Source organism: Lycium ferocissimum, chromosome 1 (genome assembly GCF_029784015.1).
Source record: "Lycium ferocissimum isolate CSIRO_LF1 chromosome 1, AGI_CSIRO_Lferr_CH_V1, whole genome shotgun sequence".
NCBI classification, from domain to species: Eukaryota; Viridiplantae; Streptophyta; class Magnoliopsida; order Solanales; family Solanaceae; genus Lycium; species Lycium ferocissimum.
Window position 1 is genome coordinate 5,456,463 of NC_081342.1, and position 71,668 is coordinate 5,528,130.

Here is a 71,668-nt window from a genome sequence, read left to right on the forward strand (position 1 = left end):
ACTTCGTACCTCGTCCGCTTCTTAAGCTAATCCGAACTTAAGTCTCGGGCTTCCCAAGATCTCTGATAACGTCATTAGATACCGACATTAGTTATAGGTACTTAGGATTTCAATCCCAAACTAGCACTTAATCTCGAGGTTCGGGCGGCATTTCCCCTTTAAATTCAACAACCCCCGAATTCAATTCGGCCAAATCATCAACAACAATACCAACAATCATACTATGACATCAAAAATTAATTCGAAATGCATTCTAACGTTAGTAACTCTTTTTCTACATAATTCGACAACATTCCATTTACATTCAATTCAACTACATACATTCGAAATAACATCAACGCTCGCGTATTCAAGTACTAATCCGAGATCATTCAAACAAGACTCGAACACTCCAAACAATCCGCACAATATTCAAAACAACCCAACCAAATATACCAACACCACCCGAAACCTCCCAAACTCATAAGAACAACAACAACACATTTCTCTTCCAAATTCATGAACTACACCAACAATCCACACGTTAACAATATCATTCTCTTAAATATAGAAACTACATTCAAATCACGTTGGCTTCTAAAACAGCCCACAACAATTACAACTTGACTTGAATCATTAAACTTTCATTATCATCATAGAATCCACAACAACAACAACCAAAATACTAAATAAAATTAGTTCATTCCTTGCCATACAAAACAGCCCATATTCGGCCACCACCCCAACACACAAATTTCATGATTTTCATCCATTTCTATACTCTACGACATACACAAACCATCCATAACATATAAAAAGAAGATTAAACTTTACCTTTTCCACTTAACTCCACAACTTGGATAGGGTTGTAAATGGTATAAACGAATGGTTTGTTGACTCCAACAACTACTCCACGTTAATAAGGACCTTCCAATTGGTTGAATTGCTAGAAGAAAATATTTTTTTGATCAAGATTTTTGGACCTCAATTTTTTCTTGCTATGGCCGAATAGCTTCTTTTTTTCTCCAAGTTTCTCTAAAAAACTAAGGGTGAAGATGATGAATATGATTTATTAGTCATCTTTTGTATGCCTATATAACTCATCCAAGTGGCCCTTGCCCCACACATGGCTTGGATCAATTAAATTTGGCCAAGCCATGGGTGGGAACCCACCTATGCCACACGGCCAACTTGGCCTTTGTTTCATGAAATGTCAACTTTCCATAATTAACTTTTAACCCCAAATTTTCCTTAATATTCCATACCAATAAATTCATAAGCAACTTATGCCTTAAAACACTATCGGAGGTTAAAAGTCTCTACCTTGTATCCCGGAATAGTCTTGTCCTTAACTTATCACAGTTAGCTCGGATTATCCCAATGTACAAAATACGGGATATAACATTGACATTGTGTAGTTCTTCAATTCCCACAAATCCTTGGTGGATATTGACATGACAAAGAATGAATTCATAATTGGTTCGGTTTTGGTGACAAACTAGTTAATTGAATTACTAATCTGCTGGTTGGTCATTTGTTGTTTCAGAAATATTGTATTCATTTGTGAAAGGGTGTCACTTAAAATGTTATGTTCTCTCATGCAAAGATGTCACTTGAGAAGTTCTGACTTTTAAAATAAGGTTTCAAGTATTTAGTATTATTTGGAAAGGACACTTAAAGTATTTAAAGTGTGGGGGTGCTTGGCTTATGATTGATAGCCAATCTTATTTAAAGAAGTTTAAGATATAAAATTATTTTTTCAACTCACACAAAATATGGTAGTTACTGAATTTACAACTTCACAATTATGGTGATGATTAGTTGATGGAACTACCAATTTGATGGTTAGGTTATGAGCCTTCCTATAGATGTTATGTTCTTTCATGAAATAGTGTCGCTTAAACGGTTGTGACTTCTCATGAAAAGATGTGTTTGTTAGACAACTCTTTGTATATAGAGATATGATGTTCATGAACAGAGGCCTCTTTTAGGCTATAAATTTAAGAATCATTTGATCAAATGATAAGAAGAAGAAAAAGTCCACTTTTAGATGGATTTGTACCATGAATGAAGGTACATTTTGTGCGTGAAGCAAAACTTTTGTTCCACAATATATGAAATATTGAGCATGTACATATGCTAGAAAGAAGAGAAGTGATTAAGAAATGCATTTGTTATTAAGAGTTGTGGCCACAACTGGTGCAATCATTCTCTTATATAATTTTATGTAATGAAGCTACGTTAAGAGTAGCCAATGAAGCTAAGTTAAGAGTAGACAATAATTGGATATGCAATTAAAAGTTTAGGCATACATGTCCTCGGCATGCCTATGTAAAATATTTCTTTTCAGTCTATCATGAAAATAATTTATGTTGATCTTGCAAGATTTATTAAGAAGAAATGCAGTACAAATAAATTATCAAGGAATAAGGCTAAAATCCTTAAATTATAACATAAGTCTATCATGAATAACAGGGAACCCAACTTTGAGTTAGTATACACTCTAACAATACAAGTTCAACGGGTAATAACAAGTCACTTGTGTTGCTAAAGCACGAGTCTCCTCGTTTAGAGCCTTGATTCCAATGTACTGGATACTGTTATGTGAGGAGATAAGGAGTTGTTAAATGCCTGAAATAACAGGGGCATAGTGACAAACTCTATAGTGCAAACTGTTACGAGAAAATGGTGAATTAATCTTAATGAAATTAGTAAATGTCTACAGTAACAGGGACATAGCAGCTAATTTCACCTATATGAATATCGAAGTGGTGCCGCTTCACGCAAGACTTAGAGGATTGGTTTTGTAAGTATTCATGGAATTGTAAGTATTCATGGAATCAGGATGAGCACATGGCCATAAACGTGCTAAAGCAAATACTAGATTTTCTAAGCTACTAAATAATATTATGTGTGTGATATTTTCGATTTTGGCACAAGGAGTTGTGGTTTAAATCTTTAAAGATACCAATAACTTCGTCAGAACTTTAAAGTATTTGTACTAATGGAAAGTTCAAATCCATTATAATACTCTTCGTTATGCATACTATTATTAGAAATATTACAAACTAGTGGGGGATTGTTAGATATTTTGTTATGTTTAGAGGTCTTAAATTAAACAAACACATATGTTCATAAAAAGGCATGACTATTCTGAAAAGTCATCCCTCAATTCTATAATTATGAGGACACTCCAGAAGTAGCATATAGAAAAATTTGCAGGTATAATTTAGGCTTTGTTGTATCCTGAAGGGAATTGCTTGTATTTTTCCCAATTTGTATACGGACAATATCTCTTTAAGGAAAAATCAATTTATCCATGCCTCAAAGTCATTATCTTCTTCGTTTATATTTACCTATTTTTCTAACAATAATTTATAAAGGTAAAAGTATCACATAACAAGGACAAAGGAGAGAGAACTGTTTATCAGAATTAAATAATTGTTTACCATAGTTGAATTGTTTTGGTTAACTGAATAAATCTGATCAATTACATCATTAGAAGGACAAGTGTCAAAATTGTAAGGGTGTAATTGTTGAAATGGAGGGAGCCAAATACGCATAAAATATATAGGGGTTCCAAAGTATCATGCGTAAAATCTTGTCACATACATATATGAATCAGAAGAATTCTGAATACTACTGTATGGCTAGTGCAGAAAGAAGGTAACCAAATTACTGATTGCAGATTGTGATTTCAGTTTTTCTTTGTGCCTTCAAATTTAGGGAGAGCTCTTCCAGATTCCAAGCGCACTACCTCGTAATAAAATGTTTCGTTACCCTGATCAGTTACCTTTGTAACTCAAATATTTTCTTGAAGTCCTTATCAGTAACCATAGTTAATATCATTGGTTAACAAAATGAAATCTGCTATATTTAATTATTTAACGTGTAACACGTCTGGAGTAGAATTGGAGGAAATGGAGAGATCTCTTATTGGATAGTTGCCAAATCCCTGCACTGTAACTTCATGCTAATTAAAAAAGATATATGTCTCTTTTGAAGATTGATTCACAAAAAAGACAATTGAAACTTCATGCTAATTAAAAAAGATATATGTCTCTTTTGAAGATTGATTCACAAAAAGGACAATTGAATTGATGAGGCACTAGCTCATTGACTTTATCTTAACTTATTTGCTCAAGAAACCTAGCTCCTGTTTGGCCATAGATTTTGAGAGCATATTTTGAATCTTTGTCTGGCCATAAAATTTTGACAGATTTTGAAAAAAACAAATCTTCAAATCCCAAATTCTAGCTCAAACCTATTTTTGGACTAAGATCTATGTTTTGACCTTTTCAAAACTTCTTTTTGACCTTTTCAAAACTTCTAAAAACTACCCCAAACTTTTGTATTTTATAAAAAAAAAAAAACACATCTATTTACGACTCAACTAATTCTATCTACGATATTCCTCCATTAAAGTCGTATCTATCGTGTTTCCACAATTAAAGCCGTCTTTTCTATAAATTGAACAAGCTAAGTTGTGCCAAACAGTAGAAGAAGAAACCCTAGGAAAAATGGCTCTGCCAACTGTAGAAATCAGTTGCAAAGATAAAAGTAGATCTTTGTATTGTAATTTGAATTGTAATAGCTAGTAAGTGTGTTATTAGCAGTTATTATTAAAATACTATGTTTTGCATAATTTGAGATTAGCAAATATGTATGTTTTGTATGATTGAGTATTTTTGATAGTTTTTAGAACTTATGGGTATAAGTAATATTTCATGTTTTTCAAAATAAAAACTGAAATATGATTTGAAAGACTTCGGCCAAACACATTTTCAAAACCTGAAAAACTTTACCCAAATCAAGTTTTTCAATTTTTTTTTTTTTTTTGGGAATCCATGGCCAAACGCCAGCTTAGCCTTCTTGAAATTTAGAACAAATATGTCCAGCACTAAAGAGTCCCAAGCTGAATTGACAACGGATTATGATCGATTGAAGGAGTTTAAAGGCTTTTGATGATACAAAATCTGGTGTTAAGGGACTAGTTGTTGCTGGAATAGTTGAAATACCAAGAATATTCATTAGGCCAGGGGCGGAGCTACCCTTGCCCGAGGGGTGTCAAGCGACACCCCTTCGCCGGAAAATCACATTGTATAGATAGGTGAAATTTTGATTTTATAGGTATGTATACCAGTGTTGACACCCCTTGACACAAGTTGATGGTTTAGCACAGCGGTTAAGGGGTTGCAAAAATGCCCTAAGGTCACATGTTCGAACCTGGGTAGCGATATATCTATATTTTTTGACACCCCTTAATATATATCCTGGCTCCGCCACTGCATTAGGCCACCTGATGAGCTTGATGAAGAGTTGAATCGTGGGGAATCAACTCTACAGGTTCCAGTGGTGGATATGAGTGGCATAGAAGTTGAAGATCGACGTAAGAAAGTTGTTGATGAAATAAGAGAAGCATCAGAGAAGTGGGGATTTTTTCAACTGATAAATCATGATTCATGGGGTTCCCTCAAATGTTTTGGAAGGAATGATTGGTAGGCCTCGTAAATTTCATGAACAAGATGTTGAATTAAAGAAAGAGTACTATTCGCATGATCGAACAAATAGAAGAGTTAGATATGAAACAGATATTCATCTTACAATTCAAAGACTGCAAACTGGAGGGATACGTTGAACATTTCTATGATAATTACTGGGTCATATTGAACCTGAAGAAATACCAGCAGTTTGCAGGTAACTATCTATTCTTCTGTACCTGACAATTTTGTATTTATCCTGTTTGACGTATGCAGGGTATCGGAGTCCTTACTGGGATGCTAATTGGTATGATAAAATGTTCATGGCTTTGTAGAAAATCTATTTAGCTGTTTTTGCAACATAGATTAAACTGGCACCCTTCCAAGCTTAGAACTTTCTTGGAATGGACTTGCCCTTGGTCCCTAAGGTTTATGTGTAACCTCGAGGCATTGTTAAATGCAGCTGGGTGGAGATGGCTAATGTTATTGGGTGTCTCTATTCACGCCATTGATTTTTCGTGAAGTAGTTAAATCAACTGCTTTTTTCTTCAAACCGAGATGTTCTGGTCAACTTTGGCCTCATGTAGCATCTTAGTCTAAGTTATACTGCATGCTGAAATCTTTGAGTTTAGGGAATTTATTCCATCTAGGTGTTTATGCTTCAGTTGTATTCTGAAAATGCTCTGTCTTCCATTGGGCACAGTTGTTTTGACATATTAGATTAGAATATCTTAGATCTTCATTAAATTTTGTTATCTAGTAATCGCTGATAATTTCCAAATGTCCAGGAAAGAATTCTTTGAGTTCATGAATCATATCAGAAAACTAGGAGAAACTCTTCTTGACTTGCTATCAGAAGCTCTTGGGCTAAAACCTGACCACTTGAATGCCACGGAATGTACCAAAGGACAAACATTAGTATGTCATTACTACCCGGCATGCCCACAACCAGAGCTAACTCTTGGTACCGATAAGCACACAGATCCTGATTTTCTTACCATTCTGCTTCATGATCAAAGTGGCGGCCTTCAAGTCGTGCATTATAACCAATGGGTCGACGTTGAACCAATTGAACGTACCATTCTGCTTCAGATCAAAGTGGCAGCCTTCAAGTCGTGCATTATAACCAATGGGTCGAGGTTGAACCAATTGAACATGGTTTGGTTGTTAATATTGGTGAGTTTCTTCAGGTTTGCAACAAAACATAACTCTTTTTGTCTTGTTTAACCTCTTTTTACGAATTATTACATATCTCAACCGGATTTTTTAACAGATCCTATCAACTGACAAAGTTTGTAAGTGTAAATCATAGAGTTGTAGCGAATAAGGTAGGACCAAGGGTGTCAGTGGCATGCTTCTTCACTGGAGTTTTTGCACCACCAAATATGTATGGTTCAATCAAAGAGCTCATATCAGAAGAAAAACTGCCACTATATAAAGAATTTCTAGTAAGTGATTACATCACTGAGTTTTTCTCCAGGCCACTTGATAAGTCTGGTCTTGATCTTTTCAGACTCAGAGCAACCAGGCTCTAAATTAAATCGCCAAGCAGCAGTGAAATAAATCACTATAATGTTTATGCAGAACAATGTCCAAGTTTACGGTTTGCTGTACAATAATGTTTTTTTACCAACGACTACTGAATTATCTAAATACTTTTGTTAGATAAATATAAAGAACACCTATCATTGTGCGGCCTGTTCTTTTTAACATTCATCTCCTTTGCTCTAATGTTCATTGAGAAGTAAGTTTTTCAGCAAATAATTTCTTTTTCATCGAAGAAAATCATGTTACAGATCAGAAGATCTCTAAATAGTTATCGACTAATGTCACATGATCAGATAAACAACTATCTAGGAGCTGGAGGAGTCAATGTGCTGAGCAGTGTTTTCGATCTAGCACCAGTTTTCATTTCAACCATGAACATTTTCCTGAATGAATCTCTATTGCCAGTGGCGTACGTAAGATTTTTCACAAGCTGTATCAATATTTGAAAAAGCGAACAAATGAATAAATCACTATCATAACATACGGTGTAATTTTTACACTTATGCCTTTTTTATTTTACTTATTATTTAATTATAAATCTAAGTAAAGATTCCGATGAAGCAGTGTCCCATAACACTGCTTGAGGCAGGGTATATCCACCTCTATCTATGGCATTCCATCTTTGCCTTGGTTGCAGCTGACATTGATACTTAGATTTTATTATATCTATAGAAATCACCATACCATATTAAAAATGGAAAGAGACAAAGTTAAAAGTTAAAAGACCTAAATCCCACTAAAAGTTGATGGACTTTATTACCGTTCATCTATACATTACGTACTACATACTTTGTTACTGCCAAATAGGAGTACAGTAAATTTACCGTCCAAAAATCATACATGAATTGAATTAAATGGGAAATAAATTTACTGCCAAATGGGAGTAGTAAATGATACCGTCCAAAAACATTTCTTTTATTGACTTTTATAAAGATGCATATTTTTCTTTCGTGTATTCTTCGTTTTTTCTACAAGTTATATTTTTGAGTTAAATTTCTGTTATATTATAGCCTTGAATTTTGCTATTATTTTGAAAAGAGTTTTTGGATTTTATTTAATTTCTTCAAGCATGCTTCTTAAAGTCTCATTTTTTTTTCTTAAATTTTATGCTCTTTTATTTAGCCTTGAAATTTACTTATTATGTGAATTAGATTTTGTCAGACTTGCTTAATTATGTGTGGCTATTTAGTATTTAGTACTTTGGGCTTTTGATGTTTATTCATGTTATGAAATCGAAGACTAATCACTATTTATAGAGAACTAAAGAAAGTAAAATAAAATGAAATATGCTATTTTTCTTATAGATACTAAACTAAAAGAAATTAAATATTTTATATTTAATGTAGATCCTAGACTTAGAAAGAAAATAAATATTTTAGAATATTCCTAAACAAAAAAAAGGTAAATATTGTTATCATAACATAGAAGGAAAGTAAATTTTAACAATTCAAGTTTCATTTTTTATGCATTTTCTGTTATTTGATTTGTTTAACCTCAAATTTTGCTTCTTATCTAGAAAGGGTTTGTAGTTATCGGTTAATTTTTGTGTGGTTATGTTGTATGTTTTGTTCTTGAGCCTTTTTTCTGATTTTATATAATATATCACACACATGTTTAAACACTTTCTTTTTTATGATTTTAAAGAGTTTGGATATATTGATATGGTTCAAAAAATAATTCTTCTAAATATAAGAAGATCAAGTTCTTTAATATAGTGATTTAGTAACCTCATAAAAGTACAGAATATCATCAAGATTTGGGGGACATTACTAAACTCGGATTTTTTTTTTTTTTTTTTTTTTTTTTGTATAAAACATCATAGCCCCTCTATCCCCTTTCAGTTTCAATACTTATCTTCTCCCATATGGCTCTCTCGTTCATCAACATCTTCTTCTTATTGTTATTGATAACTCCTTTTGACCTTTCATTAGCAAAAAAATGTATATTTTCCACGAAGTATCAGGTACATGTTATCAACAAACTTCCTTCTAATTCCCCACAACTGCAAATTCACTGCGCGTCGAAGAATAGAGAAATTGGGAACCAATTTCTTCCCATAGATGGAGACTTAAGTTGGTCGTTTTGCGGGAATTTTTTGAATAATATTTTGTACTTTTGTCACTTTTGGTGGGGTTCAAAGGATACATCTATTCATGTGTTTGACAAACCAAACTATTGCATCAAAAATGGAAAAAATCTAAATCTTCTGAACTATTGTAAATGGGAGGTGAGGCCAGATGGTTTTTATTTGGAACAATATAATGCCGGCAATGGAACCTATTATATGGATCGCTATTTTGAGTGGTCTAATTAGGGAATATGGTGTTCTTGTTTATATAAAGTGAGAAGGAAAAATAAGACTGAATTTTAGTGTTCCTTTCGTTCTAAGTTATCTTTGTGTTTTTATTTTGGAAAAAAATTCAAATTTGCCCCTGTACTTTGCAAACAAATTATCTTTGCCCTCAATTAGAGGTTTGATTCATCCGTATTCTCTCCATTATAATTTTGATTCGAAATTTGTCCTTAATCACCAACGGGCCAACATTATATATATGTATGTCCAAATTAATTCTAATGACTCGAAATTGCTCTTAATCACACGGCCTAACATTTATCCTTATATAGAACAATGGAATATCACCCAAAAGTGGCAGATAGAACTTCATTTCATGATCGGATATGATGCAACTTATTTTACATGGTAGAAAACAATTTTACGGCTTCACTTTGGACACTTGACTCGATGCGTATAGGAATTAATTTATTTATTTCTAAATATACTCGTATTGATTGGGCGGAAGATCCACTCCAGTGATGTTTGGTCAGTTTTGTTCAATGGTATTGCCGATTTATTACATATATCAATCGTATTATTTCATGGTTGAGATACACTTTAGAGTAGTTATCTAAAAATGATTAAAACAATATTGAATAAAATATAATTAATCAACGAAGCCTGCCATTTACTGCCTCACACCCAAATGCAACCCCCGTGATTCATAATACAGTCCAACAAATTTATTCTTACAAATTACAAATGTTTTTTTTTTTAATTCAAATTGTTTTTATTACATATAATTTGGGGGTAGGGAAGGGATATATCTTATGATTACGAGTGTTCAAACCAAATCGTAAAAATCGTACCAAATCGAAAACTCTAATCAAATCGATAAGAAAAAACTGACTAGGATTGATTTGGCATCGAGTAATAAAAAATTGAACCAAACCAATATATAAATATATCATTTTTGTTATTTTTTTAAGATTTTATGTAGAGTTTTCCTTAAAAGCATGACAAGAAATAATTCTCGTTGGATGTAATATTTAATAGAATTATACGATACATTCATTTCTATACATATTTTGAAGGCCAAAACCCCATCACTGATTACAAATGTTTTATTGTCTTTTGAAGTCGATATTTTAAAAACGATCTTTTTGAAAAGTAATATGACAAGTATCATTTGTTTCAGCTCAGACATAAAACTTAAATGATGAGATTCATATGAAGTTAAATGTATTTAAAAATAGGGATATATCTTATGATTAGGAGTGTTCAAACGAAATCGAAAAATCTAATCAAATCATGAGAAAAAACTGGCTAGGATTGATTTGGTATCGAGTTATAGAAAATCGAACCAAACCAATATATAAATAAATCATTTTTATGTATCTGTTAAGACTTTATATAAAAATTTCCTTAAAAGCATGTCAAGAAATAATTGTGATTCTCTCATTGGATGTAACATTTAATAGAATTATACAGTACATTCAATTTCTATATATTTTGAATAATGCTTAATTCAACATGTATCATCACTCTTATATCAAGTGTTGTTGACATGCGTCAATCTATTTATTCTTCCATGTTTATATATCAAGATATATTAAACTTTTATATTTTCGTCAAATTCGAGGCTAACCAAATGACTATTGTGTTCAATGTTATCTAGACTTATATTGGTTTATCAAATTTTTATGAATCACTCCAAGAAATAAGATCGAGATAGTATTCATGTGACCAAAAGAACACGATGTTTCTGTATATTGAACTTAATAATTCAAATTAACTAAAAAATAAAATTGACGTAAAGCATATAGTAAATTATTTCTTGAAGCTTTTGTAATCAATCTCGAAAAAAATTGCCTGCAAAATGTAAATAACATCTATACAAACGTTAATAGATAAATGTGTATTAGCGCCAATGTTTCTCCTATTGATTTTGATGATAACAAAACAACATAATATTTACTAAAGGAACATTTACTTAATTGTTGTAAATTCTTTTTTATGCTGGTTTAGATGAGTACAGGATTTTGTGAAGATCCAAACAAAAATAATGAAAGAAAATATTTCCAAGCTTAATGGAAGGAATAACTTTTGACCTATGGAAGGAAGGCAGGAAGCTTGCTAAAATCTGGAAGGAAGATCTACTACTTCAAGGGAAGAATATTACTCCGATTCTATGGGGGAAAAAAAAAATCTACAAAAGGAAAATATCAAGATCAATATGTTATTTAAGGAAGGTCCAAAATTTATGGAGTATCAAGATATGCTAGAAGTCTCAATTAAGTTTACAAAAGAGTTCACATTTTGAGTGATCAAAGTTCAAATTCAGACAAATATGATTATATTGGAATTAATATAAATCAAGACCAATGTCAAACGGAGAGGATCTTGATATTCTCTTGTGCTTAAATAAGATCTCATATTTGTACAATCCAGAGAGAAAGAGTTCAGAGAAACTATTGGGGAGAATATTAGTTATTCCGGAAAGAAGATATCCTATGAAAGGAAAAGATCTCTAGAGGTGTTCAAATTTGAATATATTTGCAACAAGTTTGGAAGGAAGATGATGGATTTTACTACAATTTTAAGGAAAGATTATTCGGAAGATTCCCTGAGTTACTATAAGCTTTGTTATGGGAATAAATTATATTTCCAAGACCTATTATGAAAAGGAAAGAATCTCAAATTATTACTGTATGATTGAGGATTCCCTGAGTACTCCATAATTTACGGAAGTAAAGGAAGAAACATATTTGGAAGAAAAAAAAAATACGTAGTGTCTAGTCGTTACGTAAATATATTCAAAACTTGAGCACTTTCTATATTGGAATTAGCTAAGACACTCCATAATCTCACTTTAGAAAAGATGTGTCTCTTCGTTAGTCTAAAAAACTGAAGAAGTTAAGGAGTTGCAATTAATAATTATATAATATCTACCAAATTCATCTACAAAATAACAAATTATATTTGAATGGTCATTCTTCTTATAATTACAATCTATGCATTCAAAGTATTACTCTCTATCATAAATTAATTGTGGTGCCAATGGACAAATTGTCGTTATTCATGTCTATGTTCATATAAAGGAATTATGTCATTCATTTACATGTGTATGATGTATTGGTATTCATCTCTTATGTAGATTTTATTCTTTACAAGAAATTGGTTGATGAGTGCGTAGTGCAGAATCTGTGGATGTTAATTGTGAGTATACCACAATAGTACTTATTAATATTTGATTATTGCCTTTGCATGCTTGATTTAAGGGGCCATCTATGTATTTGACCTTCAAATTAGCTTGAATTCAATAAGAGGATCCTTTTTGTGTTGATAAGACATCATATCATTCAATGCATTGTAAGGTATAGTTTATAAAAACTAAGTGGAAAGTGAAAAGTAGTGGGTCGTATACACAAAATATACACCAGAAACTAGTGATCGATATTCCTTATCAAATATTCATTCAAAGTTTCTTATCATGATGAATTTACATGATAAGCTTGTCGGCATTCATCTATCAACATAAAGGAATCAGAATCATTTGGAGGTTCAATTATTCTATCATATTGGTATACATGTGATCTAGTAGATCTTTTATACAAGAAATTGATTGATGAGTCACATAGTAGAATTTGTCTTGTTTATACCAAATATACTTGTTAATATTATCCTTTCCTAACTAACTTGATTTAAGGGCTTTCTCTCTCCAAATTAACTTCTAACTAACTTGTAGTTGAGCCACACTACTGCTACCACGTGCACATTCCTGCCTTTCAATAGAAAGACTCAAAAAGTTGTTTGTGAGATTTACTTTTAAGTCTTTTTCTTTAACTTTCTTATACATGGTTGGCAAGTGAATTGAGATTTTTGAATGTGGAGACATTAAAAAAGAAAAAAAATTGAAAGTTTCTATTTAATTTCTATCAACTTTCCCCCTTCAAGACGTTGAAAGACAAGTTGTTCTATCAACACAAAGAACTCACAGGTAATTTGCTAGAACGAATCACAAATCATGAACTATATTGCATTTATACTACCGCTTCAAGAAGCTCTTGTGTAATTTTATGGATGTTTCAATCTGTAATGGCCTAACAAAATTTAACTTCCTTGTTTTATTTGAAAATTTAACTAAAGGAATTTTCAAAATCCTATTTCATCACTCTACAAGAAAATAAGCTCAAGGTTTATGTATGACCTACAATACAATAGTTTATATAGTCAAGCATCAAAAAATAAATAAAAATGAAAAATGTGAGTACAAACACGAAAAATGTAAGATTAATACATAACTTTAACTTTTCTATACAAAAATGGCGACCCGAAATTAAGTTTCCAAGAAGAAATGATTGCGTGTGGGTATATACGTAACTGTTTCAGTGAGCTCTTTTCCGCATTAACAAATTGACCAAAAGTCTCTTCAGTCTTCCATTCTTATCAAAACTTTCATTCATAATTATCTTGTATCTCGAAAAGCTATTTGTACTTGTTAAAAATTATAAATAAAAAATAATAATTCTCATTTTTTTATTTAGCTTAATTTGTTATTTTCCTCTTCGAGTAATTAAATTTACTAAGTTAGACGAACATTCCTTTGTGCAGGATTTTCATTATATAAGAGATTTAACTCTTTAATTTTGAAAAACAAGAATAAGAAATTAACAATAATGTATTTGTATAGAATTTACATAACATAGGGGTGAATTTGCAGTTGCGTCATATTGCAGGGGCATCTAGTGTAATTTACTGTTTTTATATTAATTTAAAACAACTGAAATCTTCAACTTGTACCATGTTTCATTTAGTTTTCAGATGCTACATTCATAACCAACAAAAGTTATAGATGGATGGTAAGTACCTTCCAACCTTAATCAGAGATTTCAGGTTTCACCTTTATTAATAGAGCCGCCTTTGGTAGTGAAAGTCTTAAATCCCAAAGAGATACTTTCCAAAGACGAACCCAACTTAGTCAGACCCAAAGCGGATAGTGGAGCAAATAATGCTAAATTCATTCATTTCCAAGTTTAGTTTGACAAAGTTGAACTTTGAATATGTGAAAAATGAGGGAGATCCCATGACAATCACAGGAAAACTCCAATCAAACAATTGAAGATAAGTAAAAGTCTACATTCTCTCTTAGAAAATTAATATTTCACAAAAGAAAAATTGCATTTATGAGCAGCTGTTGACCTTAAGTAACTAACTTGTCTTCTAAGAAAAAGGTAGCTTTCTTAAACTAAGAACCCCCAATACTGAAGACTCTCAAGCAGAATTAACAATGGATTATGATCGATTGAAGGAGATAAAGGCTTTTGATGATACAAAAGCTGGTGTTAAGGGACTAGTTGATGCTGGAATTGTCGAAATTCCAAGAATTTTCATTAGGCCAGCTCATGAACTTGTTGAAGAGTTGATCTTGTGCAAGTCAAGTCTACAGGTTCCAGTGGTGGATCTCAGTGGCATAGAGGTTCAAGATCAACGTAAGAAAGTTGTCGATGAAATAAGGGAAGCATCGGAGAAGTGGGGATTTTTCCAACTGATAAATCATGGAGTTCCTTCAAGTGTTTTGGAAGGAATGATTGATGGGACTCGTAAATTTCATGAACAAGATGCTGAGTTAAAGAAAGAGTACTATTCGCGTGATAGAACGACGAGAAGAGTTCGATACCAGAGCAATCTTCAACTGTACCAATCAAAGACTGCAAATTGGAGGGATTCCTTGAACATTTCTAGGATAGTTTCTGGTTATATTGAACCTGAAGAAATACCAGCAGTTTGCAGGTAAGTAATCTGTACCACTCCTGTGCTAGTTGAAATTTGTTAGGTAAAGATCAGAACTATTGAACTTAGTAAGATCAGTTGTAGTTTTTTATGTTCTTGCTTTGCTCATGTAGGATCTAAAATAAATGATACTGAAATACTGAAATTCACGGAAAGGGTAAAATTATTTGGCATGCTAGATTAGAGTATCTTGAATCTTTTAACAAATTTTGAAACTTAGGAATCTCTGGTATTTTCTTGATGTCCAGGAAACCATCCTTTGAGTACTTGAATTATGTCATAAAACTAGGAGAAACTCTCGTTGACTTACTATCAGAAGCGCTCGGGCTAAAGCCAGATCATTTAAAAGCCATGGAATGTGACAAAAGGACAAGGGTTGGTATGCCACTACTACCCAGCATGCCCACAGCCAGAGCTAACTCTTGGTGCCGACAAGCATACAGATCCGTCTTTCTTCACCGTCCTGCTTCAAGATCAAAATGGCGGCCTTCAAGTCATGCATAATAACCAATTTGTCGATGTTGAACCAATTGAACATGGTTTGGTTGTTAATATTGGTGACCTTTTACAGGTTTGCAACAAAATACACAACTATTTGTTCTGATTTATCTTCATTTAGTTACAAATTGTTACTCATCTCAGACTGATATTGTAACAGATCCTATCAAATGGCAAGTTTGTAAGTGTGAATCATAGAGTTGTAGCGAATAAAGTAGGACCAAGGATGTCAGTGGCATGCTTCTTTACTGGTGTTTCTGAACCTCCAAAGATGCTTGGTCCAATCAAAGAGCTCATATCAGAAGAAAACCCCCCACTATATAAGGAATTTCTTGTGAGCGATTACATCACAAAGTTTTTCTCCAAGCCACTTGATAAGTCTGGTCTTGATCTTTTCAGACTGTGAAGAGTGACCAGGCGCCAAATCGCCTAGCAGCAGTGAACATCAGTATAATGTTTATGCAGAACAATGTCCAAGTTTATGGTTTGCTATACAATAATGCTTTAACAACGACTACTGTATTATCTAAGTGCTTTTGGTAGATAAATATAAAGAACACCTATCATAGTGCAGCCTGTTCTTTTTAACATTCATCTCCTTTGCTCTACTTCTACACTTTTAGTCATGAAGTTCAGAGGTGCTCGCTTACATTTTCTGCTCTTTGTACACAATGGTCCACCTCATCTATATGATGCAAGTATTGTTTCTTTCTTCAATCTGTTTTGCAAGATCCCTGAACATACCATCAGGGCAAGTGTTCTGCATTACCAACTAGCTACTGCCAATTGTCCAAGATATGAACATGTTTTTAACCTCATTATGCTGAAATATTTTCAAGAGAGAACTGTAGAATTTCACTGTGCGGTCGTAAGAAAGAGTTAATAGATAGGCCATGTCTCCACCTTTAAAGCCCGATATAACTTGTTCATAGAGAAGTAAAATGTTCACCATATGATGGTTTTTGGTCGAAGAAAATCATGTTAAATTCACAAGACTTCTAATATTTAACGACTAGGGTCACATGATCATAAACAACTAGCTAGGAGCAGGAGGAGACAATGTGCTGAGGCAATGTTTTCTAGCACTAGTTCTCATTTCAACCTTGAACATTGCTTGACATTAAGCAATGATTACGATAAATGATAGGCATGGCTTGTGGTTCTTTCGAATGCTGGGCGTATCTGCATACATGTTCTGCTGATTTACCCAAGAAATTTCAGCATCCATTTATATTATCTTGATTACTAATTAGCTCTCCTAATATCTTCAAATGTATAGTCTCAGTGACTGCCTGTAATGAGCCATGTGATGGATTCACCTACAAATACCAAAATAAGGCCTGTGATTTCAAACTACATCAAATTTGTGCTTCAATTCAAAGTGCAGCCGTTCTTAAGAAAGTGTTTTCTTGAACTGCCTACAGCTTAAAGTTTATATATAACTCTCTAGCTTTCTTTTTTATACATAAAAAATGTTGTGCGAAAGGGAAGCTTTGGAGCAACTCAAGTCTCCTTGTAACCTAAAGGTCACGGCCTGACAGGTTCGAGTCGTGAAATCAACCAATGATGTTTGTGGTCAGGATAGACTGCCTACATCAAAACCTCCTTGGGATGCGACCCTTCCCTAAACTCTGTGTCACACGGTATTGCTTTGTGCACTGAGCTACCTTTTTTCTTCTTCTTTTTTAATAAAAAAGCTTTGCTTAGTTGTATTTTTTGAAAATTAAAATTTGTTTTTCTAAATCTTGGACTAACGTATGAAATGAAATAAGTGATGTGCAGTCTAATTTAACTATGCGCATCAAAAGAAAAGAGAAATTCACAATTATATTTATTGGACTAATTTAGGAGCAAGAGGAAGAAAACTAAAAGGGAAAATTTTCAATCCGATGTTTGTATCAGACTAATAAATGCAAGATATATAGGTTGTTTTATACAACTTTTATCCCCTTAACAATAGTGGTTGGGTAGATAAAAAAATTAAGAAAATTTCAAACATTAGAATAGAGCATTTAAAATTTAGAAAAGTTTCATGACCAAAAAAAAAAAAAAAAAGCAAAAAACAAAATGAATTTATAGCATACAACAATACCGTGTCTCAGGCTCACACAACTTAGGATTGGCAACGTTAAATCATATAAAAAAATTTAATATTACTCAAAAAGTTTTTATGCAAATAAGTTTTTTTTTCCCAGGGAGGATTGAATATTTTAAATTTATTAAGTTAGACAAACATTCCTTTGTTTAGGATTTTCATTAATGGAATTTTAATTGCTCAATTTTTATAACCACTGATTTGGTGATTTTTGCGTAGTTACGTATTTCATTTCTCCATTATACTCCACCCCCAGCTCCAACCACCCCACCCTACCACGCACTACCCCCACCCTCATCTCACAACCACCCACCTCACACCACCCACCCCTCCACCAACCCCACCCAATAACCCTCACCACCACACAACCCCACCCCACAACCACTCACCCCCACCCTACCACCCACTACCCCCACCCTCATCCCACAATCACCCACCTCACACCACCCATCCCTCCACCACCCCCACCCACCACCTACTTATTTTTTAAAGTTCTTATTTTATACTTTACTTGAGTTTTATTGATATATATAAACTAATTTCTAATTAAGAGTTAAGGATATTTTAATAAACTTACAAGTTATTATACAAGCACTATAAACTCAAACCAAACAATACAAATGTTATTAAACCACAACAAACGATGCAGTCTATCCACACATTGTGTTCATTAATACAGTATAATAAAATACAACACCATATTGCACATTAATGAAGCAGGGGAAACAACCATCCAATTTTATAATTTTAAAACTGGAATCTTCTAGTACCATGTCTAATTTAATTTCAGGTGCTAAATTCATTACCACCAACAAGTTGTGGTGGGGGTAATAAGGTATTATTTCATCTTTATCAAAGATCTAGGATAAGAGAGCATTTTATCTCCATAATAGGACTTTCCGGCATAAAGCTATAAAGTGGGTAGCAGACAAATAAAATACTAAACTCATTCATTTTCAATCATACGAAAACTTCAATCAAACAACGAAAAATGACCAAACTTCAATCATTTCCATTTCTTATCTTTGCTAAAACCTTCTCCCAACCGCACACGTATCTTTGCATTTTTGAATATTGATTCACATTGGACCACTTTATTTATGAGCACTAAGCCACTAACTAATAGAAATAGTTGCTCAGGAAACTTAGCCTTGTTGAAATAAGAACAAATATGTCCGGAACTGCAGATTCTCAAGCTGAATTAACAATGGATTACGATCCATTGAAGGAAATAAAAGCTTTTGACGATACAAAAGCTGGTGTTAAGGGACTAGTTGATGCTGGAATAGTAGAAATACCAAGAATTTTCGTTAGGCCAGCTCATGAACTTGCTGAAGAGTTGACGCAGGTAAAGTCAACTCTACAAGTTCCAGTGATTGATCTCAGTGGCATAGAGATTCAAGATCGACGTAAGAAGATTGTCGATGAAATAAGGGAAGCATCAGAGAAGTGGGGATTTTTCCAACTGATAAATCATGGGGTTCCTCCAAGTGTTTTGGAAGGAATGATTCGTGGGATTCGTGATTTTCACGAAGAAGATGTTGAAGTGAAGAAGGAGTACTATTCGCACGATACAGGGAGAAACGTTAGATACCATAGCAATCCTCATATGTATCAAACAAAGAATGCACAATGGAGGGATACATTGAACATTTCTACACTAGCTTCTGGTCACATTGAACCTGAAGAAATACCAGCAATTTGCAGGTAACTATCCATTCTTCTGCATTTTAATTGCAATTCTATATCAGCCCTGTTCTAGTTGAAATTGGTTAAGTAAAGTTCAGAACTCTTGAATTTTAGCAAGGCCAATTGTATGCTTTATGTTCTGGCTTTGTGGAAAATCGAATATGGGAAGCAGAGATGTTAAGTATTACAGTATTTAGCTGTTTTTTTCCAATATAGATTCTTCTTATCGTCCTAATTTTGGATGGTTTCTTGGTGGAATTGCTCGATCGATGTTACCAAATGAACATAGACACCAATCTCACGTAACATCCATAGCACAATTACGGTTTTGTAGAGGTTTTTAGGGATTATTTACGCCTTCATTTCCTTAGTTAGAATCATATACGTGTATATATAACTCTTATTCTTGGAATATCACTAGGAAATTCCTCTGTTGTCTCATTTATTTATATGGTATCAGAGCCAAATGTGGTGCTTCGCCTAAACCTGGTCTTGGAATATTTTGATCCAAATTTATCCTCATGAAGTAGCTAAGATTAATCAGTGATACTGCATGCTGAAATCTTTGGATATAGGGAATTCTACACATCTAGGTGTTTCTCTTTCAGTAAAGGCCACAATTGTTTTGATATGGTAGATCAGAAGATCTTAAATCTTTTGAGTTCTGTAACTTGGTATCTTTGGTATTTTCCTAATTTCCAGGAAAACATCTCTCGAGTACATAAATCATGTCATGAAACTAGGGGAAATTATTCTTGGCTTACTATCAGAAGCTCTTGGGCTAAAACCTGACCACTTGAAAGCCACAGAATGTGACAAAGGACAAGTATTTGTATGCCATTACTACCCAGCATGTCCTCAGCCAGAGTTAACTCTTGGTGCCGCTAAGCATACAGATCCTGCTTTCCTCGCCTTTCTGCTGCAAGATCAAATTGGCGGCCTTCAAGTCGCGCATAATAACCAATGGGTCAATGTTGAACCGATTGAACATGGATTGGTTGTTAGTATTGCTGACTTTCTTCAGGTTTGCAATAAAATACAGCTTTTTTGTCTCATTTATCTTCAATTTTTATTAATTTGTTACTTATCTCAGTCTGATTTTGCAACAGATCCTATCAAGCACAAGTTTGTAAGTGCAGACCATAGAGTTGTAGCGATAAGATAGGACCAAGGATGTCAGTGGCAAGCTTTTTCACCGGTGTTTTTGAACCTCCAAAGATGTATGGTCCAATCAAAGAGCTCATATCAGAAGAAAACCCCCCACTATATAAAGAATTTCTTGTGAACGATTACATCACGAAGTTTTTCTCCAAGCCACTTGATAAGTCTGTTCTTGATCTTTTCAGACTGTGAAGAGTAACCAGGTGCCATATCGCCTAGCAGCAGTGAACATCTGTATAGTCCTTCTGAAAACACTATAATCATGTATACTGATCAATGAAAGTTTGTGATTTGCTGCACATTAGTATACATTAAAATGTCAAAGTTTTTGATTTGCTGCAGAATAGTGCTTTACCAATGAGTAATTAGCTAAGAGCACTTGCGTTCTCCTTTGAACTACTACAGTACTTCTTGCCATGAAATTCACAGCCACCTGTTTGCATTTTCTGCTATTTGCACCAAATTGTTTGCTTCATTCTCTGTGAGCATGGTCTTTAGTTCAATCAGTTATGAAGCCGTCAATATACCATCCATGTTGAGTGTTCTGCATTACCAGCAACTAGCCTATTACCGATTATGCAAGACATGAAGACATTTTTAACCTCATTACTGAGATATCTTTTGGAAAGGGAACTGCGAAATATCACACCAGAGTGGTCGCAAAAAATTGGAAAAGAAAAAGAGTGAATGGAAAAGAGAGCATTTTACTATTGTGTACCATGTAAACAGATTGAATAGAACTTGTTCATAGGGAAGTAAAATTTTCAACAGATGATGATGACTTTGGGATGAACAAAATGACATTAAAAATCATAATATTTGTAACAGTTAACTAAGGTTACATGGATTAGATGACCAACTAGCTTGGAGCAGGAGTCAGGCAATGTTTTCTAGCACTAGTAATACACTCTTGAACATTGTTTGACAATAAGCAAAGATTAATGAAAAGGATATACCAGAATTACTACAAGTTTTGGGGATAAATTTTAGGCATGGTTTTGTGGTTTTTTCGAGTGTGCTGATTTACCCGAGAAATCTCAAAATCCCATTTATCCTAACCACTCATCAGGCCTCCGTAATGTATTAGAATGAATAGTCTCAGTGCCTGTGATTTCAATCTCCATGAAATATGTGACTTCAACTCAAAACAACCTGAAAAATGGAATTTTCAGTTACCCTTTACTATCAGTGGCGGAGCCACATAGAAATGAAAGGTGTTCGAACCTCTTGGCGGAAAAAAATCTTGTTTTTACAAGGTTAAAATTATTTTTTATTTATATATAATAGATGTTGAGCATAGAGCCTCTTCAGTATGTTTCTTTTTTATATTTTAACCACCGTAGAAATCGTAAAACCCGCCCACCTGTATTACTATCTGAGTAATATAACATGTTACTCTTGTTCTGAACTTCCTATTGATTTTTTACTCTTATGGGTTTACAAGTGAATTGAAGGCTAAAGACTACCTATAGAACCAAGATTTTGCAACCAAGTTGTTATACAAAACTGATAAATGGTTAATGCACAGTTTTTTTAAACTAGAGCTCCTAAGCCATATGTAAAACTCTAATTCTTATTTGAAGGGGGTCTAATTATTTCCTAAGCACAGCTATACTAGTTTTTGATGCATAGTATAGGGGGCTAGTCAATCTCCATAAAATTTTCTCCCAAAAGATAGGATATATATAAAATAATACTGATCCAAATTTATATGTGCGCCTTTTTACTCCAAGCCTTCGTTCTTTTTGGTAAGCATACTTACACCTAGGCCTGAGAGGGATGGAGTATCAAAAGTCAATATTGGAACTTTCCTTTTGACTTTCTCTTTTTTCACTCATTACAATTTACAGGAGAGCTTAAATTGCCACCTTTTTAATTGAATGTCTCGGCACTCCAGTATTAAATTTGTGGCTAAATCTTTGCCTCGATTGTAGTTTAAAATGATGGCATTTTATATCTGTATTAAATATTGGTATAGTTAGCCGAAAGAGTAGAAAATTGAGGGCAACTACATTTCAACTTACTGTAATTTTTGTTTTTGGGCTTGTTTGCTAGTATTAGCATTGCTTAACTTCTTCTTCTTTTTTTTTTTTTTCTTTTTTTTTTGTTTTTTTTGCGGTCAGATGAAAAGATTTTATTCAACCAGTAATCGTTCTGTAAATTAGCTATCGGACTAAGCTTAGATTCTAAAAAATACGAACCCAAAAGCTATAGCTACATCTGGACACACAAAAAATCCAGAATCAACTTACACTCTAGGAAAACAATTAAGACTATCTAGACATTTTGCCCATTTCACAGAAAATGCAATGAGAATAATTCACTATTTCAAATTCATTGTACTAATTTGGACTTCTAGAGGGAGAAAGAGGAAGGAAAAAAAGAAAATTATTTAATTATATATTGTATTTTTATTAAATTAATAAATTCATGATACATCTTTTTTCAATAATAATGTTTATCGCTCAACCATCATCAAATTAAGTAAACACATCAGAAACAAATATTGTAATAAAATATTCTTAAATTTATAGACAAACTTGAACATGTTAAAATGAGATTTTTCCACGACAATGAAAGGAACGGAAAAGAATTCCAATAAAACAAAAGATAAGGACAAGTCAGCGCATTCCTTTCCTATCCTTTCTAAATAAAAAATTTAAGAAAACTCCAAATATTATGATGTCTAAATTGTATAGATAAATTGAATATACTAAAATAAGAAAATTCCACGAGAATGAAAGGAACAAGAAGACTTATCGATCATACAAATCAATTTTTAGCGCAGTTTTATTATAATTCTATAAAGTTTTACGTAAATTTCATAGATAAAATTACTCGAAACTTGTGCTTAAAATAATACTCCATTCGTCCCAATTTATACGAGGATTGACCTATTTGGGGAGTCAAACAACTCTTTTTTTTACTCAATTTCAAATTTAGATTCTTTGCGTATTTTATAATAAAATTTACATATTTAAAAACTACATAAAAAGTACTACAAGCCTGCATAATTAATAATTTATAATATATGAAAAGAGTTAAAAAATAGAAGTAAAAAAAGAGTTAGTTGACTCCCCAAATAAATTAACCTTCGTATAAATTAAGACAGAGGGATTAAATATCTAATGAATTAGTTGAGATAAAAAAACAAAACAAATAAAGACATGGAAAAGTCAAGAGCTTTCTTCCTCTTTTTGCTCAAACCTTCCCCCACCCCACAAGAGAAAAATGGTTTGTCAATGATGGTTCCAAATTCCAATAATGATTTTATAAAGGGGTGAGATTAAGTTGATGTGAACAAAGTCCTTTTCTTCTTTTAATTCTTTAATTGAGAAAAGACCAAGTAACATTTGGCAAAATTGACCGTCAAAAGATGTAGTGCAGCGAATGGGCTGGTTCTTCTTTAATGAGAGATCTCGAATTCAAGCTGTGGGTATAAAAAAAAATTGATAAGAAGGGCTTCCGTAAAGGTCATGCTATCACAATTCGGATAATTGACTAATACAAGGTACATGAACATCCAGTGAATAAAAAAAGAAAAACATTTGACAAAATTGTAGCTTGTGGGTGTACATAATCTAGTTTCCAGCTAGTTCTTTTCTTTCCTTTCTTCCACCAAACACAACCCCCGCACACCCCTCCTTTTCTTACCTTTATCACTTTGACATTGTCTTTTTTCCAAGAAAATAAAATTTCTCAGAGATTTTTAGATTTAGCATCTGGGGCATCAATATCTTTAATTTTAACTTGTTGTTATTAGGGTGTTTTGTTCTTGCTCAAAAGGGGTACCTTTTTTGGGCTTTTGCATCATTCATTTTGGTAATTCTTGAAAGGGGTTGTAGCAAGTAAGCTGTACTTTCTTGATTCTTCAGTTTCTTGCTGAAAAGTCATAGTAATTGGTAGTAGTTGCTTAATCAAGAACACAAATTTGGACTTGATTTTGCTTCAAGAAATGGTTATAGAAAGGTATTTATTTAGATAAATTTTCTTAGTTGGGTGTTTTTTAACACATCAAGAAAGGTTAAAATAGTTGATTCAGTTTTGAGGAGCTACAAAAATGAAGGATTTTGCTGGCACACCTGGTACTTTAACTGGGCTTTTGTTGAGATTGGCTCAGTGTTTTTTTGCTGCTGGTGCAATTGCTTCAATGGTTACTTCTAAAGGTTTCTTCAATGTCACAGCTTTTTGGTACTTATTCTTTTCCTTTTCTCAATTCTGCATTTATTTTTGTTAGTGTAGTTTACTGGTATTGATGAGCTAAATTGAGGTTTTTGGGATGAATGAAGTTCAAGATTCAAGTTTTATTCTGTTGTTGGGAATAGATTTTTGTGTGGCATTTCTTGGTTATCTAATAGTCCATTTGAGCAACTGAATAATTTTGTTTAGCTCATCACTCCTATTTCTGGTAAGAAAATTAATCAGCTGCCTTTACTCAAAATGGCATTTAGTTGAGTTATTTATTTGCTGCTGGAAATAAGACATGCATCTAGAAGAAAATTACTGAACAAAACAGTCCTCAATAGCCTTTTATCATACTTATACTCATGTACAACTGTTTATAATGCTTACTTAGAAAGATCAGTTTCATCCTTGTTATTTCTTTCCTCAAGGACAATCAACAAAGCTTCATATATCGATCAAGTAGCTCTCCTCCTTTATCCAAGCTTTGGACGGGCTATGTTTTGCAAAGCTCATGTAGGCAGAACTAACAAAATACAGAGGCAAATTGAGGCACTCATACAACCCTAAACTTAGCAGAAGCAAACTTTTTCCAAGTTGTCAGAGAGGCTATTTTATCTCGATAGATCCTTTCTTTAACCTTCTCATCTGAAAATCATTGCAAGAGTATGATACATTTGGTTAGCCATGAAAGTTAACTCCTGAACTAGAACTCCAAGCGACAATGTATTCATCGAAGCATTCATTCCATGTTTCAATGTTTGAGCTTTTGTGCAATCAATTATTAATTTAAATGCCAAAATTATCTCAACTCTCAACCATCTTTTCTGCTCATTTCATTGTTGCTGCAACACTGAATCTTTTTCTCTATTTATCAGCAAGACAACATTTTGTGAGCCCAGCAAAAAATTTCCTGGCCTACTATTCAAAATATCAACCCGGTTTTAACACTATTACTAGCTACTTCTCAAGGATTTACGTCTGTCTTAGTCTAAACATTAACTCCATGATTCAATATCAAAACCCGAACACTTTCATGACTCATGACAAGACTGTTATATTTGAACTTTCAAGAATTTTTCCATTAGTTCCTAGGGATGATGCTAGTCTTGATTAACACAACAACGATTACAATCCCTTACCCGAAATTCCAAAATATGAGAGAATAATTGGTTCATATCTCTGTATTTTGCTCCTAGCTGTCATACTTCCGGGTTGTTCTCCCTAATATGAGATCCTGAAAGAGTTGGTTTTTGTTATGTGATAGAAAAACTCATGTGTTGGATGATTTTTTATTACTTGGAGCCAAAGGATGCTCAATTATTTGGAGCCAAAGAATGCTAAGATGTGGAGGAGAATTGAAGAGCTCATGTAGCACACTTGGAGCCTAAGTCATTTTATGCCTATAAAATGAGAGGCAATTCTTCTTTGTTTAGCATCCCAAAAGTCATACAATACATTGTAGTGAGTAGAGAGTTGAGAGAGCAATTCTCTTAGGTGTAATTGGGAAATCTCCCCTTCATTTGTTAATAATATTAAGGCAACTGTTCTCTGGTGGACGTAGGATCATTTTGATCCGAACGACGTTAAATCTTGTGTTCTTTCTTTTACGTTTCCGCTAACAATGGTATCGAGCATTAGGAATCTTTGTAGATCTGGAGGAAGAACAAGCAAAGATGCGTTCCATGAAGTTTGAAATCGATAGATTCAGTGGGCACAACAACTTCAATATCTGGAAGATCCAGATGATGGCGTTATTGCGGAGGGAAGGTTCAATCCATGCTATTGACGGAAAGTATCCCGATGGTACATCGGCTTCCGACAAGGAGAAGATTGAAGGGGATGCATTGAGCTACAAGGAGAAGATTAAAGTGAGTACAAGTATCGAAGAGACGGCCAAGCAGTTATGGAACAAGCTACAAGGGCTTTACCAGGACCGATCGGTGACAACAAGGATGTTGTTACAACGGCGTCTTCACACATTTAAGATGGGGTCAGGTACTTCGTTACAAGATCATTTAGACGCGTTCAATAAACTTATCATGGACTTATAGATTAGCGAAATTAAAAAGGACGAGGAGACGCTTGCATGTGCTTTGCTATTTTCATTGACGTTAGGATATCGTGATATCGAGAATTCAATGATGTATAGCAAGGAGCCTATCAACCTTGAGCAAGTGCGGCAAGCGCTTAACTCTAGTGATGCGAGGAGGCATTTTGAAGGAGACAAAGATGATCAGGCAAGTGGGCTCTTTGTAAGAGGCCGGACTAGCCAATAGGGAAGAAGTAAATCAAAGCACAGATCAAATTCTCGTGTGAACAAGAAGAATGCATTGTCAGAGCCGCGCGTTAGGCACTTTGAACGAGATTGCCTAACTTCAAAGTCCAATGACAAGGCGAGTGCATCCACAGTTGAACAGGTACATGATTCTGATAATGATGATGTAATTACAACATCGTGCAATAATGGAAGTTATGGAAAGAAATGGGTGTTAGACCCTGCTTGTACTCTGCATATGACGTTCCGAAGAGATTGGTTTAGCAGCGCAATTTGTGCAATAGTTGGCATTAGCTCAGTTCGGGTTCGCTGCCATGATGGAGCCGTGAGGACTATTACACAAGTCCGTCATGTTCCTGATCTGAAGAAGAATTTGATCTCCCTGGGTACGCCGGACGAATGCGCTACGGTGTACATGAGCGGTTAGGAACTATGAAGGTGACTAAAGTTCTTTAGTCATGCTTTAAAGAAGTCGGATGGCCTTTACACATTAGCGGAAGCACCATTGTTGGCTCGCAAACGCGTCTACTGATCTGCTTATCTAATGATGACAAGGCAAGATTACGGCACCGAGATTTGGGTCATATGAGCGCGCGTGGACTGGAGATGTTGAGCAACCATAACCTTTTGAAAGGTGAGAAGATCAACACACTTGAATTTTGTGAGCACTGCGTTCTAGGGAAGTAGAAGAAGCTCACCTTTCAAAGATCGGCAAAGCACAAGACGGGAGGGTCTTTCACATCCATTCAGATTTATGGGGTCCCTCTGGTGGAAAGAGGTATCTTCTCACTTTTATTAATGATTTCTCACGAAAGGTTTGGGTGCGTTTTTTTAAGGCAAAAAGTGATGCTTTTGAAGCATTTAGAGAGTGGAAGATTTTGGTTGAGAATCAAATGGAGCGAAAAATCAAATATCTTCGCACAGACAATGGCTTGGAGTTTTGCGATTAGAAGAGTTTAATGATTTTACGAGGTCACGGGAATCTCAAGACATGGGACCGAGTGCACACCTCATCGAATGGCGTTGCGAGAGGATGAACAGAACTCTTCTTGAAAAGGCTCGTCAGATGCTTCTACAAGCCAAATGTCCAAAGTATTTTGGGTCGGCGCTTCACACCGTTGCTCATATTGTCAATCGATCTCCAAAGATCGGCGTTGACTTTAAGACTGCGAACGAGGTATGGTCGCGAACCTACTAACTATTCATACTTACGAGTATTTGGGTGTCCACTTATTATCATGTTAATGAAGGAAAGCTTGAACCAAGGGCTAAGAAGGCCATATTCGTAGGGTATGTGGATGAAAGTGGTACAAACTTTGGTATTTGTCTTTACTCAAATTTATAGTTAGTAGAGATGTCACCTTTTCATGAATCCTCTATACTTGATCCCCATAAAGTTTTCGTGGTTTTCGGAAACGAGAACAACAAGGCGACTTTCGGAGCTTACCAAGGAAAAGGATCAAGAGACTCAGGTTAAAGATGAGTCAAAAGATGTAGATCTTGAAGAACTTGCTGTTAATGAACCATACACAATTGCGAAGGGAAAGGAGAAGAGGCATATACGAAGATCGGAACGCCTTATAGATCAAGCAAACCTGATTGCATATGCGTTCGTAATTGCGAAGGGAAAGGAGAAGAGGCATATACGAAGACCGGAACGCCTTATAGATCAAGCAAACCTGATTGCATATGCGTTCGTAGGCGTAAGAAGAAGATTAGGCGGTCGCAGCCCTCCGTACGTTGAAGCAACTTCTGCAAGATGCCGCACAATGGCGGTTAGCCACGAGTGAAGAGACGAGTCTCTTCCGAATCAGACATGGGTCTTAGTGAAAAGGCAAAAGGGGAAGAGGACAGTTGGGATGTAAATGGGTCTATAGAAAGAAAGAGGGAATTCCTGAAGTGGAAGATACTAGATTCAAGGCGAGATTGGTTGCAAAAGGTTTCAGTTAGAAGGAGGGAATTGACTACAATGAGATATTCTCTCCAGTCGTGAAGCATATCTCAATTCGTGTGCTACTAGCATTGGTTACACAATTTGACTTGGAGCTTCAACAATTTGATGTCAAAATTGCTTTCTTACATGGTGATCTAGAAGAGACAATCTATATGGATCGTACCGAAGGTTTCTAGCGAGGAAAAGAAGATCATGTATGCCAACTAAAGAAATCTTTGTATGGTTTTAAGCAATCCACTAGACAGTGGTACAAGAGGTTTGATGCATTCATGACTACACATGAATTCTCAAGGAGTGCCTTTGATAGCTGTGTGTATCACAAGAAGATGTCACGGCAACTCAATGATTTATTCATCGTTGTATGTCGATGATATGCTTATCGTCGCTAACAACATTACCGAGATAAATGCTTGAACCGTTGAATAAGGAATTTGACATGAAGGATTTGGGAGCCGCAAAGAAAATTCTTGGTATGAGATTTGAGAAGACGGTTGTTGTACATCTTTCTCGGCGAGAAGGTATATTGAAAGGGTTCTCGAGAGATTCAATATGCATACGTGCAAGCCTCAGAAGACACCGTTAGCCCTCATTTTAAACTTTCAAAGTTACAAATGCCTCAGTCTCAAGATAAGGTGGAGCATATGTCAAAGGTTTCATATGCTAGCGCAGTTGGTAGCATTATGTATGTTATGGTATGCACCCGTCCAGATATTGCTCAATCTGTAAGTGTGATAAGCAGATACATGTCCAACCCGGGGAAAGCAGGCGTTGGGAAAGGCGTCGGATATTGAGATATCTCGAAGGAGCTTCGATGTTGGTCTGACCTTTCATAAAGGTGGTGTAGGTATTTCAATTCTCGCCATGTGGATTCGACTATGCGCAGGATCTTGATGTATGAGGTCCACCACCGGATACATCTTTACTCTTGTTGGCGGTCGTTAGGTTGGAAATCGACTCTGCCGATTGTCGTTTTGTCTATGACGAGCGAATACATGGCGGCGGCGGAGGCGGTGAAAAAGCTATCCGGTTGAAAGGTTTGGTGGCGGAATCGAGTTTGGTTCAGGAATCAATCCTTAGATGTGATAGTCGTAGTGCTATTCATCCGATTAAAAATCGAGATTTCACGAGCGCACTAAACACATTGATGTCACATTTCATTTTATTCGAGATGTTGTTGAAGAGGGAACCATCAAGGTCGTGAAGGTTATCACAGATGATAACGCTGCAGACATGTTGATCAAGATAGTCCCGCTCGCTAAGTTTGCACACTACAAGGACTTAGGGGGAGTACTCATCAACTAATGCCTCCGAGAGAACAGTTGTTAGGTGGAGGTGGTATGTTCAACAATGGTTCGATGCTTCTTGTTTCTTACAAACGGGTTGCCCAGTGCTTGTAGAAGTGTTGTCGCGTAGTTGTTCATACGCATGCTCGGAACGCAAACCAAGGTGGAGATTGAAAGAGTTGGTTTTTGTTATGTGATAGAAAAACTCATGTGTTGGATGATTTTCTATTACTTGGAGTCAAAGAATGCTAAGATGCGCAGGAGAATCGAATGCCTCATGGCACACTTGGAGCCCAAGTCATTTTATGCCTATAAAATGAGAGGCAATTCTTCTTTGTTTAGCATCCCAAAAGTCATATAATACATTGTAGTGAGTAGAGAGTTGAGAGAGCAATTCTCTTAGGTGTAATTGGGAAATCTCCCCTTCGTTTGTTAATAATATAAAGGTTCTCTGGTGGACGTAGGATCATTTTGATCCGAACCACGTTAAATCTTGTGTTCTTTCTTTTACGTTTTTGCTAACAGACCCAATCTGGCAACATAGGTCAAACTATCAGCCTAAATGACTCCTTTGATCTTATTTTCGCTTGTGGAATGTTTTAAATACCAAGTGTACAGTAACTGTGTATATCAAATACTCCTCCTTGAAGAACTGGATAAAACAGAAAGCACCCTTGTGCCTTATGTGAATAAAGCTTCTAACTGCATATTTACAATACAGGCATGGACATTTTAACAAACTTGGCTCTGTATTTATGGGATGCTAGTCAGCTGCCACCGTCAATTCATAGTCGATGTCTAGACCTAGGTTAGAAGTCATTCATAATGATACACATTCAATGACCTCAAACATGTAGTGAGTAATGAAACTCAAAGATCTTTGAACTTTGCTAAAAATCACTATGCTTTCCACATCATGATCTGGTAATTGAGTGGCCCTGGTGATTTTTAAAGTAATAGTCCTCAGGCCAGTTTTATATTGCAAGGTCTAATACTTTCTACTTTGGGTAATGTGCGTGCAAACCTTCTTTTACCCTTTTTGTCTTCCAAGATTCTTGTTGCCTAGAAGGCATGACATGGATCATTCAATCTACTCTTTAGTCTTTACTTCTCTTTAGCCAAATATTTTTCCCGTGAAAACACTATACTAAAAGAGAGATAAACAAAGAAACAACCACCTGGGTGAGGCCTACTGGTCAGTAAAGTGAGATGAAAACCATGAGAGCTCAGGTCCAAATCCCCAGCAGAGACAAAACACTAGGTGATTTTTTCCCTTCTGTCTGAAGCCTTGGTGAACTGTACCTGTGCTGGTGGGAGGAAGTAGGTACCCCATGAAATTAGAGCTGGCCCCCACATCCCGGTTATCAAAAAAGGAACCACAGGTAGGGGAAAATAAATAAATGACCCTTCATGAAGCACTAATGTCCATTTTATAACCTCGTCACTCCTTATGTCTCCCATGAAGTGGTCTCCCATGAACTATGTACTAGTTTCTTACTAAGTTCGTTCATTTTGTGAGTTATACATGTAAAAAGATACCACTGACTCATGCAGGGTCTTGCATTCTCTCAAGAAACCTTAAATAGTACTGGTCAACATGTCAAATTAATCACTGTCATTGTTGCAGCTACTTGATAGCCTCGATGGCTTTGCAAGTCATCTGGAGCATCGGACTTGCCTTCGTAGATGCCTATTTCCTGGCAAAGAAGAAGGCTTTCCAGAGTCATGTTTTACTGAGCCTCTTTGTAGTTGGAGATTGGGTTAGTCTCTGCTGCATGACAGAATTCTTTGAGTACACAAAGAGAACATATCGTTTTACTAATTATCTGTTATCAATCTCTTTGGAATGAAATTTACTTGCAGTGCACTGGAATACTATCACTCGCTGCAGCTGCTTCTTCAGCTGGCATAACAGTGTTGTACTTTCATGATATGGGAGGTTGCAGTTTCGGCCAGGAATGCACCAAGTTCCAATTCTCGGTTGGATTTGCTTTCCTCAGTTGGATAACAATTTTTATATCTTCTCTAATTATGTTTTGGATATGGGCTGCCGGTTAAACGATTCTGCAGGCTGGCTGATTCTGTTGCCACGGTGTTTTCATTACTGTCGAATTTTGAAGTGTGAATAGGAAACAAAAAAAAAAAAAAATAGGATTAAGAAAATGTTTATTTTACACTAGTACTCTAGAATATTTCTTTTCCTTTCCTCGTCCGTACAGAAGAAACTTAATTGTTCACTTGAAGTTAATTGAGGAAAGTCTTTTTGTCCTGCTGCCTTTTACTCAACAATGTTCATGGATCATGGTTATGTTATTTGGCTTTGTAGCTATCTGTTAGTGTCACAGGACCGGATGTTGTGTTATAGGTATGGGTTCATCAGAACTTAGTAACTTTAGTTTGGACCTATATGTGTTAAAAGTTCATTTAATAAGGACAAATAAATGATTGCGTACTTGGTAAATCAAATTAGTTGTGGTAAAATCGTAAACTCATAACCTATAAAGTTCAAATTCTCGGTTCACCTTTTGTCTTGGTGTCTCTTCATTTATATTGGGATCAAGTAGATATGAGGATAACACTGTTTTACACTCAAAATTGTGTCTTGAGGTCTTTAAACTCTTATCATGATGAATCGTCTGAAAAGCAAAATGGATATAAGTATTTTGTAACCAATCTGAAATTCTGAATGATGTCTTTTTCATTTCAGGAAGAAAGAAAAAAAGACTTAAATCTTTAATTGATTATCATTTTATGGATTCAACTAATTTGACATTGTGACATACTTGATTAAATGATTGCATATAATGCTTGACAATTTTTTTTTGTCGTGATGCCAACTATCCAATTGCCAGAATTGCAGACTGAGTGGGCTAAAAATAATCCCCACTTGTCCGCCAAGTTTTTTACCAAATATATTGATCAAAGAAGTGACAAATGATTTTTACTACCTTATATGATTGGCCAATTTACCTAGCAAATAATTACGTTGAGATACTGGGACAAAGACATTGGGTGACAAATTCTTGCCTCCCAACTCCCAAAGAGAAAGTAAACACTGTAGTATGTTAAAGATATGCACTGGATCAAGGAATATTAATCGAAAGTACTGTATTTCCTATGCATATAACCAATGCAACATATCATACACAGTACAACAATAAGTGGGGAAGGTTAGATTTGTCCTTACATACATAGTAACTACGTCAAAGGTCGAAAGGATTCAAAGAAAAACAAACCAAATGTTTTATATGAAATATAAGGGAACGAATATCCTTGAAGAACAAGATACTATTTCCTGGCAAAGAAGAAGGCTTTCCAGAGTCATGTGTTACTGAGCCTCTTTGTAGTTGGAGATTGGGTTAGTCTCTGCTGCATGACAGTATTCTTTGAGTACACAAAGAGAACATATCGTTTTACTAATTATCTGTTATCAATCTCTTTGGAATGAAATTTACTTGCAGTGCACTGGAATGCTATCGCTTGCTGCAGCTGCTTCTTCAGCTGGCATAACAGTGTTGTACTTTTATGATATGGGAGGTTGCAGTTTCGGCCAGGAATGCACCAAGTTCCAATTCTCGGTTGGATTTGCTTTCCTCAGTTGGATAACAATTTTTATATCTTCTCTAATTATGTTTTGGATATGGGCTGCCGGTTAAACGATTCTGCAGGCTGGCTGATTCTCTTGCCACGGTGTTTTCATTACTGTCGAATTTTGAAGAGTACAACAACAACAACATACCCAGTTGGATCCCACAACGTGAGGTCTGGGGAGGGTAAAGTGTACGCAGACCTTACCCCCACCTTGGAAGGTAGGAAGGCTGTTTCCGAAAGACCCTCGGCTCAAAAGAAAACAAGGAAAACAAGGGAAACAAGGAAAAGAGTCGGTACTGACCAAGAAATCAAAACCATGTGAAAATGAGAAATAGTAAGAGCAACTAAGTCATGATAAAATAACAAAGATAGACAAGACCAACACATAGAAGCAGGATAAAAATACTCCTAGTACGAGAAAGGAAACCTCGCGGCCCCCCACTAGCCCTCTACCCTGATACTCGACCTCCACCCCCTCCTATCACCGGTCATGTCTTCGGTAAGCTGGAGTAACGCCATGTCTTGCCGAATCACCTCTCCCCAGGCCTTCTTTGGAGAATAGGAAAAAAAAAAAAAATAGGATTAAGAAAATGTTTATTTTACACTTTACACTAGTACTCTAGAATATTTCTTTTCCTTTCCTCGTCCGTACAGAAGAAACTTAATTTTTCACTTGAAGTTAATTGAGGAAGGTCTTTTTGTCCTGCTGACTTTTACTCAACAATATTCATGGATCATGGTTATGTTATTTGCCTTTGTAACTATCTGATTATTGTCACAGGAGCGGATGTTGTGTTATAGGTATGGGTTCATCGGAACTTAGTAACTTTCGTTTGGACCCTATATGTGTTAAAAGTTCATTAATAAGGACAAATAAATGATGGGAAAAGGACACTGTGTTTCTAATTGCTCAAAGTAATGCTACATTTGGTCAATATTTGGACCTAATACCCCCAGGAGTCCGCTCGGCCCAAAATAATGGCAAAAAGGGCAATTTGCATGATTGCCATTTGCTGGGGATGGTCTTTAATTTTTACCCCTCAAAATGGTGGTCTTTAAATTCTGCCTGAAGGCAGAATTTGGCCTGCATGGGCAGAAATTCCATTTTTTTGCGCGGAGTGCCCTTCGTTTGGGGTGGTCTTTAAATTTTGCCCCTCATATTTGAAATCTTTAAAAATTTGCTCGGCTAACACCCATAGGTTCCGTGTTCGAACCCACGCGCGGTCAAAATTTTAAAAAAAAATTCGCAAGGCAAGTTTAAATTTCGCTATGCTGGGACCGGCATACTTTTGTTAAGGAATTACCAAAGTTATGCGGACCGCATACTTATGCCTTGTGGAAAACGTACTTGGCATAAGTATGCGGTCCGCATAACTTTGATAATTCCTTCACAAAGATATGCCGGTCCGATAAAAGTTTGCCCATTAAAAGTATGCCCCCACGCATAACTTTGTGAAGGAATTATCAAAGTTATGGGTTAATTCGCAAGATACTTATGCCTTGTAAGAAGATTTGGATAAGTATGCCGGTCCGCATAACTTTGATAATTCCTTCACAAAGTTATGCCGGTCCGCATAAAAGTTTGCCCATTAAAAGTATGCCCCACCAAGATAACTTTGTGGAAGGAATTATCAAAGTTATACGGACCGCATACTTATGCCAAGTCTCGCCCATAAGGTACGAGTATGCCGGGTCCGCATAAAATGTGTAATTCCTTAACAAGTGTATGCGTCATGATAGCGAAATTTAAATCGCCTTGCGAATTTTTTTTAAAATTTTGACGCGCGTGGGTTCGAACTGGAACCTACGGGTGTTAGCAATTAAGGGCAAAATTTAAACATTTCAAATATGAAGGGCAAAATTTAAAGACCACCCCAAAGAAGGGCAATGCTCGAATTGCCTCCCCGAAATTCTACCTTCAAAAGGGGTGCATGCGCGAAGTTGTACCCGCCTTTGTACTAAAATTTTGTCTTTTGCTGGGTAGATTTGCAAAAGTCTGCCTTGCGATTTTTATTTTTTTTAACTGAGCTGGGGTTTGAACCCACAACTTTGGGGTGTTAGGCGTGGGGTAAAATATAAAGACCACCAATTTGAAGGGCAAAAATTAAAGACCACCCCAGATAAAGGGCAATCGGCGCAAAAAAAAAAAAAAAAAAAAAGGCCAAAAAATGGCTGGCCGGCCCAAAATAATGCCAAGCACTGGCCGGCCCAGCAACCCAGCGCTTTAAAATAAAAATAAAAAGTCAAGACTTTTTGTGGCGACGGCCTGCTACAGGAAAATCAGAATTTTTAGTGGCAATTAAAAAAGTCGCCACTAAAGGCCTGCCACAGGAAAATCAGAACACTGGCCGGCCCAGCAACCCAGCGCTTTAAAATAAAAATAAAAAGTCAAGACTTTTTGTGGCGACGGCCTGCTACAGGAAAATCAGAATTTTTAGTGGCAATTAAAAAAGTCGCCACTAAAGGCCTGCCACAGGAAAATCAGAATTTTTAGTGACAATTAAAAAAGTCGTCACTAAAGGTTAAATATCCAAAACATGTATAATATGTGCATATTTAGTAAGAAATATCCCAAAAAACTCTTAGGCGATTTTTGTATATAATATGTATCATTTGTGTATAAAAATATGTATCAGTACCTATCTGTAATGTATAGAAACTGTATAAAATATGAATCATTAAGGTATGTATCATTTTTGTATATAATATGTATCATTTGTGTATATAATGTGTATTATAGAATAGAAAATTGTATCATTTTTGTATATAATATGTATCATTTTTGTATAGAAAGTGTATATATAATTCCAAAGATATATATATAAACTGTAACAGTCTTGTATAGAAAGTGTATCATACGTATAAAAATGTATCATAGAAACCGCATCATTGTGATATATAATATGTATCACTATTGTATATGTAAAAAAAATATCATATCATTATTGTATAATATGTGTATAATAAATGTATAATTAACGTATAATTTATGTATAATTAATTTCAAAGATATGTATATAAACTGTATCATTCTTATATATAAAGTGTGTGTGTATATATATATATATATATATATATATAAATTATATCATTCTTGTATATATTACTAAATATACACATATTATACATATTTTGGGATATTTCTTACTAAATATACACATTATATATGTTTTGGGATATTTAACCGTTAGTGGCGACTTTTTTAATTGCCACTAAAAATTCGATTTTTTCAGAAGCAGTTTTTAGTAGCGACTTTTAGTCGCCACAAAAAGTCTGATTTTTTTTAAAAAAAGCGCTTGCGCTTTTGGACCAGCAAGCCTTTAGTGGCGACTTTTAGTCGTCACAAAAGACTTGCTACAGATTTTGGCTACTGGCTGGGAAGAGTTTATGGGCTAATTTTTGGGTTTCAGAATAGATGAGCCAATGCGTGGGATTATTTATGGCCCAACGGCGTTTGTGTCATTTTCCCATAAATGATTGCGTACTTGGTAAATCAAATTAGTTGTGGTAAAATCGTAAATTCATAACCTATAAAGTTCAAATCCTTGGTTCGCCTTTTGTCTTGGTGTCTCTTCATTTATATTAGGATCAAGTAGACATGAAGATAACACTGTTTTACTCTCAAAATTGTGTATTGAGGTCTTTAAACTCTTATCATGATGAATCATCTGAAAAGCAAAAGGATACAAGTATTTTGTAACCAACCTGAAATTCTGAATGATGTCTTTTTCATTTCAGGAAGAAAGAAAAAAAGACTTAAATCTTTAATTGATTATCATTTTATGGATTCAACTAATTTGACATTGTGACATACTTGATTAAATGACTGCATCTAATGCTCGACAATTATTTTTTTTTTTTTTGTCGTGATGCCAACTATCCAATTGCCAGAATTGCAGACTGAGTGGGTTAAAAATCATTCCCACTTGTCCACCAAGTTTTTTACCAAATATATTGATCAAAGGAGTGACAAATGATTTTTACTACCTTATATAATTGGCCAATTTACCAAGCAAATAATTACTATGTGATACTGGGACAAAGACATTGGGTGACAAATTCTTGCCTCCCAACTCCCAAAGAGAAAGTAAACACTGTAGTACGTTAAAGATATGCACTGGATCAAGGAATATTAATCGAAAGTACTGTATTTCCTATGCATTTAACCAATCCAACATATCATACACAGTACAACAATAAGTGGGGAAGGTTAGATTTGTCCTTACATACATAGTAACTACGTCAAAGGTCGAAAGGATTCAAAGAAAAACAAACCAAATGTTTTATATGAAATATAAGGGAACGAATATCCTTGAAGAACAAGATACTATTTCCTGGCAAAGAAGAAGGCTTTCCAGAGTCATGTGTTACTGAGCCTCTTTGTAGTTGGAGATTGGGTTAGTCTCTGCTGCATGACAGTATTCTTTGAGTACACAAAGAGAACATATCGTTTTACTAATTATCTGTTATCAATCTCTTTGGAATGAAATTTACTTGCAGTGCACTGGAATGCTATCGCTTGCTGCAGCTGCTTCTTCAGCTGGCATAACAGTGTTGTACTTTTATGATATGGGAGGTTGCAGTTTCGGCCAGGAATGCACCAAGTTCCAATTCTCGGTTGGATTTGCTTTCCTCAGTTGGATAACAATTTTTATATCTTCTCTAATTATGTTTTGGATATGGGCTGCCGGTTAAACGATTCTGCAGGCTGGCTGATTCTGTTGCCACGGTGTTTCATTACTGTCGAATTCTGAAGTGTGAATACGAAAAAAAAATAGGATTAAGAAAATGTTTATTTTACACTGGTCCGTACAGAAGAAACTGTAATTGTTCACTTGAAGTTAATCGAGGGAGGTCTGTTTGTCCTGCCGACTTTTACTCCAACAATGTTCATGGATCATGGTTATGTTATTTAATAAGGACAAATAAATGATCGCAAACTTGGTAAATCAAATCAGTTTTGGTAAAATCTTAAACTCATCATATATTATACTAAAAGTGGAAAGCTCTTATGTCAAAAGTTGAATTACAAAAAAACCCATCAAAAGTTATTTGACAATCTTGCCCTTCAATTTAAGTCCCCCAATTATTGTCAATTAATTCAATTGAAAGAAGAAGACGACAAAACGGCTAAATGATTAATTTGAACCATTGCAGACAGATGCATTAGGAACCATTATGTTTGTGATGGTTAAAATTCTTAATTAACACATTTATTCATTAAAACATTACCCTTGAACCAAATAAATAAATAATAAATGGGTACTGACTACTGAGTACTTAAGTCTACAATAAATCAGGTAAATGAGAAGTGAAAGGTGTGAAAGATACAATGAACCGAGTAATTGATTAAGGTGTACTGCTGCAGCCTTTCAACTCCATTTTTTGTACTACTACGTGCAGCCTCTTTAATAGGAATTCATTAGCAAATTTTCTTTCAATCAATAGCCTTTTGGATAGTTCCAGCGCTTAGGAATCAATATGTTTACATTGTATTTTTGTTAAAGTAACAGTAGCCATTATGTAGATTTAATGGGATTCCAAATTAATAGCCTACTTAATTAAGGCAATTAAAATATTATTTATCAAGAGTAAGAAACTGTAGAATTTGAAGAGTTATTAATTAACTAAAATTAGATGTAGGTAATTCTTAATAAATTTTTGAAAGGGAAGTTCAAAGAACTTTAATCAAGAAACAACTATATAATGGCAACAAATGGTTTCCATTTTCCTTGAGGATTCTTTTCGGTTCAGCAGATTCTTTTTAATCTTTCATTTTTGTTATCATTCTTGTCTCCTTTCCTTTTATCTTTAATTTTTTTTTTTTGTTGCACAAAATGAAAGAAATTGAGAGATGGAGAAATATGTACATAGAGTTAATGGTGGAAGTGGGAATCAGAATATCGCCAGGTTCAATTCCCATCACCTTCAAACTTTAGGGATGATGAAGATAACCATCTCCATCTTTGACGCTAGCGAAGATTCGTGAGCTATGGAAGAGCGCGCGAATTGATTTCTCTAAAAGACCAATTGTAGGATTGTCACTATTTAATTCGTTCATTATAGTATATTATGATTACAATTTTCTTAAATGAAAAGACGACATATTTACGGTCAAAAGTGGTGTTATTTAATTTGTCTTTTTCGTAAGCTATAAATTTAGGCTTAAACTCAAATACTTTAGAATATGTTCCCATTTTATGCAATAAAATATTATTTTTCTACATGTTAAGTAACGATGAATGCTAAGTATCGCACGTTTCCAGAACTAGTAACATATAAGGTTCAAATCCTTGGTTCACTTTTAGTCTTGGTCTCTCATCATTTATATTGGGATCAAATAGATATGAGGATAACATTGTTTTACATTAAAAATTGTGTCTTGAGGTCTTTAAACTCTTATCATGATGAATCATCTGAAAAGCAAAATGGATACAAGTATTTTGTAACCAATCTGAAATTCTGATTGATGTCTTTTTCATTTCAGGAAGAAAGAAAAAAAAGACTTAAATCTTTAATTGATTATCATTTTATGGATTCAACTAGTTTGACATTGTGACGTACTTGATTAAATGATTGCATATAATGCTTGACAATTTTTTTTTTGTCGTGATGCCAACTATCCAATTGCCACAATTGCAGACTTGAGTGGGTTAAAAATCATCCCCGCTTGTCCAACAAGTTTTTTACCAAATATATTGATCAAAGGAGTGACAAATGATTTTTACTACCTTATATGATTGGCCAATTTACCTAGCAAATAATTACTATGAGATACTGGGACAAAGACAGTGGGTGACAAATTCTTGCCTCCCAACTCCCAAAGAGAAAGTAAACACTGTGGTATGTTAAAGATGCACTGGATCAAGGAATATTAATAGAACGTGCTGTATTTCCTGTAGAAAGTAAACACTGTGGTATGTTAAAGATATGCACTGGATCAAGGAATATTAATAGAACGTGCTGAATTTCCTATGCATATAACCAATGCAACATATCATACACAGTAAAACAATAACTGGGGAAGGTCAGATAGATTTGTCCTTACATACATAGTAACTATGTCAAAGGTCGAAAGGATTCCAAGAAAAACAAACCAAATGTTTTATATGAAATTTAAGGGAACGAATAACCTTGAAGATAAACAGATAATATTAATAATTTATAAATAGATCGAAAATTGTGGTCATGGCTAATTGAAAATATCTAACTTCTTGTATTTTCCTAATTGTACGGACTAGCTTATACACATCTCAACTATTCCATCGGTACATGCTATCTCTCACCAACACAGGCACCAGATAATTATGCGCACAAGATTTAGGGAAATGGGGAATAGATTACTTGGCATTCTTTTGTCTATGTTGAGATTTGAATTATGGTCTGAGATTTTGAATTTTTATCTATTTCATTGACCATTAGGTCTCACCCACGAGTGCTTGAATCGACACTCAGTTCTAACAATCAATAAATTGACAGTCTTTTTTTACTTTACAAAAAAATGAAATCCACAGTGTGCATCTTGGTTAAGTGAGAAAAATGAATCTGATGCCTGAGAACCAAAATATTCGTAATATATAGAATAGTTTCAGGTACTCTAGCTAGTTTTTATAGATTTCTGAAGGAATTTTTAGGATGTTATGCTCTAGTAATATCCTCATTTACTTGAGCCAATTTGTAGCTCAAAGAACATGTAAAAAAATGGGAGGTGTTTGATGTTTCCAGCAGGATAAAAAGTCTTCCATCGTTATTCTTCTTTTTTTTTTTTTTTTTTTTTTTTTTTTTTTTTTTTTTTTAAATCTCTATCGCCCTTTTGTAGTTCATCAATAGTACACCTTAAACCCTTGCACTTTTTCTGATTAACATTCTATTGATCAGACGGACTAAAATGAAGTGACAAATTAATGACAACTCTTATAGCCGACACAACTTGCTTGAAAGTGAGACATAATTGTTAAACACACCATATCATCAAGAAGGATATTTTTTGGTGATAGGAATATTATTGATATTGGCATCAAATACGTTTTTTTGCGCGGATTGCCCTTCGTTTGGGGTGGTCCTTAAATTTTGTCCCTCAAGTTAGTGGTCTTTAAGTTTTGTCCTTCACTTGAAAAGGTAGCCGAAAATACTAAGGTTCTGAGTTTGAACCCCCGCTCAGGCATAAAAATAAGAATAATTTCGCAAGGCAAGGCTTTGAGAAAAGTCTGCCTTATGCGTCATAGGTTGCCTTCAAACATAACTAAAAGTTTACCTTATAAGGCAACTTATGCTGGATCCGACATAACTAATAACTTTAGTTATGCCTTAAGACAACCTATGTTGTCTCCGGCAGAGGTTGCCTTAAGGCATAACTAAAAGTCTGCCTTATAAGGCAACCTCTACCGAATCCGGCATAACTTTAGTTATGCCTTAAAGTGCTTATGCCGTATCCGACATAACTTTCCCCAAGGCTTGTCTTGCGAAATTATCTTTTATTTTTAAGTCGGAGCCGGGGTTCGAACCCAGAACCTCAGAATTTCTACGCAAAGGGCAAGAATCAAAGACCAGCAATTTGAGGGCCAAAATTAAAGACCACCCCGAATAAGGGGCATTCCTGCGAATTGCCCCGTCAAATACATCATCAATTGGTACCACTGATAACAAGTCTTTTTCTTCTTTTCTTTTAGGATATGTCGGGAGGTACAATAACATTCTATTCCTAGTGAGTATATATTTGTTAAGCGGATAGGAATATATCTTTCAGAGTGTCGTCGGAGTAGTCAGGTTATCTAATAAGAACAAGATACTATGAACAAGTATTTGGTATCTAATCCCATTGTTCCAACTTCCATAGTAGCCTCTATATGAACTGCTTTATATTGGAGTTAGTTTTTCAAGGCATAGAAGAACATAGGCATTGATGACTATGGGGACTAGCATAGGCACTTACAAGAGGTTCAAGCCTCACATCCTTATGGTTTTGGCTCAGTTTGCTTACGCTTTTTTATACTTCATAACTGAAGCTTGCTTCAAACATGGAATGAACCCTCATGTCTACATAACTTATCGGAATATTGTTGCCGGTTTTACCATGCTACCCTTTGCCTATTTTCTTGAAAGGTAAATCATAAAGTCATCCCTAATCCAGAAATATACAGACAATTGTTTTATTTCGGCAGAAATGTAGGTAACCCTTAGCTTCAAATGACTATTTTCTGATGTCTTTGTTGCTTTCTACAGAAAGACAAGGCCAAAGTTAACTATAGCTTTGATGTTGGAGATATTTGTACTCTCTCTAATGGGGTAAGATCAGTTAAACATCAAATTTTTCTTATATGCTCTTTGATGAGGAATTTAACAGTCTCTCCTTCATGACAGAGTGAGTTTGACACTAAACATGTACTATGTGTGCTTGAACTACACCTCTCCAACTCTTCTTGCCTCAATGGTCAACACTATAGCTGCCATAACATTTATACTAGCAGTCATTCTAAGGTAATACATGAAAATTCCATGTCACACTACGTGCAAACAATCAGCGAGAGATGACTAAATCATGGTTCATAGATGCTCTTTCTTGGTGTTAGGTTGGAAGATGCTAACATTCGAGATCCTAGAGGAATAGCAAAAATCATAGGAACCTTGGTTTCCTTGGCTGGGATTATGAGCATGACATTATACAAAGGACCTGTTGTGAAAAGCTTTGGGCATCCTCTCATCTACATCCCCAGTGGGAATGGTATTGTCCACGAGAACTGGTTGAAAGGCTCGATTCTCACTGCTGCTAGCTGCATAACATGGTCAATATCGTACATCATGCAGGTTTTTCCACCAAAACTCTTCCTAACTACTAAAGAAAACAGGAATTAGCAACAGACAAACTTTATACCTAAACAGCAAAATTTGTCGCTAATCCTATTTAGCGACGGATTATCAAAAAAAAATATGTTAGCTAAGAGCAATTTAGCGACGAAGTTGCAGCTAATTCCAGTTTTTGTTTACCACATTAGCTATCATGAAATTATGTAGTCAACAAAATAAACTTTCGAACGCAAGACTTGCAGGAATTTTGCAGATTCCTCAAGTAATCTATGTAGGAAATAAGACTGTTTATAGGAGATATCTCCCCCTTTTACGAGTTTAAACTGGAATTTACAGGCTTACACTTTGAAAAGATACCCAGCACAACTGTCACTGACTACATGGATGAGTTTCGTTGGTGCAGCACAATCGGCTTTCTACACAGTAATTGTACAACACAAACGAACAGCTTGGACCATGGGTTTCAACATTGATTTCTGGTCTACCATGTATGGGGTAAGAAGGGTCCCATAGTTCCTCTCTGAAAAAATTTAGCAGTTGCACATTTTAATAAGAATCTTTGTTACTGGAATAGGGCATAGTGATCTCTGGTTTAGTAGTGTACATACAACTCTGGTGCACTGAGCAAAAGGGACCAGTGTTTGTAACTGTGTTCAACCCACTCACAACCATCCTAGTCGCTGTTTTAGCATATTTCGTCCTGGGTGAAAAGCTCTACGCAGGCAGGTAAGCAACGTTTTCATCTTATCCTTCAAACAGCCAGAAGGGGGGGAAATACAAAGCATTTTCAGCCCCTACTTTTGTTCTTTGGGAAAGAGGAGCAGATTTAACATATTCCATTATCACCCACCTTTTAACATTTTCAGCATCATTGGAGCAATAATTGTCATTATTGGACTGTACTTGCTTTTGTGGGGGAAAGAAGATCAACAACCAGAAATGAATGAGAAAGATGAATGCCGCACAACTGATGAAGTGCATCAAGAAGACCCTAGGATGCAGAAATTCACATCGGATGCAGACAAATTCAATGCAGCACCTTAATAGTTTTAAGAAAATGTTTATTTTACACTAGTACTCTAGAATATTTCTTTTCCTTTCCTCGTCCGTACAGAAGAAACTTAATTGTTCACTTGAAGTTAATTGAGGTAGGTCTTTTTGTCCTGCTGACTTTTACTCAACAATGTTCATGGATCATGGTTATGTTATTTGGCTTTGTAACTATTTGTTAGTGTCACAGGACCGGATGTTGTATTATAGGTATAGGTATGTTAAAAGTTCATTTAATAAGGACAAATAAATGATTGCGTATTTGGTAAATCAAATTAGTTGTGGTAAAATCTTAAACTCATAATATATAAAGTTCAAATCGTCGGTTCACCTTTTGTCTTGGTGTCTCTTCATTTATATTGGGATCAAGTAGATATGACGATAACACTGTTTTACACTCAAAATTGTGTCTTGAGGTCTTTAAACTCTTATCATGATGAATCATCTGAAAAGCAAAATGGATACAAGTATTTTGTAACCAATCTGAAATTCTGAATGATGTCTTTTTCATTTCAGGAAGAAAGAAAAAAAGACTTAAATCTTTAATTGATTATCATTTTATGGATTCAACTAGTTTGACATTGTGACATACTTGATTAAATGATTGCATATAATGCTAGACAAAAAAAAAAATTGTCGTGATGCCAACTATCCAATTGCCACAATTGCAGACTGAGTGGGTTAAAAATCATCCCCGCTTGTCCAACAAGTTTTTTACCAAATATATTGATCAAAGGAGTGACAAATGATTTTTACTATATGATTGGCCAATTTACCTAGCAAAGAATTACCATGAGATACTGGGACAAAGACAGTGGGTGACAAATTCTTGCCTCCCAACTCCCAAAGAGAAAGTAAACACTGTAGTATGTTAAAGATATGCACTGGATCAAGGAATATTAATAGAACGTACTGTATTTCCTAGGTATATAACCAACAGGGGCGGACCCACGTGGTGCCAAGTGGATTCAATTGAACCCACTTGGTCCGTAAATTTACTGTTTATGTAAGGAAAATCATCATTACATTTTAATATATGAAACCTTTTGAATCCACTTGACACAAAGCTTGGCTCTAGCGCAGCGGTCAAGTGGGTTCAATTACACTTTTAGACTGCGAGATCGAACCTCTTTAGACACCCTCTATTTTGTTACTTTTGGCCAATTTTCCTGCCATGCTACAAAGAACAAAGTATTGGCCAACAAAAGTCAGTTAATGTTGATTGGTAGTCAACTAGCTAGCCTTTATATTGTCTTTCTTTTTTCCTATGTCACCTTTTATATTTTGTTTTCTTACCCAAATTCAATAAAAAATAATTATATAAAATCTATTTTACCTTAAAGAAATTAAAATTTTATAAAATGAATTTTGATACTCTCTTTTATAGTTTTTTTGCTAAAAGATGCAACTATATTTGTTGAAATTATATATAGTTTATTTTAATATAGTTAATCAGTTTATATTAGTTTTTTAGTTTACAACTTTTTTTGTATCGTCTTTTGTTTGTAAATAACAAAATTGGTCATTATGAATGAATTTTGTTACATTACATAGAGTTAATAGATTTTTTAATTCTTGTTGAAGTAAAACTCTTTTAATTAGATAGTTTTTCTTAAAAAAAAAAAAAAAAAAAAAAAAAAAAGTAATAGGTTCTTTGTAAAAAAAAATTCTCAAGTTGTTTTAAAAAAAATTGAGGGTTGAGTTTAAAATAAGTCTATTTTGAGATTACATTATTAACAAAAAAAAAAGGGTTCTACCTAACGCTGCTTAAATTATTGGTTATCACCAATGATCCTCATTTATTACGTCGTAATTGAACCCGCTTGTGTAAAATTCTGGGTCCGCCACTGATAACCAATCCAACATCTAATTTTTGCGCGGAGTGCCCTTCTTTTGGGGTGGTCTTTAAATTTTGCCCCTCATATTTGAAATGTTTAAATTTTGCCCTTCGGCTAACACCCATAGGTCCCAGGTTCGAACCCACGCGATCGAAATTTTAAAAAAAAATTCGCAAGGCGGTTTAAATTTCGCTATCCGCCAACAAAGATACACTTGTTAAGGAATTACACATTTTATGCCGACCAGCATACTCATGCCTTATGGGCGTAACTTGGCATAAGTATCTTGGTCCGCATAACTTTGATAATTCCTTCACAAAGTTATGTCGGTGGGGGCATACTTTTAATGGGCAAACTTTTTATGCTTAACCAGATAACTTTGTGAAGGAATTATCAAAGTTATACTTGCCGGACCCGCAGATACTTATGCCAAGTCCGCCCATAAGGCATAAGTATGCCGGTCCGCATAACTTTGGTAATTCCTTCACAAAGTTATGCGGTGGGCATACTTTTAATGGGCAAACTTTTATGCCGGATCCGGCATAAACTTTTGAATGAATTATCAAAGTTATCTCACGACCCGCATACTTATGCTAAGTACGCTTCATAAGGCATAAGTATGCGGTCCGCATAACTTTGGTAATTCCTTCACAAGTGTATGCCGTTGGGGGCATAAGCGAAATTTAAACTTGCCTTGCGAATTTTTTTAAAAATTTTGACCGCGTGGGTTCGAACCTGGAACCTACAAGCATATGCGAAGGGCAAAATTTAAAGATTTCAAATATGAGGGGCAAAATTTAAAGACCACCCCAAACGAAGGGCAATTCTGCGAATTGCCCATCCAACATATCATACACAGTACAACAATAACTGGGGAAGGTTAGATTTGTCCTTACATACATAGTAACCATGTCAAAGGTCGAAAGGATTCAAAGAAAAACAAACCAAATATTTTATATGAAATTTAAGGGAACGAATAAGCTTGAAGATAAACAGATAATATTAATAATGTTTATAAATAGATAGAAAATTGTGGTCATGGCTAATTGAAAATATCTAAGTTCTTGTATTTTCCTAATTGTACGGATCAGCTTATGCACATCTCAACTATTCTATCGGTACATGCTACCTCCCACCAACACAGGCACCAGATAACTCTGCGCACAAGATTTAGGGAAACAGGGAATAGATTACTTGGCATTCTTTTGTCTATGTTGAGATTTTGAATTTTTATCTATTTCATTGACCATTAGGTCTCACCCACGAGTGCTTGAATCGACACTCAGTTCTAACAATCAGTAAATTGACCGTCTTTTTTTACTGCAAAAAAAAAATGAAATCCACAGTGTGCGTCTTGGTTAAGTGAAAAAAATGAATCTGATGCACCGAGAACCAAAATATTCGTAATATATAGAATAGTTTCAGGTACTCTAGCTAGTTTTATACCTCTAGCTAGTTTTTCTAAATTTCTGAAGGAATTTTTAGGATGTTATGCTCTAGTAATATCCTCATTTGCTTGAGCCAATTTGTAGCTCAAAGAACATGTAAAAAATATGGGAGGTGTTTGATGTTTCCAGCAGGATAAAAAGTCTTCCATTGTTATTCTTTTTCCCTTTTTTTTTTAAATCTCTATCCCCCTTTTTGTAGTTCATCAATAGTACACCTTAAATCCTTGTACTTTTTCTGATTAACATTCTATTGATCAGACGGACTAAAATGAAGTGACAAATTAATGAGAACTCTTATAGCCGACCCAACTTGCTTGAAATTGAGACATAATTGTTAAACACACCATAATCATCAAGAAGGATATTTTTTTGGTGCTAGGAATATTATTGATAGTGGCATCAAATACATTTTTTTTATTTTTTTGCGCGGATTGCCCTTCTTTTGGGGTGGTCTTTAAATTTTGCCCCTTATATTTGTGGTCTTTAAATTTTGCCCCCCATATTGCTGGTCTTTAATTTTTGCCCTTCGCGTTACAACCCTGAGCTTCAAGGCAGAAATCATGAGGTTCTGGGTTTGAACCCCGCTTAAGCATAAATTAAAAAAAAAAATCTCAAGGCAAGGTTCGGGTTGCGTGTATGCCGAGCACGACATACACTTGTTAAGGAATAACCAAAGTTATGCCGGACCCGGCATACTCATGCCTTATCGGCAGACTTGGCATAAGCATGCCGGGTCCGGCATAACTTTGGCTAATCCTTAACAAGTGTATGCCGAGTCCGGCATACTTATGGGTAGACTTTTAGTTAAGCCTTAACTAAAAGTCTTTTCCTAGTTATGCCTTATGGGGCAGACTTTTAGTTAAACTAAAAGTATGCCCCATAAGGCACAACTTTTCCTTAAGAAATAGACTTTGCCTTATAAGGCAAACTTGTAGTTATGCCTTAAGGAAAAGTTCCACCTTATGGGGCATACTTTTAGTTATGTCTTATAGGGCGGACTTTTAGTTAAGGCATAACTAAAAGTATGCCCCTAAGGCGGAACTTTTCCTTGAGGCATAAGCTTTGCCTTACAAGGCGAAACTTATAGTTATGCCTGGTCCGACATAACTTTAATTATTCCTTAAGGAAAAGTTTCGCCTTATGGGGCATACTTTTAGTTACGTCTTATGGGGCACACTTCTAGTTACGGCATAACTAAAATTTTACCTTAAAAAGTAAAAAAAAAAAAAATATATGTATATGCCTCAAGGCAAAGTTTGCCCCCATCGGCAGACTTTTGGTTAAACATAACTAAATTTCTGCCGGTGGGGGCATAGCGAAATTTAAACTCTGCCTTTTAAACTTTTTTTAAATTTTTGACTGAGTGAAAGTTCGAACTTGGAACCCATGGATTTTAGCCGAAGGGCAAAATTTAAAGACCACCCCAAAAGAAGCGAATTGCCCACATTTTTTTGCGCAGATTGCCCTTCTTTTGGGGTGGTATTTAAATTTTGTCCCTCAAGTTAGTGGTATTTAAGTTTTGTCCTTCGCTTGAAAAGGTAGCCGAAAATACTGAGGTTCTGAGTTTGAACCCCCGCTGAGGCATAAAATTAAAAATAATTTTGCAAGGCTAGGCTTTGAGCTACCTTATGCGTCGTAGGTTGTCTTAAGGCATAGCTAAAAGTTTACCTTATAAGGCAACTTATGCTGGATCCGACATAACTAATAACTTTAGTTATGCCTTAAGACAACCTATGTTGTCTCCGGCAGAAGTTGCCTTAAGGCATAACTAAAAATCTGCCTTATAAGGCAACCTCTACCGGATCCGGCATAACTTTAGTTATGCCTTAAAGCGCTTATACCGTATCCGACATAACTTTCCCCAAGCCTTGCCTTGAGAAATTATTTTTTATTTTTAAATCGGAGCCGGGGTTCGAACCCAAAACCTCAGGGTTTCTACGCGAAGGACAAGAATTAAAGACCAGCACTTTGAGGGCCAAAAATTAAAGACCACCCCGAATAAGGGGCATTCCTGCTAATTGCCCCATCAAATACATCGTCAATTGGTATCACTGATAACAAGTTTTTTTCTTCTTTTCTTTTAGGATATGGTGGGTTGTGAGAATGGATCAAGAATAGCTAGGTACAGTAACATTCTACTGCTAATGAGTATATATTTGTGCATAGGAATATATCTATATTTGTGCATAGGAATATATCTTTCAGAGTGTCGGAGGAGTAGTCAGGTTATCTAATAAGAACAAGATACTATGAACAAGTATTTGGTATCTAATCCCATTGTTCCAACTTCCATAGTAGCCTCTAGATGAACTGCTTTATATTGGAGTTAGTTTTTCAAGGCATAGAAGAACATAGGCATTGATGACTATGGGGACTAGTATAGGCACTTACAAGAGGTTCAAGCCTCACATCCTTATGGTTTTGGCTCAGTTTGCTTACGCTTTTTTATACTTCATAACTGAAGCTTCCTTCAAACATGGAATGAACCCTCATGTCAACATAACTTATCGGAATATTGTTGCCGGTTTTACCATGCTACCCTTTGCCTATTTTCTTGAAAGGTAAATGACAAAGTCATCCCTAATCCAGAAATATACAGACAATTGTTTTATTTCTGCAGAAATGTAGGTAACCCTTAGCTTCAAATGACTATTTTCTGATGTCTTTGTTGCTTTCTACAGAAAGACAAGGCCAAAGTTAACTATAGCTTTGATGTTGGAGATATTTGTACTCTCTCTAATGGGGTAAGATCAGTTAAACATCAAATTTTTCTTATATGCTCTTTGATGAGGAATTTAACAGTCTCTCCTTCATGACAGAGTGAGTTTGACACTAAACATGTACTATGTGTGCTTGAACTACACCTCTCCAACTCTTCTTGCCTCAATGGTCAACACTATAGCTGCCATAACATTTATACTAGCAGTCATTCTAAGGTAATACATGAAAATTCCATGTCACACTACGTGCAAACAATCAGCGAGAGATGACTAAATCATAGTTCATAGATGCTCTTTCTTGGTGTTAGGTTGGAAGATGCTAACATTCGAGATCCTAGAGGAATAGCAAAAATCTTAGGAACCTTGCTTTCTTTGGCTGGGATTATGAGCATGACATTATACAAAGGACCTGTTGTGAAAAGCTTTGGGCATCCTCTCATCTACATCCCCAGTGGGAATGGTATTGTCCACGAAAACTGGTTGAAAGGCTCGATTCTCACTGCTGCTAGCTGCATAACATGGTCAATATCGTACATCATGCAGGTTTTTCACCAAAACTCTTCCCAACTACTAAAGAAAACAGGAATTAGCAACAGACAAATTTTATATCTAAATAGCAAAATCTGTCGCTAATCCCATTTAGCGACGAATTATCCAAAAAAAAAAAATGTTAGCTAAGAGCAATTTAGCGACGAAATTGTAGCTAATTCCAGTTTTTGTTTACCACATTAGCTATCATGAAATTATGTTGTCAACAAAATAAACTTTCGAACGCAAGACTTGCAGGAATTATGCAGATTCCTCAAGTAATCTATATAGGAACTAAGACTGTTTATAGGAGATATCTCCTCCTTATACGAGTTTAAACTGGAATTTACAGGCTTACACTTTGAAAAGATACCCAGCACAACTGTCACTGACTACATGGATGAGTTTTGTTGGTGCGGCACAATCGGCTTTCTACACAGTAATTGTACAACACAAACGAACAGCTTGGACCATGGGTTTCAACATTGATTTCTGGTCTACCATGTATGGGGTAAGAAGGCTCCAATAGTTTCTCTCTAAAAAAATTTAGCACTTGCACATTTTAATAAGAATCTTTGTAACTGGAATAGGGCATAGTGATCTCTGGTTTAGTAGTGTACATACAACTCTGGTGCACTGAGCAAAAGGGACCAGTGTTTGTAACTGTGTTCAACCCACTCGCAACCATACTAGTCGCTGTTCTAGCATATTTTGTCCTGGGTGAAAAGCTCTACGCAGGCAGGTAAGCAACGTTTTCATCTTATCCTTCAAACAGGAAGAAGGGGGGAAATACAAAGCATTTTCACCCCCTACTTTTGTTCTTTGGGAAAGAGGAGCAGATTTAACCTATTCCATTATCATCCACCTTTTAACATTTTCAGCATTATTGGAGCAATAATTGTCATTATTGGACTGTACTTGCTTTTGTGGGGGAAAGAAGATCAACAACCAGAAATGAATGAGAAAGATAAATGCCGCACAACTGATGAAGTGCATCAAGAAGACCCTAGGATGCAGAAATTCACATCGGATGCAGACAAATTTAATGCAGCACCTTAATAGTCTGTGCCCCTTTATGTGGTGAGAAACAGGATGACCTCCATACCTAATCTGAAGTAGTATGCTAGAAGTGAAAAATAAAATAATAGACAAATCCTAGTCTACTTGTTGCAGTTTGTCTCTAGAACTGTAGGTTAATTTCACAATGTTTAGCTGCAGTGCACAGGTGTCTACAAGACCTAACTTCAAGGTAGAATAGATAATGTAGGACTGAAAAAAGCTAAGGAAGTACACACCAGAATAAGTTGCTATTTTTTAGCTGTTTAGCTGTTTCTCTCTTTCCTAGTTTGTTTAGAAGTCTGTTAGCCATTTTTTAGTTTAGTTCCTTATTTTCAGCAAGCAGTAAAGTACTCTACTGTTATTTAGTTAAGCTATGATCTATATAATCAGTTCCTTATGATCAATAAAATATCGATCTTTCAACTTACTTATATTTCTTTGCTGTCAAAATCTTAACACTACTCAAACAGAGATTTATCTGCCACTTGAATGTGTTAGAAATAGTGGGCATGGAATCATCTCAAGAACAAGGTGAGAAGAGACCTCCTGAAAGAAAGATGATTAAGGGCTATATGCTCACCTACAAGTATGAAAGACATGACTTTCTTTCTCTTTCCTTTATTTTGCAAGTTCAATTACTTATGCAAGATGTGGCATATTCAAGTAGCAGCCCATTACGTTCATATTTCTGTCAAGTCCAAAGAGACTAGACAAACCACATATAATTCCAACTTGAATCAAGATGTTTGTTCATCCTGACCAGGAAATGGAGCTCTCCATGACAAAACAAAGTCCTAGAGGAGAACAACTAGTTCAAAGTGTCACCCAAATACCCTTAAAAATCCTGGGATTTATATTCTCTCAGCTGCGTCATGATATTGAGCCTTATAAGAGTCCAAAAATTTAAAAGTTCATAAATCAGTTGTACCACAGTTTGGATACACAAAAATTAGAACCCAAACAAAAATGCAGTAGCCAAAAGGGCATAAGTCAAGTAGCAGATGTGAATCAAATCCAATTCCACCTAGATAAATTATCTGCCATAACATGCACCTCCCTCAAATTAATTATCGAGAAAATGAAGAAAACCAAAGGATGCAGAGATGACTAAGAGAAATAAGGTTAACAAGTTACCACTATTTACACGAATGAAGGACCAAATGCCATACATCATCTAGTAAGATTCTCAAGCAGCAGGAGGCCTGAGCTCATGATCTTGAGATGTGTCCCGCGAAGAAGGTGGTAGATAATGCCACATTGGCACATAACCATAACTAGGGAAAACAGGCATCTTATTTACTGCCGGCTGATATGCTGTTGGATGAGGTGGAATAAAACTTGCTGGAGCAGCCGTAGCTTTCAACTCTTGCTCCATCCTCTCTTTGTCTGCCTTCAGCGCGAGTTTCTCTTCACGAAGTTCATTCTTCTCTGCCTGTTTATAAGAAAAAAAATTGTTGTGAGATTGTACACAAGGCATCAGCGATAGGAATCCAAGTAATCAAGAGTAGCACGTCAAAATTTCTTCTAATTCCCTTCAAGAGTTAGTACTCAAGTCTGCTAGTCACAGTAAATTTTACAAGCTACTTTAGCCTTTCAACAAAAATCATTTCTTACCTTCAAGGTCTTGATCTCTTCCATAAGCTTTTGGTTCATCTCTTTGTATTGCTCAGATTCGGTCTTCAGTTGGTTCAAAACACGAATGGCATCACCAAGTATGGCCATTTTGTCTGTTTTTACAGGTCTCCCAGGTTCCAAAACAGAGCATAATTCTGAAAACCTGCATGAAGCCAACGAGATTCAAATAGATTGATCTAGATTCACCTAAATGTTATTTGAAGGACATTATACAACTGATAGTAAAGTGATTTAAATTTAAGTGACACTCCAAAAGTGATACATCTCCTTGTAATAGCGGTCTTCCTTCTTTAATTTTAATACTGTATACCCTACTCAAAGCATAATGGCCTCTTTTTGATGCCCTTAGCTATACTTAGAAGAACTTACACCAATGGCAGCTCCAAGTAAGACTACCTTTATGCTTTAAAATTGCAACGAGCTACCTCCATTCTTTATTTACAGTTTCAGTGTTACTGCATATGGTAGAGAATAATAGACAAAACCTTGAATGCTGAGAGAGAATGAGTTCATACGAGCATGATGATACCTTTCATTCAACTTTTCCCTTCTTAATCTCTCACGGCAAGCTTTGTTCCCTTGTTTGCTGCACGACTCATTACGGCCTCTGTTAAAAAAAAACACAACAAAAGAAGACTTTGAAAAAAGAATTACGAGTAGACATCACTTTAGTTTCCATCACCTGATAAACTATAAAGTAGTACTGAAATTTACACAGAAGTACCAAACCAAGAAAGCTGCTCTCTCCCATTTCTATCATGAATTCTCTGTGTCATCCACTCTGTAGTGAAGAGATCTCAAGAATATGCATAATTCAGGATAATCGAGTTCATAAAAACCCAATGCTCACACAAAATTATGACCAAAACTATGCAAGTCTACAAGGGGGTAAAGTGCAAAGAAACTAGCTTTTTCTGCCAATTCAGAAATCAAGAAAGCAGCTGAATATCCATTTATCTAAATAGAAAGTAGCTGAACTTCCACAAATTGCAAATATATTTAAATACTTTTTTTCTAGAAGGCGAAAATTTTCAACCATTTCCCAATTTCTGCTTGTCATCCTTGCGAAGAGCCTTGATAATCTCCTGGTATTGTTCCAAGTTTATCAGATGCCTCGAAGGGACACCAAAAAAGCAAATACATTTAAATTCTTTCTTTAGAAGATAAAGAAATGATGCAGGATAAACTGTCTATTCACAAAATAAGCTAATAGACCTAGGAAAGTGAACGGCAAGAATTTTGAAGAACACGGTCTCTCCCTTCCTCCCCTGTAACTGCTATGTCTATGAGCAAGATTTTAACAATTTTCTACAAAACAGAGGTAAATTTATTTCATTTAAAATCATTAATAGGCAATAAATTTGGAAACCCATTTGAATCTATCTGTTCAATCTCACTTATGGTGCGACAGAAACATCAAACGCAAAGCTAGAAATAATTGAAGGCTAGAGCAAGTTCATCCAGAATGAAGATGACAAATTTCTTTCAACTAACACTAAATTATCACGTATGATTTCTAAGACATCAACATATTAATTCACTTGGTATTAATTCCATTAATATGATCATGGTAAAGCTAGGCATTCTCATGAAATAATCAAGCATATGCATAGTTTTCCACCTTTTAAGGCAGACAGATATATTTAGAAGTTTCAAAATTTACAAATACCTCTTCCGGGGGCATTCTGTTTCTAGACACTCCTCCTGAAATGTAGCAGTGCTGAGAGGCGCATCGAGTTCTGTCAAAGTTCTGCAATCCAAGGATCAATTAGATACGGGCAAGCTTAAACTAAATTTATGGAACAAGGCCTATATCATCAGTTTGAACACGACAAATTGACATAAGGAAAAATCATCAACCATTTTCTTCAATTCTGCTTGAGCTATAGCTACTAGAGAAAAAGAGCGTAGACAAAACCAAATGAGAAAAGCTTCAAGAAAAAAGATCATACGCCTATCCCACCTTTATTATTTGTTTCTTCTTTCTCATGTAACAAATCGAGGTCCTTTCTTAGAAACTACTCAAATCAGAACTGGTCATATTTCAATATCTCTTACACAATTCCCCTATTGTGGTAAAACCTCTGCTACATTATGTAAAAGAGATCCAATGAGGTGAAGTGAAGACTGAACAATGATAAGACAATAAGAGGAAGAAAAGGATATTCATGAAGTCCAAGATTCAGCTCTTATCTAATAGGACAAAAGATTTAAGAAGCACAATGAGATGATTATGGGATGATTGAATGTGTTCTCTTGTAACAAGAACATGTGAACAATAAACTTGCATTTTGTTTCTACCATGATGCAGACGAACTTATGGTCTAATCAAAGCTTTTCCTTCAAACAGTGTCGGATGGAAAAAGCTTTTTAGTTCTTCACATCAAGATTAAAACAGGAAGCTTCCTGAATATGATTGAGCAACTTCATAGGGGAACCAAAAAAAAAAAAAAAAGGAAACCATAACTTAATGAATTAATCCGGCATTCTTACCTATACGCTGGATCATTCTAGACAACCTTAATTCTAATATACAAAACAAATCATTTTTCACTTCTCTCTCCCTGTTTCCTTATCAAACATAGAGCATAGAAATCCATCAAATCATACTGAACAAACACTCAGGCTAATCAACCCAAAAAAAAAAAACGAAAGGAATGCAACCCTAGAAGAATCGCAGAGAAAATTGGGCTCGTCGTTACACCTATATGAGCATTACATCAAGCATATGAAAAGATAAGAAATTAAACCCTTAACAAGCAAACAATCTGGCATCTCGAGACAACATGAATGGTAATAACATGCAAAAACTTGTAAATGTAAAATTATTGGAAACTAGACCATCAAGATTAATTAATAAGAATTGAGGAAAATCTCATTCTTTATATAGATTCTGCTTATTCCTATCAGAAAAATAAAAAGATCACCAAGATTAAGCTTTATTAAGTTCTATAACCCAATTAACAGCATTACACGCTAGCATAAAAGCATATGAAAAGATCAGGACAGAATATAGAGCTATATAAAAGTCAAAACAAAAAAAAAACAAAAAACCACCAAAATCAAGCTGTGTTAAGAGATAAATAGAATGGTTATTAGGGTATATAATAAAAACCTATGAAAAGATTAATTTTTTACAAGCTAAACTTGTAAAATCAAAACTACAAAAACAAACCCCACAAGGTTATATTACGTTGAACAAACATAGAACAAAAGCATCTAAAAAAAGATTACATTTTTACAGTCTAATTATAAGAACAAATCAAAATCTAAAAAAGGGTATGAATAAAAAGATTAGAACTTTACAGTCTAATCATAAAAACAAAGCAAAATCTAAAAAAGGGTATGAATAAAAAGGTTAGAACTTTACAGTCTAATTATAAAAACAAAGCAAAATCTAAAAAAGGGCATGAATAAAAAACTTAGATTTTTACAGTCTAATTATAAAAACAAAGCAAAATCTAAAACTGGGTATGAATAAAAAGATTACATTTTTACAGTCTAATTATAAAAACAAAGAAAAATCTAAAAAAGGGTATGCAAAAAAGCTTAGATTTTTACAGTCTAATCATAAAAACAAACCAAAATCTAAAAAAGGGTATGAATAAAAAGGTTAGAACTTTACAGTCTAATTATAAAAACAAAGCAAAATCTAAAAAAGGGCATGAATAAAAAACTTAGATTTTCACAGTCTAATTACAAAAACAAAGCAAAATCTAAAACTGGGTATGAATAAAAAGATTACATTTTTACAGTCTAATTATATGAACAAAGCAAAATCTAAAAAAGGGTATGAATAAAAAGATTAGAACTTTACAGTCTAATCATAAAAACAAAGCAAAATCTAAAAAAGGGTATTAATAAAAAGATTAGAACTTTACAGTCTAATTATAAAAACAAAGAAAAAATCTAAAAAAGGGTATGCAAAAAAGCTTAGATTTTTACAGTCTAATTATAAACACAAAGCAAAATCAAGAAAAGGGTATGAATAAAAAGATTAGATTTTTACAGACTAATTATAAACACAATGCAAAAATTTAAAAAAAAAAAAAAAAAAAAAGGGGGGGTGTGCATAAAAAGATTAGATTTTTACAGTTGTAATCATAAAAAGAAAGCAAAATCAAGAAAAGGGTATATGAATAAAAATAAAAAATACCTGTGGTTTTGGGTTTGATGGTTCCAAAAGAAATCAGAAGGTGCTTCATCTATAAAACTGTTGATATCAATTAAGTCCCAATTCATGTTGTCTCGAAATGAATCCAATTCATCCATTTCCAAAAATCAATAACAACAAAAAGGCAAATTTAAAAATAATTGAATCAAACTAGAATTAAAACCAATAAGTACTTGGATAAATTATTTAGCGATTAAATTTTTATGAAACTTTTTGGAAGAAAGGTTTTCAACGTTTGAGATGACCATATAAAGGAGAGGAAAAAAAGAGTCACAAGTTGTGATTTGGAGGCTTAAGGCCCAGCCAATAAATGTTGTACACGTGTGCCAATTATTGGTGGCGCCGCATTTTCTACTGTGATTTTGAATGTTGATATGATGGCCAGGTAATTTCATTTAAGAGAAAAAAAGATTAAAGGGTTCTCGTACCTTTTCTGTTTTAATTTATGTGAACCTATTATACGATGTGATTCTTTGATCATTTTTTTTAATTATTTAAATTATAAATTATTATGACTTGTAGTACTTTTTTATGAAGTTTTTAAATATATAAATTTTATTTTTATAAATTTAATAAAGCTATATCAAAACTTAAGATCAAAGTTATAAAATTTGGGAAAAGAATACTAACACCCACTATGTTAAAACATCTATGATATCATATATTGATAGGATATCATACATGTTTATACTAACACCCAATAATTATCCTCCCGTATCCTCTTACTTCCATAGTCTAACTTCGTTCACCTTTTTGTATTTTTATTTATTCCTCTTTTAATTTCTGATGATTTTCATTTACTTTTTTCTCCTTTTCTAATTTTATTTTTGTCAAATTATTTATTTTATTTCCTGTTTTTTCTTTCATAATCTAATTCTCCAAACGTTTTGGCTCCTTTATTTTTGTTTTTTCTTTTGCTTTATATCATTAAAAATGATAACTAATATATTATCTTTCTTTATTTTTAAATTTTTTTCTATATCTCAAAAATAAATTTATTCTATCATATAATATATCAAATCAGTAGCAATTGAAGTATACTATTGCAGTATAATATGATACCCATATGGTATATATCATAAACTGACAGGGTATCATACAGGATTAACGATTCATTTCTTCAATAAAAACACTCCGTCCTCTATGATACCAACCTGATATATATCATATACTGACAACTTATCATAGAGGATTGATTCATCCCTTCAAGAAAAACAGATGTCAATCATCTATGATACCCACAAGGTATATATCATATACTGACAGAGTGTCATTGAAGATTGATTCATTCCTTCAAACAATACTACTCATTCATCTATGATACCCACATGATATATCATATATTGACAGGGTATCATAGAGGACTGGCAGTTCATTCTTGCAAGAAAAACACTCAGTCCTCTAAGATACGATTTTGGTATATATCATATACTGATTAGAAAAACACTCAGTCCTCTATGATGCCATCTTGGTATATATCATATATTGATAGGATATCATAGATGGCAGATTCATTACAATATTACTCAGTCCTCTGTGATGCCCACACGGTATATATCATATATTGATAGGGTATCATATAGGACTAGTTCGTTTCTTCGAGAAAAACACCCCTCAATCCTTTATGATATCCACATGGTATATATTATGTACTATATACTGACAAGGTATCATAGAGGATTGATTCATTCTTTCAAGAAAAACACAACTCAATCCTCTATGATACTTACATAGTATATATCATATACTAATAGGGTATCATGGATGACTGACCCACATGATATATTATATACTCGTAAGATATCATAGAGTACCAATTCATTCCTTAAAAAGAGAAAGAGCTTAGTCATCTATGATACCACATGGTATATACTAACAAGGTATCATAAAGATTAGTTCATTCCTTAAAAGAAATAAAAATGAAAAACATATGAATCATAACTTAAACAAACCTCTATGATGCCCATGTGGTATATATCATATACTGATAGGATATCATAAAAGATTGGTTTTTCTTCAAAAATCACTCATCAGTTCTCTATAATACCCACGTGGTAAATATCATATACTGATAGGGTATCATAGAGAACTGATTGTTCATTTCTTTTAAAAAACACTCAATCCTTTATGATATCAGTCTAGTATACGTCATCTAATTGCAAGGTATAATGGAGACAGATTCATTCCTTTAAAGAGTACTACCCAATCCTCTATAATGTTCGCTTGGTATATATCATATACTGACATAGTATCATAGAGAACAGATTCATTCCTTTAAAGAGTACTACCCAGTCCTCTATAATGTTCGCTTGGTAAATATCATATACTGACATAGTATCATAACTAACTAGTTCATTCCTTCAAAAGAAAAGACTCCTCAGATCTCTATGATACATACATGGTATATATCATATACTGATAGAGTATCATAGAAAACTGATTCATCCCTTCAAGAAAAACACAACTCAATCCTCTATGATCATCACATGGCATATATTATATACTAACAGAATATCGTGTATGACTGGTCTACATGATATCTCATATATTGACAAGATATCATTGAGGACTGGTTCATTCCCTCAAAAAAGAGCTCAGTCATCTATGATATCCACATTGTATATATCATATACTAACAGGGTATCATAAAGGATAGACTAGTTCATTCCTTCAACAAAACACTCATCAGTCCTCTATGATACCCATGTGATATATATCGATGCTAAAATGGTATCATTAGGGACTATTTCACTCCTTAAAAAGGATCCATGTCCTCTATGATACCAACCAGTTATATATTATATATACTAAAAGGGTATCATAGAAGACTGTTTGATTCCTTTGAAAAAAGAGCTCAGTCCTCTACGATATCAACCTAGTATATATAGTATACTGACAGGGTATCATAGAGGTCTGGCTCATTCCTTCAAAAAAAATCAGTTTGCTATGCCTGGTATATACCATACACTGACAAAGTATCAAAGAGGGTAGGTTTATTCCTTCCAAAAAAATTATATAAAAAATACAACAATAAAAATTAAGCTTAATTTTAATGTTTAAATCTATCTCTATATCACGTTTAGCAAGTTTTACCTATAAAAAAAGTATAAAAAATAGAGTCATATTTCAAATACAAATTTTATTTCATTTGTAAAATAAATTCCTTTTATAATTTAGGTGTTAAATAATATCATGGGGATTTTAATATTTTTATTACTTCTCATTGTAGTTTAATTATTTAATTTTTATATATTTTATTAGTATAAAAATAGTTAGCTAATATTTTCTTTATATATTTTAATAGAAGAATAAAAAGACAAAAAAGGGGTAAAGACAAAAAAAAAAATAAGAGGATAAACAACGCTAATAGTATTTGTTGATGTCATGCTAATTGGAGCGGTTATAATTAGTGTAATAAAATATTCAAGAATGATTGTGTAGGTAGAAAGGGGAACAAAGAAATTGAATATGACTAGGGAAGAATTTTAATGTTTGCCACAGAATTGTCACGGCTAATAATATAGCACTGAGGGGGTGTTTAGGGTAATTAGTTTTATAAGGGCATCTCCAACCCATTACATCATTTTTTACATCAAAATGGTGCAAACATTAAAATAATGCAAATTAACTCCAACCCATTGCATCATTTTTTACACCAAAAAAGAATATTCCTTTTATATTTTTCTCTCTCTTTTATATTATATTATTTTCTTTTACTTAAATTTTATTTTTAATTTCATAAAAAAAAAATCCTTTCTTTTTTTTCTTTTTTACATATCCATCTCATGTAATTCATAATCCTTTGTTATATAATCATTTAATATAAAATTATTTTATACCATAAAATTTTAAATAATATAAATTGTAAGCAAATATTATACGTTATACATATTAATGGATAATTCAAATAAAAGTGAAATCATTGATAAAATATAATTAAATAAATACTATTACATTAAGGTAGAATTTATTTTAATTTCTACATAAATATTCAACTTCTATGATTAGTACGTTGCTCCCATAAATGCTCTACTAATGCATTACGAAGTGCAAAATGAGCATCTTTGTTCTTAATTTTTTTGCGTCGAGCTAAAAATTATTCAAATCGATAATTTTCATCTACTACCATTTCTACTGTTAGAGTTGGACCTTCCCAAGCATCTTGAATTGGTGCATTAAGATCACGCTCATCCTCGATTATCATGTTGTGCAAGATAATACATGATGTTAATATATCATGTAGCACTTCTTTCTCCAAAAACGCGATGGAACTACAAAAAAGGTTTTAAATTTGATCATGTATGGGATATGATGAAGGATTTTGAGAAGTTTAAAGATGTCGATGCTGGAAGTAAAAAAATTCGAAAGCAAGGCTCTTCTTATATATCATCAGAGTCTGAGACTCCTACTCCTGATTCACCTCTAGTATCATCTCCTAACTTATCATCATTTTCACTAAATTTGAATGAGGATGTTGCAGGTGATTCCACATCATCACAACGACCTATTGGGGTGAAGAAAGCAAAATTGAAGAGAAAATTCGAAGAAGGTTTTTCATCTGCTATGCAAATGGTCCAATCAGAAAATAATCGGCTTGTTGAGTTGTTGGCAAAGTCAGGTGCAGACAGGCAGCGAGATTTGGAGATGAAAGATAGAGCTTTGAAACTAAAAGAATTTAAAGAAGAAAATAAAATTTTATTGTCGAATTTAGATTCTATTGGTGATCCAAATATTCGTGAATTTATTCGACAAGAACAAAAACGAATAATGGATAAAAGAAGTCAACAATTTCAACAGCCACCACCACAACAATCCTCTGCCCCATACACTCAATATTTTAATGATATTGGTGGATCTGGAAACGACCTACCAGAGTACTAAATTATTGTTATAATTTTCTAAATTATTATGTTGTTTAATGTATTTTCAATTTTAATGTATTGAACATTGTTGTGTTATTGATCATTGTGTTGTTATTGAACATTGTGTTATAATTGTGTTATATATTCGAAATTATTATGTTATTGAACGTTGTGTAATTTATTAACAACATATTATATTTTATATTTGCACTTTTCATTTTTGTGATGGTTATATTTTTTAATACAATTGTAACTTATAATAAAATTAACTTACAATTTTATATAAAATAATATATACGAAAATTAATTTATAAAACTTACACTCCAAAATTAAGATGTAAAATTAATATTATAAGATATTACATAAAAAATAATTAGGTATATTAGGAATCTAAAATTATAAATTAAAATTTATAATATGTTAAATTAAAAGTGTTATATAATAAAAAATAATAAAAAAATATTAATGAATAGTAATGGTGTAGATGAATAGGTATATTAGGAATCTAAATGTAAAAATTAAAATTTATAATATGTTAAATTAAAAGTGTTATATAATAAAAAGAAAAAATTTATTAATGAATAGTAATGGTGCAATGAACATGCACAAAAATGGTGCAAAAAAATAGTGCAAGGTTGGACCTCCAAAACACCATTTTTTGCACTAAAATAGCATTTGGTGCAAAAAATTGTGCAAGGTTGGAGGTGGCCTAAGGGGCAAGTACGGGTAAATAGCTTGATTTGGATGGGTAGTGTGTTGTTTTCCCTAAAATTTGATCCTCATATTCCGAAAGGTTCACGTAAATTGAAATCGAGGGAGTATAAGAGTTTGGCATGAACTCTTTGACTACTAGTCTTCAGAATCAGATTGTGTTCTTTTTTTTTTTTTTTTTTTTTTTTTTTTTGTGGGGGGAGGTGGGGGGTGGGGTAATAAAACTAAAGTTGAGTTTTCAAAGGATTTGAGACTTTTCAAAATAAGTGTCGTCTTAACTCATTTTACGTTCATTAAAAAATTAATAAATACAATGTATAGTTTACTAGATTATTCATATTTATTAGATGTTTCTTGAAAATTAAGCACTTTAAGTAGAAAGCTCTTTAATATAAAAGTATAGTTAAAAATAATTACTAATTTTTGTTTTGAATTCCTAAAGTGACTGACTTGGAACAAATTTTTTTCTAAAACGACATTTGCTTTGGGACGGAAGAATAGTAAGCATTCATTTATCAACAAAAAACTTTAGGTTCGAGTCCTAAAAATAAAGTCATTTTGGTAGGAAGCACTTAGTGAGACTTTTCCAAGAAACAAATAAGAATTAGGAGTTATCAAGAGATTATGATTTCATTGTGTTGTGACATCCGATAAAATATAAGCGACATAATTTAAGTTATGAGTTCAAAGAAAAGTTTTTTTGAGCCGAGCATCTTTCGAAAACAACCTCTCTACCTCCCAAAATAAAGATAAGATCTACATACACTCTATCATGTCCGGACCCCACTTTGTGGAATTTCATTAGGTATGTTGTTATTGTTGAAATTAAACAAAGGAAAGTTCAATGGTCAAAAGAACTACAATTCAGTTATTAAAGTGACATTATGGCTATTACTATCTAATTAAGCTTGTCTTAATTCTAGCTCGACTATTTGGAAAATAAATACTTCCTCTATTTCATAATAAGTGGTTTTTTTAGCTTATGCACACCTCTTAATAAAGGGTTGACTCCTATAAAATTATGAGTGTTTTTACTAACTTACCCCTAATTAAATGCCTAGAAAAAGAAAAACTACTTAATAATTCTTGATTATGTAAAGGGTAATTTTAAAATAAGATCAATTTTTTCTTGAAATTCTAAAGCACCACTATTTTAAAACAAAATGAAAAGCCTAAAACACCATTTATTTAGTAACGGAGGGATTATGTTTCATGGGTTAGTTCAATGGTCAAAAGAATTACAATTCAGTTAGAATTCAAGTGTCTTTTTGACTATTATTACTCCTCCGTCCATTTTTACCTGTCCTGTATCCACTTTTACTTGTCCAGTTTGAAAGAGATAATTTATCATTTTATACCTATTTTACCCTTATGATTAATTATTAAGTTGAAAACTTCAAGGAATTGTTAGTGGTTGCACAACTTTTAAATTTTGTTTGATTGATTTTAACCATTAGGTGACTTAATTAGGGATGACATAGTAAAATTGTCATTTTATTTATAACTCCTTAAGGGTTGTATTAAGTTAATACATGACAATTAAAAATGGACGGAGGGAGTATCAAATTATGTTGTTCTTAACCCTAACTAGACTATTTAGAAAAAATAGATACTCCCTCAGTCCAAAAATAGTTGTCTTGTTTTGCTTCTCGAGAGTTAATTTAGCTAATTTTCGGAGCTAAATTGGACTAGATTAACCTAATATTCTAAAAATCAATATTTAGCCATTCAAAAACTATACTAAAGCACTATAAGTTGCATCTCTTCTGATATTAAGATATCAATATGGTGAAAACACATCTTAAATTGTGAGTCGGAAAGAGCATGTTTCATAGGACAGTTCAATGGTCAAAAGAACTACAATTCAGTTAGAATTCAAGTTACTTTATGGCTATTACTATCAAATCAAGCTTTTCTCAACTCTAGCTCGACTACATTTGGAAAAGATAAATACTCCGATGCTTTTTTCTTGTGTTGTCATTAATCCTTTTACTTCAGCGTAACAAAAAATATGGCTGTCTATCCCAGGTATGTTGCTTAGGAGTTTTAGAAATTGATTCCTCTAATTTTATTTTATTTTTAAATAATGATGTATATATTCTCTATGTGAACTACCTTTCACTAGCACAGGTACCTTGATCATGAAAGCTTAAGCAGAGGCCAGAGGGAAGAAATCACCTAATTTCTTTTGTCTTTATTGGGATTATGGTTGATCTACTATATAATTATCAGTCACTTCATTGACCACTAGCCACATCCTTTGATGCGTCAAACTTGTTAACTTCCACTTCTACCTTTTGACTCAACAACTTCAGGGCAGCCACAAAGGGTCTGGCAATTCACTCCTAACTAACTTCTGAAGTACTCTAGTCAACAATATTACAAATTAAATTGATTTAAAGCAACTTAAAATCCCAAATACTCCCCAGATAATGGCGCGTAAGAATCTCTAGCTTTATGTTAAAAGAAAAAAAAGGAAGATACATTCGAAATGAAAGAAAATAGGAGATATTTTCCATTATGTGATAATTGTTATTAACATTGTACATTATTGAAAGTTTACAAAGAGACCATTTGGTGTAAAAGACATGAAATTTGCTGCGAACAACTGTTAGCACACTCAAATTACGTGTGCTTCGTTCTTCTTCAGCTCGTCAATCAGCTCAAGAGATGAAATTGCAGCAAATAACAGTTAGTGCACTCAGATTACGCGTGCTTCATTCTTCAGCTTGTCAACCAGCTCATCCACAGATGAAAGGATGACACCAGATTTCCTTTTGGGAGGTTCGGTTACTTCAACTACTTCCAAATCGGATTTGATCTCAACGTTCAAGTCTTTCAGTGTGAATTTCTTAATTGGCTTCGACTTTGCTTTCATTATGTTGGGGAGTGTTGCATATCTTGGTTGATTCAGCCTCAAATCAGTGCTGTTTCCACAATGGAGATGTCATAAGTACACAGATCTAATATCCAACTACCAAGGTAACATAAGCAACTTGAGCAGAGAGGACAAAGACGATGAGATAAGTTTTTTGGAATTTCATTACATGGCTAATATTGGACATGGATTTAGAAAGCCCATCATCAAAAAATATGCTTCTCAAATCTCCTGGTAAACTAAGTTGATTAATATTGATGCTTCAATATTGAACGACATGCATATAGTTTTTCTCAGCATTAAAACTGTTATCAATGTCTTTAGGATTTGGAGCATATTAAATAGCTTAGATCGAGGGCCAACAAATTTAGGACTATTTCGGTCTTGCTTATGATATCTAACCATTTTCCTGTGAAATAAACTAAGTAACAACATCTTAAACTATAAGCAAACTACATTCCTACAATCAATATTTGACTAAACAGTTCGACAGTACACATTTCCAAAGCTATGGCAGTATTCTGTTTCTGGTGCAGAAAAAGTTTGGGAAACTCAAAAAGGGGAAGTAATAGGGAGGCAGATTTCTTTTTCTGATTCACTTAACTATACACATATTTTGTTGGAAGTCCAATCCATGAATTGTCACGTAAAATACTTAAAATCAGAGAACTAAAGCAACCATATAAAACAAGAGTTGAAGCTTGTGCATTTTAATTCGAGATCAAATTAGTTAAAATCCTACGTATTTGTTTTAATACGTGCACCAATAGACCGACTTTCACTTTTTTGCTTATCCAGGAGACACACTTCTTAAGTGTTTCCTTTGTGAACATACAAATCTTTGGAATGACTCGATTGGAACTTACGTGATTACTGCAGGCAAACCCAAACACAATGTCTCGATACCACCATCAACTTCTCTGTCTACTGTAGCGACCTGTTTTTCTTTGTCCAGCACAACCTAATAGAACATCGATGTTAGATTGCAGCCCTAAACAAGCCAATTGGACATGATTATAAAGAAAACATAATCTAAACATCAATATAGACTTTGGAAGATTGTTTGATGATTCTTTTGGTACGAAAAAAGTACAGATTGCATGAGATCAGACAATCCTATTTTAAGATTAAAACTTAATTGATTTGAAGATGGCATGTCTCATAAAGCAAACAGCAAAATGATAGAGATAGTCTTACTGATTGGATTTATAAATATGAGTACATGGGTTGAAGAGGTGCTCAAGAGGAAGATATAAAGAAGCAAACGGAAGAAGCAGTTTGAAAGTACTGGATACTTCGATGCAATGTCCAAGAGGTACTCAAAACAGGCATACCGAAGTACAGATGATATAAACCAACTTAGACCAACTAGAGATTGCAGAATCACAATCTTTGAATCTCTTTAACTCTTTCCTTATGCAGAAATGATACCAACCTTAGAGGCGAAAGTTCCCTGTGGCCACTTGAGAAGTCCTGCAACCATTTGGCCTGTTTGGTTTTGATCATTGTCAATTGCCTACAAAAAAGTCACAACATTAGACAAATGAACTGACAGAAACTCAAAAAGAAGAGTTTGAATAACTGAAAAATAACTAAGCAAACACATAATAGCAGATAGCTAGCAACTCCACTAAAATCAAGAAATGTTTCATCTATACCTCATTAATTCAAAAACTCTAAGGATATGCTAGGTATGCCAGAAACTATATGTTTTTCTTAATAAAATCATCTTCCAGTGTATAATTGCCTTAATATTTGAAAAGGTTCAGTCAAAAGAAAATACTTTTCACCAAAAGGGAGAAATAGCTTACCTTCACTTATGAACACAATTCATTTTCTTTTACACATATCTCTAACTCTTACTTTATATCACTTGCTTCAACTAACTTTAACTCAATCTTTAATACTAAAGAATGTCACCAAAACACTAAAACCTAACCTTATCTTAGCATATGCCACTCACTTTTACACCTAACCAAACATATAAATGATCCAAAACATAATTTATTTATCTTTTCATGACAAGCGAAACCGCACCCGCTACCCTTCGGGTGCGCACAGGCTAAACCCCACTCTTGTGCAATATTGCAAACCACACAGGACAGATAACCCACACTAGGCAAGCTAGAAGCCAAAATCTTTATTTCCCAAAACAAAATCTTTACATATTTCCACGGAACACAGCTATCAGTATATCAAAAACCAACCTGTTTGCCAAGTAAAAGAAGACCAGGCTTTTCAAAATCAACAAGAGCTTTAAGAATCTTAGCAATTGTAAGTGGATAAATATTCTCAGGCGCTTCAACATGGATTGCCCGATCTGCACCCATAGCTAACCCTGTCCGTAAAGTCTCGGAAAACTGAGTTGGCCCAACACTAACAGCCACCACTTCTGAAGCAAAACCTGATTCTTTAATCCGTAAAGCTTCTTCTAAAGCTATTTCACAAAATGGGTTCATTGACATCTTCACATTTTTTGTCTCTACACCACTCTGAGTTCAAACCAAATTAAACAAAAAAAAAAAAGAGTCAATTCACTAGGCCTTAATCCCAATTTAATTCCCAAAAGAGTTAAGATTGTGAAGATGTGTACCTTGTCGGGTTTAACACGGATTTTGACGGCGTAATCAACAACACGTTTGATGGCTACCATTATCTTCATCTTTGTTCTTAAACTATATTATTATTAGTAGGAGAAAATGGAGACTAATTTAAGCTACACACGGAAGTTGCTATTGTTCATTTGTTTGAATGAAAGTCTTTAGAGAAACTTAAATAGACTATAGTATAATAATCCAAGTAGAGGAGTTTGAAGCCCATTTATTTGGACTCTCAGGGCCTGTTTGGAAAGCCACCCAGGTAGTTGGAATTGGGTGTAATTGAATGTAATTACACAGTTTGATATATTTGTTTGATCAAGTAATTACACAGTTAGGTGAGAATTGGGTGTAATTGACAAGGTGTAATTACACTCTCCAATTCTCAAGGGGGGCTGAGAATTGAGTGTAATTACACCCTATAATTACATGGTTACTTTTTAGTTTGTTTGTTTTTTTACTTTAATTTCTTTTTATTTTTAATTTATTTTTAATTTCTTTTTTATTTTTACTTTTGAATTATTTTTATTTTTTAAAATGTATTTTTCTTTTTATATTATTTATTTTTCATTTTCTTTCTTCTCATTCTCAACCTTTACTTGTTGTGGTTCCATGTAATTGCTTGTATTTTTTTATTTTATTTTATTCATTTAGCATAACCTTATTATTACTCTAATATTTGAAACTACACCTCTTAATATTGGAAAGAATGAGTCATTAACAAACTTGACATATAACGAGTGACGTTATTAAAGTAGACTATCATTGTGAATGAGGTTATAAACTCATATTTTTCCTTTTCTTTTGAATTATTTACTTAAGTTACGTTGGAACTTACTTATGTAATGTTGGAATTTGACATAAGAGTATTATATTGAACTTTTTCTTTTGGATTTTGAATTTAGGTTATATTTCCAAATTTTAAGTTATTTGTTTTCACATTGCATGTTGTTTATTTTTCACTTACATTTGATGAATTTTTTATGTCAAACATTTGGATAATGTTATGGCATTATATTTATTAATATTATTTTTTTGTCAAACATCTAATCCATGACATTCTCACAAAAAAAGTCTTCTTTTAAGTTTTATAATTAATTAAAATTAAATATTAATTTGAAAAATATATATCAATTATTTTTGTTACAATATTAGTTACAAATATATGATTATTAATTAATATATTTTCAAGAAATAATGTGTTATTAAATAACTAATTCAATATCATTTATAAAGGCAATATTTTTTAAATATTAATTTTAAATTTTTTATAATTAAATTTTATTTTTAAATTAAACTGATCGTGTAATTACACTAGTGCAACCAAAAAGACGCTTGTAATTACACTATAATTACGTTATGACAAACAAATGGTGTCGTTGTAATTACACTACTTTGTATAATTACTAGGTCATGTAATTACTAGCCAAGTAATTACACCAATTCCAATTACCAGTAAAGGTGGAAACCTTCAAGCCCAACCGGTTAAAGGAACCGGCCGGCTTCGGTTAAAAAACGGAACCGCTTAACGGTTCCAGTTTACCGGTTTGAAACTCCAAACCGGAACCGGTCCGGTTTAGAGTGGTTAAAACTTTTTTTTTGTATTATATATATATTATAGTATTTATTAGTATATTGTAGGTATATTTACATATGTTATACAAGTTTATAATTAAATTTTAAATATTTACTTAACGGACTAACAAAATAAGTCAAAGAATACGAGAATAGTGCTTTTCGTATACATATATATGTATAACTTATATATACTTATATATATATATATATGTATAACTTAATATATATACTATATATACTTATATATATGTACTATATGCTATATATACTTATATATATATATATATATATGTATGTATGTATAACTTAATATATATATACTTTTATATATGTACTATATACTATATATACTTATCTATATGTATAACTTAATATATATACTATATATACACTATATATTATATATACTATATATACTATATATACACTATATACTATATATACTTATATATGTGTATAACTTAATATATATACTATATATACTTATATATATGTACTATATACTATATATACTTACTTATATACTTATATGTATATATATGTACTATATACTATATATACTTATATATATACTATATATACATATCTACTATATATACTTATATATATACTATATATACATATCTACATATCTACTATATATACTATATAAACTTAATATATATACTATATATATTTATATACTATATATATTTATATACTATATATACTTATATATGTGTATAACTTAATATATATACTATATATATTATATATATGTACTATATACTATATATACTTACTTATATACTAATATATATATATATGTACTATATACTATATATACTTATATATATACTATATATACATATCTACTATATATACTATATATACTTAATAAATATACTATATATATTTATATACTATATATACTTATATATGTGTATAACTTAATATATATACTATATATACTTATATATATGTACTATATACTATATAT

At 33.8% G+C, this 71,668-nt stretch overlaps 5 protein-coding genes, 1 non-coding gene and 3 pseudogenes across 11 annotated transcripts; 6 read left to right on the forward strand and 3 right to left on the reverse strand.

Moving 5' to 3' along the window:
* Positions 1-3,595: 3,595 nt before the first annotated feature.
* On the forward strand, positions 3,596-7,064 carry LOC132061330 (deacetoxyvindoline 4-hydroxylase-like; annotated as a pseudogene).
* A 7,351-nt stretch (positions 7,065-14,415) lies between these two features.
* LOC132030931 (deacetoxyvindoline 4-hydroxylase-like) lies at positions 14,416-16,146 on the forward strand (annotated as a pseudogene).
* Positions 16,147-18,640: 2,494 nt separating this feature from the next.
* On the forward strand, positions 18,641-20,963 carry LOC132031010 (1-aminocyclopropane-1-carboxylate oxidase homolog 1-like; annotated as a pseudogene).
* Positions 20,964-24,053: 3,090 nt separating this feature from the next.
* LOC132031091 (CASP-like protein 5B3) lies at positions 24,054-34,570 on the forward strand. 2 transcript variants are annotated; one of them, XR_009408180.1, is made up of 4 exons: positions 24,054-24,709; positions 31,843-31,975; positions 33,677-33,934; positions 34,364-34,570. XR_009408180.1 is itself a non-coding variant. In XM_059420986.1 (3 exons), the coding sequence occupies exons 1-3, from the start codon at positions 24,579-24,581 to the stop codon at positions 32,271-32,273; spliced, it is 459 nt and encodes a 152-aa protein (XP_059276969.1). In that variant the 5' UTR covers positions 24,063-24,578; the 3' UTR covers positions 32,274-32,504. The 2 variants fall into 2 exon arrangements, 1 of the variants encoding a protein (XP_059276969.1); XM_059420986.1 differs by lacking the exons at positions 33,677-33,934; positions 34,364-34,570 and adding an exon at positions 32,079-32,504 and having other exon boundaries at positions 24,063-24,709.
* An 8,011-nt stretch (positions 34,571-42,581) lies between these two features.
* Positions 42,582-52,680, forward strand: LOC132061339 (uncharacterized). The gene is made up of 14 exons (XM_059454178.1): positions 42,582-42,908; positions 43,029-43,091; positions 43,167-43,283; positions 43,376-43,610; positions 43,947-44,105; positions 44,185-44,336; positions 44,477-44,645; positions 50,302-50,507; positions 50,628-50,690; positions 50,766-50,882; positions 50,975-51,209; positions 51,547-51,705; positions 51,785-51,936; positions 52,076-52,680. Exons 1-14 carry the CDS (start codon positions 42,709-42,711, stop codon positions 52,251-52,253), a joined length of 2,205 nt encoding a protein of 734 aa, XP_059310161.1. The 5' UTR covers positions 42,582-42,708; the 3' UTR covers positions 52,254-52,680.
* LOC132031208 (transcription factor bHLH104-like) lies at positions 42,940-58,284 on the reverse strand. 5 transcript variants are annotated; one of them, XR_009408234.1, is made up of 6 exons: positions 58,045-58,284; positions 55,558-55,638; positions 54,418-54,495; positions 53,868-54,030; positions 53,388-53,685; positions 42,940-43,576 (listed from the first exon to the last, which is right to left on the reverse strand). XR_009408234.1 is itself a non-coding variant. In XM_059421116.1 (5 exons), exons 1-5 carry the CDS (start codon positions 58,158-58,160, stop codon positions 53,440-53,442), a joined length of 684 nt encoding a protein of 227 aa, XP_059277099.1. In that variant the 5' UTR covers positions 58,161-58,284; the 3' UTR covers positions 53,145-53,439. The 5 variants fall into 5 exon arrangements, 1 of the variants encoding a protein (XP_059277099.1); XR_009408219.1 differs by lacking the exon at positions 42,940-43,576 and adding an exon at positions 50,983-51,175; XR_009408254.1 differs by lacking the exon at positions 42,940-43,576 and adding an exon at positions 50,983-51,233.
* Positions 54,913-55,012, reverse strand: LOC132031526 (U6 spliceosomal RNA). The gene has a single exon (XR_009408299.1). It is a non-coding gene; the product is annotated as a U6 spliceosomal RNA (small nuclear RNA).
* A 4,052-nt stretch (positions 58,285-62,336) lies between the features above and the next one.
* LOC132068070 (uncharacterized) lies at positions 62,337-63,027 on the forward strand. Its single transcript, XM_059461535.1, has 2 exons — positions 62,337-62,413; positions 62,543-63,027. Exons 1-2 carry the CDS (start codon positions 62,371-62,373, stop codon positions 62,941-62,943), a joined length of 444 nt encoding a protein of 147 aa, XP_059317518.1. The 5' UTR covers positions 62,337-62,370; the 3' UTR covers positions 62,944-63,027.
* Positions 63,028-66,128: 3,101 nt separating this feature from the next.
* On the reverse strand, positions 66,129-69,272 carry LOC132031390 (electron transfer flavoprotein subunit beta, mitochondrial). The gene is made up of 5 exons (XM_059421369.1): positions 69,108-69,272; positions 68,722-69,006; positions 67,950-68,030; positions 67,381-67,475; positions 66,129-66,563 (listed from the first exon to the last, which is right to left on the reverse strand). Exons 1-5 carry the CDS (start codon positions 69,174-69,176, stop codon positions 66,338-66,340), a joined length of 756 nt encoding a protein of 251 aa, XP_059277352.1. The 5' UTR covers positions 69,177-69,272; the 3' UTR covers positions 66,129-66,337.
* Between the last annotated feature and the right edge of the window lie 2,396 nt (positions 69,273-71,668).

What these genes read in the sequence shown, in the direction of transcription:
- LOC132061339 (XM_059454178.1), top strand. Translation starts at nt 42,709, where the DNA reads ATGACTATGGGGACTAGCATAGGCACTTACAAGAGGTTCAAGCCTCAC. An exon ending in TTTGCCTATTTTCTTGAAAG is followed by an intron (nt 42,909 to 43,028) that starts GTAAATCATAAA and finishes TGCTTTCTACAG; the next exon opens with AAAGACAAGGCCAAAGTTAA. An exon ending in ATACTAGCAGTCATTCTAAG is followed by an intron (nt 43,284 to 43,375) that starts GTAATACATGAA and finishes TCTTGGTGTTAG; the next exon opens with GTTGGAAGATGCTAACATTC.
- LOC132031091 (XM_059420986.1), top strand. Translation starts at nt 24,579, where the DNA reads ATGAAGGATTTTGCTGGCACACCTGGTACTTTAACTGGGCTTTTGTTG. An exon ending in TTCAATGTCACAGCTTTTTG is followed by an intron (nt 24,710 to 31,842) that starts GTACTTATTCTT and finishes TCATTGTTGCAG; the next exon opens with CTACTTGATAGCCTCGATGG. An exon ending in TCTTTGTAGTTGGAGATTGG is followed by an intron (nt 31,976 to 32,078) that starts GTTAGTCTCTGC and finishes ATTTACTTGCAG; the next exon opens with TGCACTGGAATACTATCACT.
- LOC132068070 (XM_059461535.1), top strand. Translation starts at nt 62,371, where the DNA reads ATGATGAAGGATTTTGAGAAGTTTAAAGATGTCGATGCTGGAA. An exon ending in TAAAGATGTCGATGCTGGAA is followed by an intron (nt 62,414 to 62,542) that starts GTAAAAAAATTC and finishes AGGATGTTGCAG; the next exon opens with GTGATTCCACATCATCACAA.
- LOC132031208 (XM_059421116.1), bottom strand. Translation starts at nt 58,160, where the DNA reads ATGGATGAATTGGATTCATTTCGAGACAACATGAATTGGGACTTAATT. An exon ending in CATCAAACCCAAAACCACAG is followed by an intron (nt 55,639 to 58,044) that starts GTATTTTTTATT and finishes CTTGGATTGCAG; the next exon opens with AACTTTGACAGAACTCGATG. An exon ending in AAGAGATCAAGACCTTGAAG is followed by an intron (nt 53,686 to 53,867) that starts GTAAGAAATGAT and finishes TCTTATAAACAG; the next exon opens with GCAGAGAAGAATGAACTTCG.
- LOC132031390 (XM_059421369.1), bottom strand. Translation starts at nt 69,176, where the DNA reads ATGAAGATAATGGTAGCCATCAAACGTGTTGTTGATTACGCCGTCAAA. An exon ending in AGGGAACTTTCGCCTCTAAG is followed by an intron (nt 67,476 to 67,949) that starts GTTGGTATCATT and finishes ATGTTCTATTAG; the next exon opens with GTTGTGCTGGACAAAGAAAA. An exon ending in GGTTTGCCTGCAGTAATCAC is followed by an intron (nt 66,564 to 67,380) that starts GTAAGTTCCAAT and finishes TTGTGGAAACAG; the next exon opens with CACTGATTTGAGGCTGAATC.